Below are 72,089 nucleotides of genomic sequence, written 5' to 3'. Positions count from 1 at the left end.
TCCTTGAGTCAAACATGGTATAGGGGTGTTACAAAAATATACATGGAGTTGATTTGATCCGCGTGACTGAAGAAAAGGTGAAAGTGATCCGAGATAGATTGAAAGCAGCTTCTGATCGTCAGAAGTCTTATGCGGATCTTAAACGTAAAGAAATAGAATTTCAAGTTGGCGACAAAGTATTTTTGAAAGTTTCACCTTGGAAGAAAGCTTTTCGGTTTGGCCGTAAAGAAAAACTGAGCCCGCGATTTATGAAGCTGTATGAAATTATTGAAAGAATCAGACCTGTTGCGTACCGATTAGCTTTACCGCTAGAGCTTGACAGAATTTACAATGTTTTTCATGTGTCCATATTATGACGGTATCGGTCAGATCCTTCACATGTGAGACGAATATCGAGATTTAGCCTGACATGACTTACGGTGAAGAACCGATTAGAATTCTGGCATGTGAGACGAAAGAATTGAGAAATAAAAAGGTAGCTTTAGTAAAAGTCCTATCGCAACGACACGGAATAGAAGAAACTACCTGGGAACCTAAGGAAACAATGAAAAAGCAATATTCGAACCTCTTTACTGGTAAGATTTTCGAGGACGAAAATTTCTTAAGGGGAAAGAGTTGTAACAACCCATTTTCAGTGAAACCGGAACAGTGGTTTCAGGACCACAAATCCGAGTCTAGAAGAAAAATTATTTTAATATTATTTTATAGTCTATAGTATGATAGGAATATCATATGAAAATTTAGTTAAGCAATTTTACCGATTACATGTCTAATTTGATAAAAATGACTAAATTGAAAAAGGCACAAAACTTGCTAATTATAAGAATTAAGTGATTAAATGGCTTGATTAATAAATGAGGGAGGACTTAAGGAATAATTATGCCTAAATTGATGGATGAGGCGGCATAAGTAAGAAAAAAATAATAAAATAAAGCCATTAATAGCAAAATGGTAAATAATTTGAGATTAAAAACAAACAAATTGGAATTAAAAGATTTTCTAGACATTTCTTCATAAAATTCGACCAAGAACTGCCATAGGAGAAAGGGTTTAAGTTGGTACTTCATACTTTGGCTTCATGTGAGTTCAATTATTACCCGTTTCTTGTAATTTTTATGTTTTTAAGATTCTTACAATTAGGTCCAACTACATCTTACCTTAGTTTTTGATTTTATTGAAAATTTTGGAAGTTTCCATTGATGAGTTTATATGATTTTAGTTATTAAATGATGAATTTGAGATGTTGATGGATATTTAAAAGTATTTTGTAAAATCAATTTTGATGAAATTATAGTTTAGGGACTAAATTATAAAAATGGAAAATTTATGGAAATATTTTGAATTTTATGAAATACATGGGTTGCTATTGATATACATAAAAATTAACTAGGCTTGGAATAAGGATTAAATTGTGTGAATTTCATTTTCCGAGCCTAAGGACAAAATCATAATTAATTAAAAGTATAGGGGCAAAATAATAATTTTTCCAAAGATGTGTATTGGAATGAATTGAATATGAATTGTGTTAAATTGAGTTAAATTCATTCGTATATATCCAGATAGACACAATACGGAGTTAGATCGAGGAAAAGAGAAAGTATCGGTTTAGTAGCTTTTGTGTACACGAACACTTATCGAGGTAAGTTCGTGTAACTAAATTGTGTATTTAAATATTTTAAATTTAATATTTTTGTGTGTGAAGTGTACAAAATTGCCATGAATAATTATGATCATATATCTTGTAACAACCCGAATTTGGGGCGAGTCGGAATAGTGGTTTCGGGAGCACAAATTTGACGAGAAAAAAATTATTTTTAATATATTTTTATGGTCTACGATTTCACAAAATAATTTCGTGAAAATTTCGTTCTAAAATTTGACGTTTGGGCATCAATTCAATCAAAAGGACTAAATTGTAAAAAGTGCAAAAGTTGAGTTCTATATGTTAGAGGTGTCCAATTGTTATGAAATTTTAAATTGGAGGTCTTTATATGGTAATTAGACCATTGGTTAAGTTGGTGGACAAAAATGGGTATGGTTAGGCATGTTTCTTAGTTTTTCATTAAGGGCATTTTGGTCATTTAGTTATTAAAATGAATTAAAAAAAATTAAAAGCCAATTTTTGTCCATCTTCAACCCTAGGCCGAAAATTGCATGGAGAAACCATGGCTAGGGTTTTTTAAGCTTCCAAGCTCGATTGTAAGTCCGTTCTATCCCTATTTTAATGATTTTTATGTTTTTGAAATCCTCGTAACATGATTTACCTATTTTTACCATTCTTTTGAACTAGGGTTTGTGTTTAAAAATTTACCCATGAATGATATGCATGTATTTTGATGTTTTATGGAAGAATATGAATGTTTGGAGTGTGATAAACGATTTGTACTAAGTAATTTTCGATGAAAATGCTTAAAATGATTAATTTGTAAAAGTTATAAAATATGTCACAAGTGTGTAAATAAGTGATTATTGTGGATTGCTATAGTTATGAAAATGGTTCAGCTAGGCCTAAAATGCAAGGAAATTGAATAAAATTTTTTCACGAGCCTAGGGGAAAAATCGTAATTTTGTGAAACTTTAGGGGCAAAAACATAATTTTTCCAAAGTATGATTTTTGGATTGGAATGAATAGTGTGAAGGTTATATAAGTTAAATGTATGGTTATAAATCAAGCAATACGAGAAATTGAAATTAATCGATAAAAAGAAAAGTGAAAAAAAGTGAAAAATTCCCGAATGAACCTTTGGAATAAAAAGGGATACGAATGAAGTGATAGAAATGATCACATGTGTGGCACGGATTGTGTGTAGGCCACTATGTAAAAGTGAAAGTGATGGTCACGTGTGTAGTACTATGTGCAGGCTACTACGTTTATCGGAATGATAAGTCGCATGTGTAGTACTATGTGCAGGCTACTATACGTACCGAATAGTTTCGATCACGTGTGTAGTACTATGTGTAGGCTACTACGTATATCGGATGGTAATGGTCACATGTGTAGTACTATGTGAACCGAACATCATTGATTAGTAAGGTGGTTGCTATGTGCTGATTCCACCGGACATCATTGATTAATAAGGTGGTTGCTATGTGCTGAATCCACCGAGTACCTGTTATTATTCCGAAGTGTTCATCGGGAAATTGACTAAGTGTAATTGAATAATGAATATAGGTGTGGAATTGAATTGAATATCGACTTAGAAATGGAAAAGTGAAATTATAAAAGAGTACATTTAGCAATAAAACAGTTTAGACAGCAATAGTTGTGTGACTTTGAAAAATCACCAAAAATGGTGTAGATTGAATTAGAGGCTTAATAATATATTAAATTGAATTTGAATGAGTCTATTTTCACATAAAAGAAACAGAGCAAGAAAAAGAGTTATATATTTTGAGATATATGAAGTTTAGTTATACAGAGGCAAAATGAGTTTAGAATCCCCTGTTCTGACTTTGGAAAATTTTCAAAAATTGTAAAAAAATAATTATGGGATAAAATTTGTATTTTTATAATCCTCAGTGAATCTATTTTCAAGAGAAACAAACAGAAACAATATCTGAATTCTGTACAATGAGATAATTAATTTTTAGTGAAGAGAGGTCAAAACTGTCAAGCAGTGAAACAGGGGAACTTTAAAGAATAAACTATACTATTTGGCTAAACCAAAAATTCTTAAAATTTTATGGTAAAAATATATGTGAATCTAGTTTTGGATAAAATTTATGGATCTTAATTTGGAGTTCTGTAGCTCTAGGTAAAAATAATTTAGTGACTCTGACTCGAATAAACAGCTTTGAATATACATGTGAGTGAATAGTGAAATTGTAGTTAATGTTGTTTAAGTGTGTTATACACATTAAGGATGTGGAATGGAGAGGAGGAGGAGGAAAATTGGAAGAACATATGAATGATTTGTGTATAATTGGTCATATGCTCGATTGTAATCGATAAACAATTGAAAAGAAATGATATTTATAATTGTGAATTATTAGTTATAGTTAAAGATCATAGTATGTGTATGTGGTATACTTGGTATATGATTTGGTATGTAGCAGTGTCAGAAATGGTTTATGAATTAATTCATGTTGATAAGTTTGATACATAAATAAATGTGGTGCTTATCCATGCTTATAATGCTTATACTATATGTTTATTTGGCTAGCATGTTTGGTGTGTATGCTTAGGCTTTGGCCAAGTTGTGGCTAGATTACGCCACATTAAATTTATAAAATTATGCATTAAGATGGTAAATGTCTAGATGGAAATATGCTTGTGGTCATAAAAGGGTGGTAACGTTTAAAGTTTGTAATCTTTATTAAAATGGTTTATCATGTGGTTAGTCTTCAAAAAGACTAGCTTGCGACTATGGTTGAGTGTAATGTTTATATCTTGTGTGATATGCATAGGAAACGGGAGTGGAAAGGAAATGAAATACTAGGTTCATGCTTGAAGTGTAAAATGATGCAAAAAGGGGACGTTAAGTTAAACGATAAATATGTATTAGTATTGAACTTAATGAAATTGAATTGTACGTGAATTAAATGGAAATTGCAAATGATATGATTTGAATTAAATGAATTATTGTGGTATTGAAATGTATATTGTTTTGAGAAATTGAATTGAATCGTGAACATGAGAATCATGAATTAATTGAAATGTATATTGTGGTATTGAATTGCATGAGTATGCATTGGGTCTCAGAAGCCCTATTTGTTACAAATATAGTATTTTGAAGTTATAACGTGAAGATTTATAAAAGCATGTTAAAAATTTGAAGTGTTTAAATTTGAATGAAATTTTATAACTCGGTTTAACATGTTTATAAGTGTATGTGTTCTGGTAATGCCTCGTACCCTATTCCGGCGTCGAATACGGGTAAGGGATATTACAATGTGACATCGCCAGATTCGGTCATAACGTTTAGACTGGATTTGGGGTGTTACATATCCGAAGATATTTGACAAGTACTAACTCCCGTTTGAACCTTGGAAATTCCATGGATACAAATGACATTGTCATTTGTTGCAGACATACCACAGCTCATAAGAGTGCCTCGTTATTTAGCTCTTATGAGCATCCCGTTATATGACTCTCACGAGCTTCCTGATTAATGGCTATTTTGAGCTTCCCGTTTATGGTTCATATGAGCTTCCCAATAATTGGCTCTCCAGAGCTTCCCGATAAAAGGCTCTCTCATGAGTTTCCTGATATTGGCTCGTATGAGCTTTCCGATTAAGGCTCTTATGAGCTTCCCGTGAGATGATTCACTTAAGCTTCCCGTTAAATGGCTCGAAAGAGCTTTCCGATTACATGCTCGCATGGGTATACCTGTATATGAATTGACGGATTACAGATTTGTACACTTCGTGTGTACTACCCGTGTATCCATCGATATTTGAATGATTCAACGAGCAAAGTTCTGACATGAGATAATATGATTTTGAGATGAACTAATATGGGTATATACTTGAAATACGTGGATATGATTTGTACATGTTATATAGATACATGATGTGGAAGGTATATGTATATGGAAATGTGATTATTGATGAGCTCATACATGTTTCTTGATATTCATATGTAATACATGACTAACATGATTGGTGAAGATATGTGTTTAGGCTTTTGGCCAAATTGTTCTGGATAATTTCTTGTATGCTTACCTTACATGTGAAATAATGGTAAGTTAAATTCCATGTTGTACGAACTTACTAAGCCTAAATGCTTACTCTATTTTATTTCCCATGTTTTATAGTAACTTGGAAGCTCATTAAGGTTGGAAGTTGGTCAGAGCTACATCACACTATCTATCAGCCCATTTCGCTATATATAATAAATGAATTTTGGTTATAATGGCATGTATATGCAAACCTTGGCCAATGATGGCATGTAAATGTTTGGTTGAAACTAGCCATTGGTATGGCTTGTGATTAGTATATTTCGATATGTATATATATATATGGCCTTAACATGTTAAATGTGTGTTTGAAATGGTTGATAGATGGAAAACATATAGGCATATTGGTGATTGGTTTGAGATAGTATATTTGGTAAAATATGCATATATGTGTATTAAGTTAATTTGGTAATAATGGATACTTGAATATATGTGGTAATATGTCATGTTTAAGACATGAATTTGGCTTGTTTTGGTTGCTTTGTTATGGCCTGTAAATGTGCAAATTGATGTGTTTAGGTTGGTACCAAGTTGGGTGAGAAATGTGGCTTGAAAATGGCCTATTTTCGTCCACACGGGCAAAGACACAGGTGTGTGTCTCAGTCGTGTGTGACACACGGCCATGCGACACGGTCGTCTGTCTCCTGTATATAATTAAAATGCAAAATAGAATGCTCACACGGCCAAGCCACACGAGCGTGTGGCTTGGCCGTGTGACCTTTGCACCTTATTAATGTAGGTCAGTATGCTCAGACAGCCTAGCACAAAGGCGTGTGGCTTGGCCGTGTGACCCAAGTCAGAGAGCTCATAAGTTTGGACACGGGCTGGGACACGATCGTGTGCCCCTATTTTGAATTCTCACACGGCCTGAGACACGGGCGTGCCACTTGACCATGTGAGCCATACAGCCTGACCACACGGGCGTGTGTCCCCTGCACCTTTGAAAAATTTTGATATTTTTTGAAAAAAAATTTGAGTATCTGGTTTAGACCCGATCTTTTCTAATGTGTATTTTAGGGCTTGAGGGCTCACATATGGGACAATATGATTGATTTTGATTGGTTTCTGATATGAATGCTAAATGATATGAAATGTCTTTTATATGATCTGTAAACTCTAGTAATGCTCCGTAACCGTGTTTCGACGATGGATACAGGTTAAGAGTGTTACATTCCAAACACCAAATCTTTTCTTAAGTAAAAAAGGAATATCAAGAACACCATTAAAGCCATTGTCATTCAACTTGTGAGTTTTCTTGGATTTACACCAATCGTTTGTTTTTCCCTCAATCAAGGTTACATTTTGATTTCATAATACTTTTTAATGTAATCTAGCCATTTAAATCGAGCTTTAAGTTATTGAATCAAAGGTTTTGTGTAAAATTCAAGATTTGGGTCGTTAATAGTGAAATCTAGGATTTTGAATGAAACTACTGTATCAAAGTGTTTTTCAAAATGTTTTGATGTGATTAGAAGGTTTTCAAATCTCCTTAAAGTTTTGTTAAAGAATTTGAAGGTTTTGTTGAGTTTTCATTAAAAATTGGCCATGTATGTCAAATTTTCGGAACCATGAACCTGAGCAGTTTTGTGTGGTTTGAAGGTTGAGAATTATTCTTTGATGAGTAATTAGGTGATTGGAATTGATTTTAGGCAATGAGAATGAGTGGAGAGTAAGGTATTTGGGTTTCGAGTATGTTAGTTGAAAATTTCAATTTTAAGAGGAACTAGGTAGACCAGCATTTTTGCTTGTTGAGATGTGTTTATAACTGTAAACTAAATGTGGTTGCTGTGTGATCTATTTTGGGTGAAGATTCAGAACTGTTGGAGCCTTTGATGAGCAAGGTGAAATGAAAGAAAAAGCTAATTAAGCTTTTGACGACTAGGCGAAAGCGCGAACAGTGAGTGTTTGGAATCTTTGCTTATAGACATAATTTATATTGTTAAATTGGAGCTTAGGAGTAGCCTAAACCTCTATCCTAAGTTCTGAGTGTAAGTTTTGTTGCTCTTCTCATTTTATATTGCCAAATTTGTGACTATGTGATGTGAATTGAGTATTGTAATGTATTCTAGTGATATGCGACATATGTTATGTTATTTCTTGTGAAATATATCAGTTGTGAGCATGTAAACATGCCGAGTAAATGTGATGATGATGTGTTGTAATGTAAATGTGCAATGAAAGTGTGTAGAAAATGGTAAGTAAAAATGTGTATAATTGTTGATATTTTGGCCTTGCGATCTTTTGAAACCGTTAGATATAGTTGGCATGCCATAGGATTTTGTGAGTACTCACCTTTGTGTTGTGATTTTGGGGCATTAAGGCTCGTGACAAATTGGAGAGATAAGGGAATGTGAGCTAAGCTTCATTCATGAGGATATATTGGTGTGTTGGAGAGTGTTAGTTTAATGCTACACTTTTGGGATATGTTCGATTGCCTGAGTCATTGGTGTGTTGGAGATCTGTGTATCTAATGTGTGGTGATAGAACCCACTTTTATGTTTCATAGTCTCAAGTTGCCAATTTATCGAATAGTGAATTGTGTATGAAATTTGTTGCATGTATAACCATGTAAATACAATGTTAGATTTATTAGTAAGTGATGCATAAATAGGTTAATTTAGCACTCTAGTTAAGCACTATTGAGAATATGTCTCTTGCGGTTTTCGTTTAACATATGATTTTGTGTGTATTTACGGTAATCCTGTGCATTCACTAAGCTTGTTAAGCTCACACACTCCATTCTAAACCATTTTAGATAATTAGTGTTGCTGTGTGATTCCAAGGAAGTGATCCAAGTTAGGCTTAGTGAATTGAGTAGGTGATATTATTATTCCTTGAACTATTGAAATAGAGGCAATATGGATAGAGATATTGGTTGGTTATTATTATGTTATTGTTGGATTAGTATGATTATAAATTTCTAGAATTTTTTCTTGAAAATTATTATTATCTTTTAATTGTTATTACTATGCTTTGGAATGATAAGGTAAAGATATTGCGTTGGACTGTCTATTGGGTGAATTTGGTGCTTGAAGCTGTGATGATTAATGCATGTTAGAATAGAAATATGTTGAGCATGTTTTATACTCTGTTTTATTGCATTTTTTTGTGAATCTAAGCAGAGGTATCTATACTTAGGACATAAATATCGATACCTCGGAGTTGAATTGTATTTTTGTGAAGTCAGTAGCTTAATTTGGTATCGATACACAAACACAAGTATCGATACTCGGGGTGAAAATATCGATACCTTTGCCCATGTATTGATAAAATGCTTTCGTTTAAAATTTGATAGAATGCTTGTTTGGTGTCGATTTTCTTGCTAGTATCGATACTTATCTCCAAATTATTGATGCACACGATTGAGTATCGATACCTACATGATTTTCTTTGGAAATTTGCTAAATGGTTCTTAAGCATGTTTCAAATTGCTTCTAGGGTTGATTAAGGTATGTTAAGTCGTTTTTAATGTTGCCTAGGGTGTTTTAGACGTAAAACTTCTGTAAATGTTTGGATGTAACAATTGTTGTACATAATTGAGACTGTGTGAATATGTATGAGCTGTAATGTTTGATGTGGCGTCCTGTTACTCAGGCTCCGCGACTAGGCCGAGTATAGGGTGTTACACTAAAGGTAAGCAAAATAGGGTATAAAGCAAACTACACAACATGTGGTAAATGTAATGGGCCATGTTTCCCCGGGCCCAAACCAGATAAAAAAAACCAACTACAAAAATAAATAAAATTTCCAAAATAATTAAACAGTTCAATCCAAAAATTACAGACCAAAAAATTACAAACCCAAATACAAAAGAGGCCCATTGACCCCAAAACCTAAACTAATTCAGAAAAAACCTAAACCCTAATGCTCCCCTATGCACCGCACCCCTCCCTCGATCGTGTCACCCGCGCCTCGTCCCAAGACCTGGCACCCTCTGCCGCCATTACACCGAAATGGCAAAGGCCAGGGTCTCCTCCTTTGTTGACCTCGAGAACCTGCAAAAGAGAACAAATAAGACAGAAGCAAGGACAACAAGAAAAGCATAAAACAGTAGCACAATGTATAATGAACAGTGGATTATCGGCTATAAAAGCCATTACTAGATCAATGTAATTTTTTACAGACGGAAAAATTGAATACGAAATACACAGAGAAAAATCAATCAAAGAAGGACAGAAAAATTCTTAAAGGTGGTCCTTTTATTTTATTTCTTCACTTTTCTTTCTTTATTTATTTTTAAAAAAAAATAAACATAAAATAGAATAAAGAGTCGAAATCTTACTGATGAAAGATGACACTTTTTTAGGCTTGGGGAGTTGAAAAGCTGAAAAATGGCCATTTTAAAACTTTTCGGTAGCCGTGGGCGGCGGCGCCGTCGTCGGTGATCGGCGGCCGCCACGGTGGCCCGACGACCTAAAATCGGAGGAGACTAGAGAGCATGAGAGAGCTCTCAAAATTTTTTTAAAAAAAAGAAACAATGCAGAATGATTTTTTTTAAAAAAAATTTAGCTTTTATAGACTCATTAAATGACGTCGTTTGGTTCAATAGTCCCAAAACGGTGTCGTTTTGGCCTTTGACCCGAGTTCCGACCCAAGCCCCCCAGGATCTGCGTGTTTTTAGACTAAGGGTCAATTTACCCTTTCAGTCCTTCCGCTTTTGGACTCTCTTTCAATCTGGTCCTTGTTTTAGCTTTTTTTCTTTTTTAAATTTACCCATTTGATTTTGTTATTTTTTATTTTCGTCCTCCGACTATTTAGTCTCCAGGGAATGCTGCGTTTAAGGGACAAGGGGATTATTGCCTAATTGATCCCTGCCTTTCCTTCACGCATTTGATTTTAATCCCTTACCTTATTTTACTGTTTAATTTGTTTATTTTATTATGATTTTTACTTTAAATTTTGTTTAGATCCTGATTTAGTCCCTTGCTTTCGATCTTTTATATTTTTTCCCTTTTTATTTATTTATTTATATATTTATACATTTATCTATTTATTTCCTTTTTATTTTTGTTTTTTTCTCACTATTATTATTTTATCTATTATTATCTATTTTATTACAAATTTCACCCTTAATTTCATTTACATTTTAATTTTGTCCTTTATTTTCAATATTTTATAAACTATTTTCCTCTATATTTATTTATTTATGTATTTATTTATTTACTTGTCCTTATTATATTAAAATTGGCATTGTCTTTTTTTATGTGCATATTTTGTCACTATTATTATTATCGTTGTTATTATTTTTTTTTCTTTTGATTGTTCATATTAGTATTAAAGTAGTATATATTATGTGATTATCGCCATTATATGTACTATGAATTGTTTTATTAGTATATTCATATTATTGTCATGTATTAACGTGACATTTTATTCGTATATCATCGTTCCATTTTCTACATTACCATTTTATCTTATTTCATTAAAATCACGTCATGAATCACGTTTAAACATATTTACCCATAGTTTCTTTTATACTATTCCCCCAAATAAGATAAATACCCATCGTTTTAAATTTTACATATGTTATTATAGAAAAAGGGGAAAATTTTAAAAATAGGCAATATTTCGTATTTGGAGATTTGAGGAGTCGTGCCCTAACTTACGGGGTTTTCGATTTTCTCGTTGAATCTAAATGACCAAATATCCTTTTAAAACTAAAATAAGTGAGATTTAATATAAAAAAATAAAAGGAAAGCTTATTTTTGAGAATTCGAGACGTCGTGTCTTAACTTACGGGATGCAACCTTTTGTTACATCGAGATAAGAAAGCCTTTTACATACATTTTGATCTATTTAAGGGACTTTACTTAAAAAGGTAAGAAGGTCTACATCAGCATCCTAGCAACCCCAGCCTCTAACCCATCAACCCTAGCATCTAAACCATCATGGCTAGTTTCAACCTTCTAGCCAACAAAGCTCAAACCCTACTCAACATCCAAGGCTTAAATTACCATTCAGGAGGATGACACCTATTGGTCCACCTTTTACAATTAGATGGATGCCAAGCTAAGTGATAAGCTATAAAAGTAACATATTTTAATCTAATTTTTAATGCATTTTTGAAAGATTAATTATGCAAATTAGTGAATTTGATGCTCCTGATCCTTTAAATTCATGTTGCTATACTTAGGAGAGCATTTGGGAGCGAAATGAATGAAAATCAAGTTAAAATCAAACAAATAGAGCTATTTTCAGGAGCCACACGGCCTGGGCATTTGCACATGGGCTGGACACACGCCCGTGTGGCTCACATGGGCTGGAGACACGCCTCTGTGTCACCCTGTGTCAATATCGCACCCTGCTTCCCAAATACGCGGAAAAACCTAATTTTTAGGCTTTCTAAGCATTTTGAAGGCTATAAATACCAACTAGAAGAAGACATAAGGAGCGATCAAAGAAGATCGAAGAAAACACTTAAAGAACACCACCGGAATCAACTCGGAAGTGGATCCCCATCAAGATCGAAGATCTCCTTTTAATTTCTTTCGAAGTTTTATTGAGTTTCTTTATGTCTTGTGGTTATTCTGATTTTGAGGTGTTTCTATTCAGGATTATGAACTAATTCTTTAGATACCTAAGGAGGATGAAACCTATGATGAATCCTTTATTTAATGTTTGTTTTTACGAGATAAATACTTGATTCTTATTCTTAATTATGTATGCTTATTTCTTGTTTTAGTATTTCCGGGATATTAATTCATGTTTAATATGCTTAATTCAGTAGAGCAAAAGTCTCTATTTAAGAGTAGATCTAGCATAATTGAGTGGTGTTGCATGCAATCCTAGAAATAGGACGACATAAATCTACCAAATTAGAGTCAAATCTAATAGGGGAATCCATAGATCGAGTTAATCTGACAATAGGGGTTTTAATTAGAAAGAGATTTCAATTAACCAACCTAGTGTCAGTTGTTCTTACTCTCGAAAGAGATATTAACATAATTTAGGGATTTCTACGGGTCAAGACACAAGTGAATAAATCGTTTAATTCAGATTGATAATAAAAAGTGAAGTCTAGGTGGATTCTTTCCTAGGTATTGTCTATCTCATTGGTTAATATTTGATTATTTCTTTGATTCATTCTCTATTGCGTTCTTAGTTAAATTAGTTTAGTAAATTTAGATTAAAACACATCACTCCAAATTATCGGCTAAATAATAGAGAAATGGTAATTACTAATACTTTTAGTCCTCGTGGATACAATATTCTCTACTCACCATAGCTATACTATTGTTCGATAGGTGCGCTTGCTTTTGTCGTATTCATAGTTAGTTTAGTGACCATCACTAAGACTTCAATACCTCCCACTCCTTCAATACAACACATACAATATCCAAAAAGGCCAAGGATAAACTGGTCTTCTGTTTCATTACTTTATTTTATTTAACTAATGAGAATGGTATTTTGTGTATTGCTTTTTTGTTGTTGTTGTAGATGATTTTGTAAATGCAAATACTCTATGTATTGCATTTTTAGGAAGGGTATATTGTGGTATAACTTATATAGTATATTTAGGTTCTAAATTTATAATCTCTTTTGGGATAGTGTTTAGGCCATTAAGCGGCAAATAGTTAATTATACTGTAGGAGTTAATACAATTTATTTTGTACTATTGAACGATTACGAATTTTGCCATATTGGATATGAAATTAACATTTCAATGTCTTGATATTAATTTTGTTTATTTCCTTTTTTTTATTCCATCCCATTAACATTACTAAATAACAAAATCTTATATAATTTGGGTTTTCAACACAAGCAAAACCATTAACACAAATCCAATGAACCATTTATACAACATTTTTCATAATCACTTTTTTTAACCCTTAATGCCACAATTACTTAAGTTTCCTAAATCATTAAGGATACTAACAATTTACCCAAACTCAAACTAACTTAAGCAACCCTTAAACCCTACAACATTCTCTTAATTCTATTGCCTTTCACTTCAACAACATTGATGTTTTTTAATGCAAAACTCATTGCATTACAACACATAACACTATTACAGAAACCCAAATCATTCTCTCCTTCCTCTTCTCCCTCTCCATATTTTAACTTTCCTTAACATTCTAACCAGTACTACCCTTGCACGATATGTTACAGGAGGATCAAACTAGGTAAAATAAAATGGCAATAAGCCCTTTTCCCATTCCTATAATTTGAACACCTAAAAAATCTCCTGCCTGAGTTTTCATTGAATCAAGACATCCTTGGGGAACCACAATAGCTTACATGTATAGTGTTTGGTGCCTCCATCTCTTATATTCTTTCTTATCTTCTTCTCTTGCATGCCATCTAGTTAAAAAGAGAGAGAGAGAGAGAGAGTTAATACTTTTTATTTAAGGGTTAGGTTTATAAATTATAAAAAATATAATATACAATAAAATTATAATTCGTAAACTAAAAAAACATGATTTAAATATGTGGCAATGACATATATAGCATCTACATAGATATTTAACAGCTAACATTAAGGGTGAGAGTTCGATCGAATTGAGTCGAATCGAGTGAAAAAATTTCGAGTTAATCAAGTTCACGAGTCATATTTTATCTTCCGAACTCAATTTGAATTTTTTTCAAACTGAGTTGAGTGAAATTAAATTCGAGTCGAGTGAAATTGTTCGAGTTAAATTAAAAAAAATTAAACATGCCAAATAAAAATATTATTACAGTATAACTAAATCCATGTTAGAGCACATAAATTTGAAACCATATATATTTTAAATTTTTTCAAAGAAAAATATTAAAAAAATAAGATACTTGAGTATGATAAATTTGAGTCATTAACTAGGTTTCGAAATTATTATTTTAGAAAATTTTTAAAATTTTAACTTTTTTTATATATATTTTTAGAATTTTTATAATTTTTGAAAAATATAAATTTTGAAATTTTTATAAATATTTTATTTTTAAAATTTTTGTTATGAGAGACCAATTTGCTTATTTTCAAAGTTGACACTGACCAAAAAGGTATTTACACTAATATGTTATTCGAATTGTGAAATTCAACTCGAATTGAGTTATTCGAGTTAACTCGAATAATACGAATGACTCGAATAACTTGATTCGATTAACTCGAAATTCGAAAAAAATTTAATTTTTTCTAATCGAATCAAGTTTTGTTCACCCCTACCAACACCTTTCCACATACTATATCTGTCACACTCCTAATGTCGTTTAACGACACAATAATCAAAATGTTACAAATCGATAATGTCAGTGATCATTTTGTAACAAATTAAAGTTCAGTAACCAAAATGTAAACTTAGCAAAACAGAAGTGACTATATTTGTAGTTTACCATTTTATTTAATGAAATTAAGGCATTAAGTATAAATTCATTGTCGATCGAATCTTAACTCAGTTGACACCGTTGCTATTCTAATAGTCAGGAAGACATGGGTGGGTTTGAGCAAGCTTCAACACATTTTTTCTTCGTTTTCAAGATTGGGAGGAGTTATGGTTAGAAGTAAGCATGGTATAAAAAATATAAATATATTTTAAATATATATTTTAATTAGATTTAAATATACCAAAGATCCCTGTACTCTTTTAAAATTTTAAATTTTAGTCCTTATACCTTAATTTTGAGGCATTAAGTCCTTATACATTTTTTTTAAATCTTGGTACCTCCATCAGTTTTGACATGATTATATAAATGTTATAAAAAAGGTAAAATAACTCTTTTACCCCTCATGATTTATAGTTTTTTTGTCCATTTGGTCCAGACTATTTAAAATTAAAAAATATATATAAAAAAATGTGAACAATTTAAACTATTTAAAATTTTAAAAAATAAAAATAATTTAAAATAATTTAAAAATATACAGAAAAATATAAAAATTTCAAAAATTTCAAAATTTGTGTTATTTACTTTATGAATGGTAATAAGGTTTCTCCAAGTTTGAGCTATTCATTTGGTCCATATTAAATCAAATTTGATAATTTTTATTATTTTAAATCATATTAATTATATATCAAAATAAATTTAATTATAAAGTATATTAAATATTAGTATTAAATGATTTTTAAATAATTATACAAATTTTGAATCGATTCAAATTAAATTTAATATAAACTTTTTTGTTCAAAATGCACTATAGTAAAAGAATTTCATATAAAAATGGACTCATTTTAGCAAAATACAAAGGTAATAAATTAAAGTATTGAAATTTTCATATGGTGTAATTAGAACAAAAATTTAAATTTAACTTCAATCTATTTAAAGTTTGTGTCATTATTTAATTCAAATCATATATGTATCATAAGTATTTTTGTATAAATCAAGACATTTTTTTAATTCAATATAATGTATTTTGAATGAAATATTTTATCATTATTTTAATTTAATTTGAATTGATTTAGAGTTTGTATCATTATTTAAAAAATATTTTACACTAATATTTTATTTCATTAATAATTAAATTTACATAAAAATATTTTTTGATATAAAATTAATCTGATCTAAAATAATAAAAAATTTATCAAATTTGATTTAATATGGACTGAACTAATAGCTCAAAGTTTAGAGAAACCTTATTACAATTCATGGAGTAAATAACACAATTTTTTAAAACATTTTCTTGAAATTTTTATATTTTACATATATTTTCAAATTATTTAAAATGACTAAACTGGCAATCATAATTCTTTTCAAGTAATATTTTTGAATGGGTGGAGGAAATTTTAAGACATCACAAGTGGCTACAATGGGTTAAAGCTTCTTGGCCCACCTTTTTTGGGCTAGTAGCATAGCGTATATGGAATAATAGGAACCTATTTGTCTTTTAAGGTTTAACATGAAGTTTAACAGAGACCACCAAGATTTCTGTTTGTTGGGCAAGACAGTATACCAATTCTCATGCGTGGGATCCATCTCAAGATTTAAATGAAGAATTCGAGCAAAACTTAGGAACAGCTGTCGAGTAAAGACGTAGATTTAGGCTTTGTTTTTCTTTTAATTTAGCTTGTTTTTCCACCAAAAAAATTATTTAAATGGAATTTTTATTTTTATTTTTAAATTTTAAAGAGTTCTAATTTTTCATAATTTTTTTTATTTTTTTATATTTTTATTGAGAATACGAAAAAAACATTTAATTTTTAAAACACTTTTCTAATTATTTATTTAATTTTAAAGAGTTTGTATCAAATTGACAAAAAAAATTATAAATCATGAGAGCCAAAAGAGTTATTTTACCTTTTTTTATAACAATAACGTCATCAATTCTAACGAATTCTAACGGCAAAATTAATGGAGGAACCAAGATTTTTAAATAAAAATATAAACTCAATATCTTAAAATTATAATGACTAAATTTAAATTTTAAAATAATACAGATACCTTTGGCATATTTAAACCTTTTAATTACCTTCTAACATCGCCTATAGTCACATGTTAAAGCTGCTCCAAGAGAACATGTTCTGGTCTATTGGGGATGGATCTATGGCCCGGTTTTGGGATGATTGTTAACGAGTAATTTTTGGTAGGGGTGAACAAAACTTGATTTGATTTAAAAAATCGAAAAAAAATTTGAATTTCGAGTAAATCGAATCGAATTATTTGAGTTTTGAGTTCGAGTCTAGTTGAATTTTACAATTCGAATAACTTGAATAATTCGAATAACAAATTGGTGTAAATATCCTTTTGGTCCCTATCACTTTTGAAAATGAGCAAATTGGTCACTCTGTCAACAATAATTACAAAAAAAAATCAAAATAATTTTCAAAAATTCAAAATATTTATAAAAATTTCAAAATTTATATTTTCTTAAAATTTTAAAAGATATATAAAAATTCAAAATATTTCTGCATATCTCCAATAAAACGCTTCCAGCTAGAAACGCTGGAAGCATTTTCTTGCATTTCACCTGAAAATGCTTTCCAACTGGAGGCGTTTTCCCCCGTGTTATATTAGGGTTTAGGGGTTTTAGTGTGTTAGGGTTTAGGGTTAGAGTTTTAAAATATGGTTTAGGGTTTTAAATTGATAAAAATTTTAACATAATAATAGTAATTATTGAATTCAATATTTAAAATATTTGTATTTATACCAATCGTATATTTAAATTTTATTTTGCAAATCGATTAAAAATCGAAACTCGGAGTACTCGGTTCGAATGCAGAATTGGTTTTAAAAATCATTTCCCTTTTTTAATCTTAGTTTGATTTGATATTTTAGTAAAATACTTATCCAGTGCATTATTTTTGACGAGATGGGTCCTGAAAATATATATCGGGATATCTGAAATGATTCTAAAAAAATTTCCTGGATAGTAGGGGGTTGAAATTTGTAGAGAAAAAAACGCTACAATCAGGACGCACTGTTAACAAAAGTACTGAAAGCACGTCCAACTGGAAGCACTTTTGGCTAAGGTGGCACTGAAAATGCTTCTAGTTGGATGCGCTTTCAGTACTTTTGCTGACAATGCGTCCTCATTGAAGCGTTTTTTTCTCTACAAATTTCAAACCCCCACTATCCGCATAATTTTTTCAAAATCAAATAGGAGGTCATCCCCTAGGCTATAAATGTAACATATTTCAACCTTCGGTGGCATAAGTCGAGGAAATAAAATCTGAAGTTTAGAAGAATAAAAGTTCGCAATAAAGGCATAAGTTGGAGCAATGATACTATTTGTATAAAAAGTAAGCATAAGCATTGATTTTTCGTGTTAATATTTATTTGAAGCATTATATTTTTTGCATAATGTTTTTGTTTTGAACTTTCATCGACAGATAATTTGGTTCAAAATGAGTGGACAGATTAATATTATTATTTATTACGATGGTGAGGTCCGTGACACTGAGAATGACATAGTTTTTTTATCGGAGAACACATAACGACTGTCATTTAACCAGAACATAGAGTTGCCAGAACTTTGAAAAAGAATTAGGTGAAAATTTGACGGATCCAACCAGATGAGAATATCGTCTTTTAAGTATCAATTTTGTGTTTCGATCGATCCTGTGAGATATGACGCTTTCGATATCAATTGTGATAAAGGCTTGAAGGCTATGGTGCAGACGTATATCAACAGTGGATCACAATTTCTCGAGTTATATGTGAAATTTTCAAGGCCAGATAAAGGCATTTAGACGTCAACATCTGTTCCTGTTCGAGGGGTCAAAACGGTTGAAAATGTCGATAGTCCAACGAAGCAGTTGTGTGGTGGGTTCACCACTTTGTTAGAAAGTTCCTATTATGATATCTTGGAATCATTGATGGGAAGTCACTCATGCATCTTGGCCTTAGATTTCAACTGTAGGAGGTAGAACACAGAACAATCGGGTTTTGGTGGTAGAACAGAATACACAACCTTTGCACAACACTTAGTTAATGGGTTAGACATGAACTTCAGTGGGTCAATATTCAACGCTAGGAATACTTACTGGAAAATGGCAACAACTTTCAGCGATTGCCAATCGACAAGTGATTCTGGACGTTTCGAAAACTACACGAGAATGGATGATGTTGGTGGGTCCGAGAATGAATATGGCAATGAATCTAATGTCGACCCAGTCTAAGAGCCCGATGCCGATGGTTCAGAAATTGTATTATTTTCTAAATCTAAGCCTATTCCAATTAAACTAGAAGACGATGAAGGAGGTGAAGATGATGAAGAAGAAGAAGATCCACGATTCACGACGTACTCGCCTCCAGCCCACATGCATAATGTCGATCTATTAGTAGAAGATGGGTTAGAGTTTGCAAAATTAACACACATGAGGCCGGGCCACGCGAGTTCTTCGTTAGATTCAGGTGATTTGGAAGTGGGCAAGGAGTTTTCCGCTTAATATTGGTTTTGTCGCTGCAATGAAAACATTAAGAATGAGGTTAACTTCCACGTGGTTAAATCCTAGTCTGAGAAGTTCGAGGCCAAGTATGCAATCCGAGACAGTAGATGTGCATGAAAAATCATGGCTTCTGTCAAGAAGAAGACGAAGTTATAGACAATAAAGTAGTTTACCTCTCCGCATAGGTGTGTTGTCACTGGTACTATATCAATACCGGTATATATTATGACATAGTTGAATTACTAAATTTAACATACTCATGGCATTGCAGGTATTTCACGGGATCATCCGAAGTTGGATTTAGAAATAATTGCGGGCATAATACTACCGATGGTGAAAGTAGTCTGAGGATTGCTATTTCGATTTTAATTGTAAATATCTGTAGCCAATTCAATTATACGCCTTCGTATCGCAAGGCGTGGATAGCAAAGCAAAAGGCATTGGAGAAGATGCACAGTAGGTGGCATGGACTTGTGACATGCAATTGCAGCGTGTAGCAATCAACGTTTGGATCCCATAAGCTTTGTACAACGTGTACAACCACGTATTCCCACCAGTCCCAGATGAACGTATGTAGTCGCTTGTATCAGGTGCTCTGTTTAAGTTGTTACCTAATAGGTCATTACATCGCAAACCAAAAATTTGATTACGATTTTTACATTCTCCGTTGTCATTGTGCATCCTTCGGTCTAGGAATAGATGGTTAGGAAGATGACCCAACTTGGTAAAACAAAGATCCTGAGGTGTTTGCGTCATAAACAACAAATAAGCATAACTATGTTAAATCTCATACACCAATGGGATAATAAGTGGACTCTCCCTCGATGCCTGAAACATAAATGGCTTATACGTCCTCGTCAACATCGTCGTCAAAAAAAAGTAGATGGCATGGCCGTGTAATACATCAAGGACGGATGTCCAAAAGTCTAACTTGACATAAGACTAAAAGTAGAAAAATGTGGCGCAATATATGGTGTTTGTGTGAAGATGATAGGGTTAGAATACGCACCAAAATAAGATGATACATATTGACCGGTGGGTGGTGTGGGCATCGGTGCTGGTTCTTGCATTAGTGCTGATGATGAACCCTTCTCGCCAGCCCTTAGATTTTAGGGGGACCGTCATAGCCTACTCGTATGGGAATGTTGATGCCTCACCTCTTCCTCGTACAAATATGATTTTCCATGGATCCTAAACTATGGCATGTACTCTGAATTGCATGCTAACTCCAGAACGATAATAGGTTCGCAAGTAGGTAAGAAATCATACCGATTATTCCACATGTTGATATGTTAGGAGTGGAATACCAGCCAATTCTCATCCGGTCACCGCAAGTCGATAGAATGCAGATCATCAAGGTCTTAAGGTGTCATGGAAATCGATTGTTGGAATCCAAACTGCCGTAACTGTAATACCCCGAAAATTTCTACAGTAAGGAAAGTAAGATAATATCTCTGATATAGTAAAATAAGGAAATAAAGTGCTAAAAAGGGGTAATTTTGAGTTATGGCAATATTGGGAAGTATATTATAACATATTAATTCAAGAAAGGATTAAATTGCAAAAGTGAGAAAAGTTTTGTTACCCAAGAGTAAATACTCAAAAGTTAAGGGGTTAAAGTGTAAATACAAAAAAGTTGAAGGACTAATGGTGTAAATATTTTAAGGGTGGAATAATCTAGAAACTAAGAAAAATGGATGGATTGGGACCAAATTGAAAAAGGTGAAGAAGTTTGAGGGACTAAATCACAATTTTACCAAATTAAGTGATGACTCAAGGATGGAATTTTAAAAGATCATAAAGGGCAAAATGGTCAATTACAAGAGAGAGAAATCTAGAAGATAATGATGATGTTGGAGATATTTTAGATTAATAAATAAATAAATAATAGTTTATTAATATTTTAATTTGATTTTTTTAAATGATATTATTTTATTATTATTAATTTATTTAGTATATATATGTGGAAAGAAGGATGAAAAGCATCCATCCCCACCATTTTTGCATGCATTAACGTGAGAAGAAGAGGAGAAGAAAGAAAGCTTTATTTTCTTTACAATTTGGTCCTTTCACCAAAAATCCACCACTTTCACTTAGAAATCAAAGAAATCTCCATAGCCACCAAGAGAGAAAATTGACAAGGAGACTATGGGGAGCTAGAATATCAAGTTAGAATCAAGAAATGGAGGCTATAGGAGAGAGAAAATAAAGTTAAAGATTGAAGTCAATTGAGCAAGGTAAGAACATCATGATTTCAATATATTTTCGAGTTTGATATTATTGAAAAAGTATGAGATTGATGTTAATGTAGGGTTTTATTATATAAGGTTATATGTTCTTGATATGCTAGTGAAGAGAAAATAAGAGAAAGTGTTGAGAAATAGTGTAGAGAAGGAAAATAAGAGTGTTATAGACTTAGTAATCAACATTTTACACTAAAATAGTTTTGAAATAGCAGCAGTAGTCTGACTTTGAAAATCTACCAGAAATCATATAAATTGAATTATAGGATGAAAAAAAATGAAATTAAAGCTTATTGAGTCTAGTTTCTCATAGAAGAAAAGGTGTAAGCAATGGAATTGTAAATTATGAGATATAATAGGTGTTGTGAGATAAGGTCAGAATGATTTCGGGTTCCCCTGTACTGACTTTGGAAAATCATAAAAAATTGGAGAAAAATAATTAGAGGCTTAAATTTATATGTTTAAATCCTTATTGAGTCTATTTTTAATAGAAATAAACGGTAACATCATTCGAATTCTTTACAAGGAGATAGTTAATTTTTAGTGAAGAAGGTTTGGAACTGTTAGACAGCAGAACAGGGATGAATTTAAAGAATAAACTGTACTTATTGGCTAAACCAAAAATTCTGAAAATTTTATGGTAAAAAGATATGGGAGTCTAGTTTCAGATAAAATTAATGGATCTTAATTTTGAGTTCTGTAGCTCAATATATAAGTGACTACGACTCAAGTGGACAGCTTTGAATGAATATATAAGTAAATGGTGAAATTATAGATAATGTTACCTATAAGCATGTTATATACATTAAGGATGTGGAATGGAGAGAAGGAGGAGGAAAATATATGATTACTCAACTAGCATGAGTTTTCATTAAAAATGACCAATTTACATGTTTTAGGTTCAGGGACTAAATTGAACAAATGTGAAACTTAATGGGTAAATTTGTAAAAATGTCAAAAAGTGACCAAATTGCATGAAATGAATTGTTTTATTATTTAAATTAGTAAATTGAATGAAATATTAATTTAGATCAAGATTGGGTGGAAATTCGAGAAAAAAAATAGAAATTTTCCAAAATATCCCTGAATTTTGTTATTTCTGCAATTTAGCCTGGTAAGTTCGTATGAACTATATTTTGTATAATTTTAATAGAAGTGAATGCTATTTGGTAATGAATATTATATATGTGTGTGTTTTATTATTGGAATTGAATTATTATTGGTAATAGGTATAATTATTAGATGTTTTGAAATGATTATCGGAAGCTCGATTAGGTTGGAAGTTTGTTGGAGACATATCACATTATCCATTGGTTCTGTTGGAAATTTTGAATGATTTGATTCTGGTTATAATGACTTGTATAACTTAAATTGGTTAATGTTAGCTCATAAATGTTTTGATTTTGATTGGTTATAAATATGAATGCTTGATGAAATGAAATGTCTGAAAATTAATTTGTAAACTCCGATAATGCTCTATAACCATATTCTGGGGAAGGATACGGATTAGAGGTGTTACAGTAACACTCTATCGGTCTCGTGCATCTGGACGGTAGCATACACTACCAATGGAACCTTCACGTGCCAAGTGTTGGGATTCACAAAGAATTCCTCGGGGATTACTTTTTGAATTGCCGGATCCTCGTATGGTGTCCACTCAAACTATATTAACATGATAAAAATATTAGTTATATATACTATTAAATACGAAATTGACTATGTTCATATTATATAGTTCAAATTTATATAAATAAGATACCTTCGCTTCTAATCATTGGTCTAATAGAAGTCGTATATCTTGAAGCTCAGTAGGTAATTCCATGTGACTCAACCAATGGTTCCACCTATTTAAATAACTTGTTAGCATAATAATTTTAATTTAAATCAATTTTATTATTGTAATATCTATTAAATTTTATCTTGTTACGAGTGGAAATGTATACGGGTAGTTCGCTCGGTGATGTAAAAATAGAAATTGGTACCATGCCCATGATTGCAGTAGTAAAATGCAACCATCATTTTTTATTTTTCCTGGTTGCGTCGCCCGACACATCTTCCGGTACAATGTCGCCAACACAATGGACCCCCAACTGAGTTTGTCCGCTTCTCTAAAATCAACGAGTTTCAGCAACCACCGTAGATGAACGACATTTTGTGACTTATCCGATATCAAGATACCCCCGATAATCTAAAGGATATACGCCCGAGCATGTCGTTCTCTTTTGACTTTAGTTGAATCCTCATCCAGCCTTGCAAAATTTCTTCTTAACCAAGCCATTTCGATCTGACCTCTGTAAATAATCTCCGGAATCGAACCCAAAAGTTCACCACATACGCCTCCCCAACCAATAGACTGAACAGACCCGGTGACTACCAACTCATCCACAAGTAACCCTAATTGTAAATGTACGTCCTCCAGAGTGATAGTACACTCACTGCATGGAAGATAGAATGCGTGCGTCTCGTTCTCCACCTCTCCACCAACATGCTTACGAGTTTCGAGTCCAACTTACATCCCCGGCCTACAAGGGTCACGTGTCAAAAATCGGCTTCCCTCAAGTATGGTTCAATCAACGGTGATGGAGGACCAGGTAGATTACAGATATGACATTGTAAAATTCGATCTTCTGCCTATTTACATAAAAAAATATACAAAATATTAAGTTAATATATAACAATGAAATAAAAAACAATTAAACAAAATTGAAATTTATTAAAAATTATTCTTACCATTTGCAACTGAATGACGGAAATGTGCTTGTCATCATGACAAATTAGAGAACCGGTTGTTGCTGATTATATAGAAATCAAATTAATTTTTAATAAAAAATATTAATAAAAATAGAATTTAGATAGAAATAGAATTTAAGAAATAAATTTGAGAGAGTTTTTTGAGAGAATATTGTGAGAAATGAGTAAGAGTGGGGGGATTTTATATATATATATATTTACCATGGGGTGGGAAATGCGTCCAGCTGGAAGCGTTTTACTGGTGACACACAAAAAGCACTTCCAACTGGAATCGATTTTTTGGATTTCTCCTGAAAATGCAACATTTTCCCTAAATCAGCCTATTCCAGTAAATATTCCAAAAATCGGCCTATTCCAGTAATTAAAAAAAAGGCAATTTAGGGTAGTTTAATAAAAAAAGTTAAATTTTAAAAAAGTTTAAAATAATAATTTTGGGACCTAAATAAATTAATTAATGATTTAAGTTTATAAAGTATCTCTTTTTTTTTTCATTTGAAAAAGTTTTCAAATATGTATGGTTTCAAATTTATGTACTCTAACATGAAATTGGTTATACTGTAATAAGATTTTAATTTGACATGTTTATTTTTCTAATTTAACTCGAATAATTTTACTCGATTCAACTCAACTCGAATTTATTTCACTCAACTTGAATTTATTTCACTCAACTCGATTTGAAAAAATTTTAAATCAAACTAGGATAATAAAATAGAACTTGTCAACTCGATTAACTCAAATTTTTTCACTCAATTCGACCGAATGCTCACCTCTACTTCTTGAATCGAGTGATCCAAGTGACTCGCTTATGGTTCAGGACATAGTGGATGGAACTGGGAATTGGCTCTGCAACGCTCTGGTGGCATGCTTTAGTGGGTAGGTGTTATTCTATATTCTGAACATCCACCCCCCCCCCCAGTCGCCTGACAATGATTTGGATCAATGCTTGTGGAAATTGGATGCAAAAGGTAGGTTCTCAGTTGCCGAGGTGTATTTTGCTCTAGTGCAGGACCGATGGAAGGACACTGATGAGCGATGGAAACTTGTGTGGGCTCTGCCTGGGTTGGTCATGTAGGGGAAGCTCCTCACCAATGCAGAACGATGTTGATGGGGTGGATGACCCTTTGTGTGCAGTTTGTGGTAATGACTTAGAAAGTATTATGCACATTTCGAGGGACTGTCCGGCTATTGCAAAACTATGGTGCCACTTTGTTCCAACTACCAAGCAGCGTTTGTTTTCTGATGCTGCTCGGGTGGACTGGCTGCTTGTCAATCTAGAGTGTGACCATGTATGCTCTGGTCTAAATTTGCCTTGGAATCTCTTGTTTGCACATGTATGTTAGCACATTTGGAAACGAAGGAATGGGGGTGATCTTCATGATGAGATTTTTGTGTATTTATCCGCTGGTTCGGAAAAGTGCTAGTGCGAGTTGTCAATAGAGAGATGTAGAGGTCTAACAAGGAGGATCAATGGCTATTTTGGCATTGCTTTTGAGAACGGTTATGAAAAATTAATTTTAAAAATTACTTTTGAAAAGTTTGATTTAAGGGTTTAAAGATTTAATGTTTAAGGTCAAAAAATACTTTTAAGAAATAAAATATCTATTTTAGACATGAGATTATAAAATAATAAATATGCATTTAAATAATGTTCAAATTAGTTACCATTATGAAATCTTAGTAAAAATATAAAAAATAATTCATTATAATTTGTTGTTAATATTTTAATATATAAAATATAAATTTTGAATATTTTAAAAAAAATTAATATTAATTATTCATAAATTTTAATTCGAATATATAAAGTATATTTTAAATAATAAAATATAACCAATAAAAATTTAAAAATATAATATTATATATAAAATAAATTTTAATAGAAAAATAATTACATACAAAATATAAATATTATATAAAATATATTATAATGGTTAAAACAGTCATTTGATCTAAAAGCACTTTTGTCAATAGAAAAGTTAAAAAAACTGCTTTTGTTTTTAGGTTCAAAAATATTTTTGACTCCAAAAATTGTATGTTTAGTATTGTTTTTTACTTGAAAAGTACTTTCGACCCAAAAAGTAAATTTGAAAAACAATGCTAAACAAAGCCTAAGTTAATCAAATGGAAGCGACCGCAACAAGCCTAGTAACTCCATGGGGCACCCCATCACCGGGCTGGTGAGAGGGACAGACAGACAGACACACACACACACATACAGAGATGGGGTGATTGATACCAGATATTTTAGCAACAATTCAAGTGAAATAATGAAGTATCACATCTAACAAACCGGCTTTCTTTCTTTCTTTTTTTTTTTTTTTTGGAAAACAAACAAATAAAACCACTCGAAAGTCAAGATCCAGAGATTGAAATATCACTGGTAGATATTATTATTAAAAAAATGCCAAAAACATATATATAATCATCAAAATTAATTCTATGTTATCCTTTCATAAATCCGATACTTAAGTACAGATGTCGGTTGAAGATATACAAACAGAAACACGATGGGGAAATCAAGAGTATACGAACAAAATGCCTCCTAAAACATGGTAGCATGGCATGTGAACTGTGATCAATGATCACATCACATGCAATATAATAGTATAGTATAAACTCAACCCCCGCCAAGGCCAAGCTGGCCTGTCGTCCCATCATTCTTCTACCCAAATTCAATCTTCTCCGTATTGCCAACATTTCAATAATTTCATGTCTTTCTAAACTAAATAAAGAATTGTTTTGCAGACTGTACTAAGTTGGTAAGGTTTGAAAATCACAACTTTGATATAAAGGATTCAGTAGTTCATAGTATGCCTATATAAAAAGTTTCCATTCTTTCATAACCAGCATCTAACTGCTAAACATTTGAACCTATCAGCACCAATACCTTGCAGGACCAAATAACGGAAAAAGAAATTGCATGGTTACCTGAGAGATTATAATTTTAAGAAACAAACTTTTTAACTACAATCCCATCAGAAAAATGAAACCAAAGTGTTCCAAATGACAGCAAAGGAGGAATCTACATCTAACATGCAAAAGACAGTGTCCATGATAGAATTTGCGCACTTTAGGGACAAAATTCAACTTACTAGACATATTTAACGGTAGTCTGTTAGCCTATTAAAAGTCATCTGATGCAGCTGATATAGACACACTGCAAATTTTACATAGAGAAAATCAAGGAAAGTAGACCGAATTTTTACACTGGTTTATAGCAGTTTCGCCCAATTTAAACATTCCAATCTTCACAGCTTAAAAGACTAGGTACATCCAATTTCTTCTTCAACATTCCAGTACCAAGTTGTTCAAGGGAAAGTTATGATCACTAGCAAGATCAGTTACACATCAAATATCTAATATGACAATCTATATGCTGATGCAAAATGCTACAATAAAGTATACAGTGAACACAGTGATTCTCAAATTCTGAATTTAGCCAATACAAAATCAAATAACTTAGATGCTAAAGCAAGATCTTTTAGAAAGCCTCTCACTACTTCATTGCAAGCCCAGAAAATAAGCATATGGCTTTACCACACATCAGGTAGATATCCAAAAGTTGACTAATTGTGCAAGTCTTTATCAACCCTCCCAAAGCCAGAAAAAATAGAAGGGGAGAAAAGGTAAAATCAACCTTCTTTTCTTCGGAACAAGACTGCCAGTTCAAAATCGTAGGGAGAAATACACCCCCATCCAATGACCATGATCTACACAAGGTCACAAAACCCTGTTTGAATTATGACAATAAGAATAGATGCCGTCAAGGTTTAGACCTGAACATATAGATTAAAGAACTCATACTACACCAATATTTGATATGGAACAGGGGAAACTCAAGATTAAAGAATAATCAACAAAACAACTGAAACGCAACATTCAAGCATATAAAGCCACTCAATTGTTTACCAAGCAAGAAATAAGGGAAATGAAGCAAGAAATGTTTATTATTGAATTTCATATCACAATTGATTCACGAAGGAGTTCCCATCAATCTAATTGTTTTTACTACAACAAAAAAGAGACTCAATTTAATAACCATGCTTATATTCATATTACAAATGAAAATTTTAACATATGAATTAAATTCCATAGAATTTATCACCTGAAACCGCCGACCAAATGCTCCCATATCTATTTTATCTTCCATAAGGTAAACTAACCAAGGTCATCAATAAAATAGCTCTTCAATCTTCCATTTTCTCCTTAACAGCTCGCCTCGCATAGACAGAAGCCAGCTGGACTTGGCAAGTCGACGATTCTGCACTATATAAAATAAAGGAAAGAAATGCAAGCAAAGCACACAGGATGGAGACGTGAAGACCATCCACAGCAGACATTCTGACCAAAATTTACAACGTGGGGGCAGGGAGGGCGAGGCCCCAGAACACACTTCAAGGCTAACCTGATTGAGCTATTGAACAACTTCTTTCGTCTTTCTAACTTTCTAGATCTCGTTCCTCCCAAAACTTCCATGATCAAGTTCATATCGATGTTTCGCACGTGGACTCTACAATTTGTACAAGAAAAAAATCAAATTAAGCTATTAAATTAGCTTATAATTCAAAATTTATTAAAAAGTTAAGAGGAAGCACAAAAATCAAACCTTCGCGACTGCTTCAGCTAATAACTTGCCATCTCCAATCGAATCACCAGATTCAGAATCATCCTGAATCGCCATACAATCCCTCGGCGTTTCGAACCAAGACAATGAAAACTGCTTAGAAACGACACCGACGTCAAAATAAATGAGGCCCGAGCTAGGAACATCAACCCAAATCCCTTTGACCTGGAACCAAAGAAACAACTCTTGAGAAGAAATCCCAGACAAGGCCCCGATCTGCCCGTACTTCAAAGTCCCAGAAACATTCCTATCATAACGAAACTGGCATTCAAACATAGCATTACAAGCTTGATCCAACTGAACCTCGAAGCGGCCGGTTTCGTCGAACTCAAATCGGGTTATCCCCTTCGGAAGCAGCCCCGTGGGTAGCCCATGGGCCTTTAGGATATCGTAAATAGTCTCCTGCTCGCCGTTGACAAGCGCGAAGAAGATGAAAATGACGTGAAGAAATATGGCAGGAACAAAAGGAATCATTTTTCTTTATTTTTCGTGAGGAATTCTATGTTACTACATGAAGGCGGAAATTAGGGTTAGGGTTTAAACGAAAGAAAATTAGGAGAATAAGATGAGAAAAGCGAACGAGAGAAGTAGGAGACAAGTGTTTGCCAGCTTGAATACAGATAGGATTAGGAGAATGATCAATTATGAGTAGGCCCCTCCTCTCCGTTATCCTCTACGGTTGGGATTTTCTCCTACCATAAGACAAACCAGTAGTTTACTGCCACGTAGATTATTCATGGCCTGACTGTAAATTCTCGGGGTTGTTTCGTGTTTATTCATGCCAGTGTCTATCTCTTACACGCGCTTCTATGGTGCGTGTAAATTAAACCCGTTGCTATCCGGCTATGGTGATCCGTAGCTGGATCATGGGCTTATAATACACGACGAATTCGTGATTTAAACAAGCCAGTTGGACCCAACGTTCGGCCACATTTCAATAAACATTTTTTCTCATATTATATTAGATAAATGATTCTATGAAACTATTATTTCACATTATTTCTATTCCTTTCAAATACAAGAATGATAAATTAGATTTTTCTCTAAATTTTTCACTTTTTACTCTTGAACAATTCAAGTTCAAACTAAAGCTACTAAAAATTATAATTTCATACCATCTATCTTATTATGATTATACAAAATAGTATCATATGAAATATCTGTATTCATACACTTTGGAGAAAAGTTAAATGGATACGCTATTAGGAATCCCTTTGGCCGTGATGCCTGCTGGGGTTTCGACCTTAGTTGCATCAGGGTAAAGAAGTTTGTATGGAACTTTTGCAGGCCCTCGTCTATTCATAAGCTCTGGATCTCCATTTCTCTCCATGATTTGCTTCTCCATCTCCCTCAGAGACTTATTGAACTTCTCAAATCTTTGCTTCACCTGCTCATTGTCTATCCACTCAGATGTTGCTCTCTGCCCTAAGTAAACTTCTTCAGACGTGTGCCGTGACAGTACCTCCATTAATGCTATCCCAAGGCTTGCCTCAAACCTATCTGGTAACATGTTGAGAAAATACTTATCTGGGTCTTTCAAGAATTCTGCAAACTCCATCGTACCTTCTTCGGGCACGAACTTCCGGCACCGACTGGGACGGTTTGGAGGATAACCTGCGTACGAATATTGCCCGAAATTCACCGATGCATGAAGGGCCGATGCGATCCATACGAGTGTTGTTAAAGTGCGTTTAAGGTCTGCCTTTGTGGTCATTTGACACCACCATTTCTCCTTGCGTTTATCGCCGTGGCCGACGTTTCGAATTTCCGACCACCATGCTTGTATTTCGGTGTCGGATTTGACTGAAGCATCGTCTTCATAGAAGATGTCGCAAAAATCTCCCACCCATGTTTGGATGGCTAACCATATATCAAGACCGTCTAGACCGTAAGGATAATCTTGGAAGAGCATATGAGCTCCTCTGGGGTTTTCTGACTCTTCCAGGGCCATACACCTGTGAAATGGCATTGTTTTTAGCATTAATTATATGCCATTTTTGCAGATTGATTTAGCACATCAGTATATGTACCTTTTGATTAGATCGGAAGGGAGAGCTTGTTCATCGAATCTCCATTGTTTGTAAAGTTCAGATGACAATTCCATGGAGAATTTTCCAGTGAAGAGTGTCTTCTCAAGGATTCCTCCGGCGTTTATCAGAACGGTCCGAGCTAGTGCGTTTATGTGCATGGTGTCTTTGAAATGAGGATCCAACAACCGGTGAATTGGATGCATCACGCTCAGCTGCCTCCTGGTGGCAATGATGAACGGCTCCACAACTGCATGAGTATGCAACCTGGAAAAAGAGGTGTTTAAACTATTCTGAATCAGTCCTAAATATGCATACACACGAGGATTTTGACTTTTGAGATAAAAGTTATGGCTCGTAACCAATGGCTGATGAGCTGATGGTATGCCGAGTCATTAGCTGCAACATGAGCTTTGGCCAACTGCCACAGTGCTTGAGGGATGTCTTCTTTTTCAGGAAGGAACACCATGGTTTTCATCCCGTTGACGTTGTTGGAGGAACCGGGATAGGTCAGCTCTATGGCCAATGGCTTCAAGGTGGCATCATTTCGTAAAAATAGCAATGTTCGGGATGCACAAGGGCAGACACCTTCCGAGTACATTTTTCTTAAAAATGGCAACAGATAATCATGGTGGTCCAGGACATAAATCCTCCATTGTTTCATTGCCTGTAATATAATGTGCTGAAAGTCAATTCACGAATACTAGAAGCCACAATTAAGGTAGTTAAGCTACCTGTTCGAAACTCAAACCATCAAGGTTGTGCTCAATGTCTGACTGCTCTATGTAGCTTTCCGTTAGTGTTCCTCGAGGTGGGAATTCCTGAATTATTACAAATCCGACGCGTAAACCAAGTAAAATGAATTGTATGCTGATAATATGAAGTATAATTGAAACGTTTTTAAGCTAATAGTATTTAAAACCAAGTCAAATAAGTGGAGCGACCCTCAAGCAATGAATTCTGGTAGGATTCGTCCCAGCAAGCATTTGCCGTCCGAATTCCTCATCTAGCTTCCATGCGAATTGATTAGCTGAAGGATAAAAAGCATTAAAAGAAAATTAAGCACATAGCAATGCATATTCTATGCGTGGAAATGGCAGCTTGTTGTTGTTATGACTTATGATATCACCTCTTATGATTTGAGGCAGTGGGAATTTTATGTCAACTTCTTCAATCACGTGAGTGACATCTTTAAAAAGCTGAGCTGGTACAAACTTTTTCACTTTCTCCGTCACCGATGTTCCCCTCATCGCTTGGCGTCTGTTGTTGGAATATAGGTCCCGTATGTCACCAAATGACTCAAAACTACTGGAATCACGAGGCAAGGATTTCGCCTCAGGTAGAAGGAAATGAGCCGTGGCTTGGATTGCATTTGCAATGAACTCAGATAGTTTCTTGGGACTGCATCGCTCATCCGGTGGAACATAAGTGTCCAAGCTAATCGTGCCTTGCCAATGATCAGAAACAAAAGTGAGAACAAAGACACACACATTCACATATATATTAATATAGATGCTTTCATATTACCATTTTTGGTAGCAGGGCGGCCGGTTCTTCCCCTGCGAGGATACGGACGTGAACGAGAACCACCCAAGACAGGTCTAACATGATCTGGACCTTTTTCAGGATTTCCAAGATCATCATACACATCATAATCATAGATTCGATCCCATTCTTTCCTTTCCCCAGTTCCATCACCTCTCAAGCTTTCAAGCTCTTCCTTTCTCAATTCCACCAGACAAGCTGGGGTTTTGCTCGGAAGATAACACTGCAATGACAGAAATTATAGAAATGCAACTACAAAAAAGGGGACCAAATTTGTATAAAACTAACTTACTGTGTTGGAAAAGAAAAGCCGACTGGTGTTAGTGTCTTTGATTGGATACACCCAAGATCGGCAATCAAAGTGGATGACCTTGTTTTCTGGAGTTACAAGAGTTGCAGATTGAAGGAAGAACCTATGCTTGTGATTGTTTTCTATAAGGAAAGCTCCTGGATTTCCAAATCCAGGCTCTACGTGTAACTTGATCTTATAAACGGTGGTTTTTGTGCTGTCTTTCTTACTGCTCTTTCCCTTCTTGAGGCATGCTTTCCCGCTCAACTTCCCTTTCCTGGTATCTTTTGAAGGCATTGAAGAAGGAGACATTAAAGGTCGAACATCATATCAAACGACGAACTAATTAAATAATGGCCAGCTAAACAAGAACTTACTTGGGTCGATTACAGTTGAACTATAAACCTGAACAGTTGCTGATTTTCCAGGACCTGATAATCCAGGGCTATGTTCAATCACGACTTTTCCATTGATAAGGTATCGGCTTCCATGGCGATCCTGCAGCGAATTACAATCAGAAATCTTGTTTCGGATAGCATTAAAACATTCTTGCCTCTTGTAACATAGGTGATGATGAGAATCCATGTTTATTTTTTTTCTTTTTTAATAAATTTAGTTCATGATCAGGAGGATTTTTTTTTCTTTTTTGGAATTAAAAGAAAAAGAACGAATCCCGTGTGAAAACGCTATACATAAGGAAAGTGAAAGAAATCTTCTTTGCTTGGGTTTTCAGCTATGCATCTGATTCATTTCTTGCTAAGAAGCTTTAATTTCTTCAATGGCACTTTGAATTTAAATGCCAAGTTTTATCTGAGTTTCATATTCTAATTTATTTTTCTGTTTTACTCTTGCTTTTAAAAGTAAATGCTTTAACCAAGTACGAAATATTTACCTCTATATTTGATCCATGTTCTGTTTAGTCTTTGCTCATAATCACCCCTGAAAATCTGTTTTGGTGTAGTTTAGGTCCTTGACTCAACTCTAATCATGCTCAAGTCAGTCCCCATTCCTATTTCACATAAAATGCTTAAGATTTAAGAATAATAATAGGTGTTTATGAACTACGGTGATTAATTTATTCAAGATTTGTACTCCATTTTAATTATGTAAGTTAGAATCAATTTTCAGTAATTTGTAGGGTGTAAATGAGATATTGATGTTCGCAAGTTACTTGAGTTCAACTCGAAAATAATTTAAATCCGGTTCGGTAATTATCAAACCGGGCTCGAGTTATTGCTTGAGCCGAATTCGGGCTTAATAATACTTGACTCAAACTGTTTACGAATTTTATCGAGTTTTTTTTTATATTATTAGATTATTTTATTGCTATTAATATATTATTAACCCTAAGGTTAATTATTGCGTTAAGCTTGGGCTTGAGTACAAAAATTAGTAAACGATATTAATCGTGTAGCTCGATTATATCTTGAGCCAAGCTCGAATTTAAAAACAAATATTCAATTAAACTTGAACTTAAATTTAATAGTACTCGAATTCGACTCAATTCGATTACAACCCTTTTATTATTTTTATATTTTAAATAACAAACGAAAATCAACAACTTATATCATAAAATCAATAATTACTCAATTTGCACAAATTATATTAATAAAATAATTTAATAAAAAATCGATTTTATCAAGAACCCATTCTTTTCTTGTTGTGTTGCTAATTCCCCTAATTCCCATGCCCTCTTGCTATCTGGTGTTCATGTTCGGCTGGAGCATCATCCTCATTCAGAGAGTACATTGCCTTCCCTATCGTCTCTAAAAAATAGTCGGAGGTAACTGATGTTGTTGCGTCAGGATAGAAAGCTTGAGATGTTCCTCCTAAATGTGATTCCGATGACACATTTTTATTCTTCATGTAAAGATTCACGAGCTTTTACTTTGGTGCTTTCCATGTTATATTTATAATAGAATGTGATTAACACGAATATTATTTTATAACTTTTGGTATATTCGAAAAGTGTTAATTAAAAACGTTTGGTTCATTAAATACATTTCTAAGAATATAACGATAATTTATAAATTTATCCTTATTAAATAAAAGATAATATTCATCTATTTAATTTTTATAATAAACTTTATTCTCAACGAATATCTGGATTAAATATTTAATAATAAATTCTAATTGACAGTTTTAAAATTATTTTTTAATTTATAATTTTAATTGAAAGTAAAGTTGTTTCAAATTTGTCTTACGTATATATTTCTGAATATAATAATATATAAACTTGCTTTGGAATAAATTAAAAGATACTTTAAATCACGTTTTATTTTAGCTAAAAACTAACTCATAAGGATATAACAAAAAGTTGATTCTAGGTATTATTCTGAGCAATATAAATAAGTTAAAGGTAAATCATGCAAAAAAGTTATGATTAAATAAGCGAGTTAAACCTAAACCTTACCTTTTTCCCCTTTTACTTGTAAATATTCATAAAAACTATAATAAAATTGAATTTCAATTAATATACCAAAATCAAAGAGAGAAAAACGATAAAAAATAAAAATAATATGTGAAGGGTATACTATATAAATGATTAAATATGCATATAAAAAATAAAATTAGGGAAAAAAACACTTAATTGTGAAAAAAATCTTTTCAAGTAATAAAGAAAATCAAGTAGGAGGGAGGAGACAATAAATTCTTCTCTTTTTTTCTGTTAAGTTTGTCTTAATATTTTTAAATTTTTCAACCTACATAGAAAAATAACTTTCTCAACTTTTATCATGGGAATCACATTGTCGTATTTATACAAAAGAATAAGTATTCAGACAAACTATAGAATTTGACTTAAAATTTCATTTACAATGATGATGTAATATGTCATGTCAGCTTGCTGTTATACTATTCTAAGTAATTAATGTCTTGATGATAAAATTGTAATAAATCAATAATATTAATGATTATATCGTAATTTTTTAAAGTCTAATGACTAAAAAATAATTTAGACTATAGATAAGTGACTAACTTTGTAATTTACCCTTGCAAAGAACAAGCTCCGATTAACCAAACTGATTTGTTGGAAAGGAAAAACAACTCTAAAAAGCCCACTTAACTGAACCTTTTCTGCCCCCAAAATGGCGATTTCAACAATCCAAAAGCTCACTTCCCAAATCCACCGTCTCCCACCTGTATCCTGCCACATCCTCACCCGATCCTCCGCCACCTTGTCCTCCTCCAAGAAGGTTGTCGACAGGATCGTCAAGCTCTTCGCCATCGACCCAGAAGGCCAAAAGCGGGAGGTTGTGGGCCTAGCCGGCCACAGCTTACTTCGGGCCTTGACTAACAGCGGGCTGATTGATCCGGCGTCTCACCGGCTCGAGGAGATTGATGCTTGCTCCGCCGAATGCGAGGTCAACATCGCCCAGGAATGGCTCGAGAAGCTTCCACCCCGTACCTACGATGAGGAATATGTGTTGGTAAGGAATTCGAGGGGTCGTATCTTGAACAAGCATTCCAGGCTTGGGTGTCAGGTCGTGCTTACGCCTCAGCTCCAAGGTATGGTTGTCGCTGTCCCCGAGCCTAAGCCGTGGGATATTCCATAAAAATATATATAGAACTAGACGGAAGTGAGGGTGCTTTCTAATGTATTTCTGTTGTTTTTATGGGAGTAATAATAATTTTGGTACTCTGAAAGAAACGGATTTTTTTCCATGTAATTTGGGTCGCTTCGAAGTTAAATGCAAGTTATTCTATGGATTTTGGTGTTTTTTTTGGGTTTTCTTCAATGCTTATGTTTATCAGGTTGCTGGAAAGTCTAGGGTTATAGAAGTTTCAAATATTATTTGGAAATTGCATTTAGTTTTAGTGGATTTTTCTCGTGGTTAAAGCTTGATGCTACTAGGTGTAACGGGAACGAAGAATCCTGGGTTTTGTTCACCACATTATGTCAGCGACGGTCTTAGAGGAAGCTATTACGAAACTTTGAGCATTGTGCTTCCCTTTTTATCCTTTGCCTGACTGGAGAACAAACGTTGCAGCCTTCTACTTATCTTGACCTTGTTTCCTGGGTGAAGCTGTACTTTGTTCCTAGGTAGTTGGATTGGTTTGAACCATCTCAGAATTTAATCTGAGATACTAGTTAAACTGAATGAAGGAGTAGAGGTGGTGCCACTATAGGCACCCCTTACTGAGGGAAACTCCTGGAAACTGTGATTGAAATGAATATGAGATTATTCTTCAAGTATTAAAGATTCGGTAGACGAATAGATTTTCTAGAGCTCTAGTAAATAAAGAGCAGCATGATGGTTCCTTTCGAGGGTGTTTGGTTTTGTTAATTTGAGGTAACAAAGATGTTTGATGGAAACTTTGGGTTCATTCCTTCTAAAGGTTTGATCACCTTACTTCCTCAGAGCCTAGTTAAATTGTAAATGATTATAGGTTATACATATGGTTTAACATGGTCTAATTTTTAAGAGAAAAGAAGTGTTTTTGTTTGGTGACTCCATGCATGGAATAAATTGGATAAGTACAGCATCAGACTGCTTACGCTTCTCTGGCTAGTCCATGACCATGTCAGAAATTGCATTTTCGTTTCACATGATGGGGTCTTGGATATCTTAGTAACACGAGAAAATCTACTGCCTCAAACAGTTCACCTGATAGTTTATCTCCAATAATCCCCTTCAAGATTGAATTACTTATGTCTCAAGAGTACAGAGCAGAGCTGAAATATCTGATGGGTTTGAAATATTATAGGTTACAAACAAAAGAAGTTCAGCTAAAATATCCATAAGTTGAATTACTTGTGCATTCCAAGCTAAAGGCCAGCTTTTAGATGCATTTTGTTTCCACTAAAGGGTTTGAGAGTTTGGGAACTTTTAGTTTTTCTGTACCAGTCAGTGCTTTTTCTTCAGTTATTATTTGAAGTTGAAAGATTTGGCTTATGATAAATGAAAGAATAAGATGAGAAGAATATGATTCAGGATTTGTACTGCTAATACTTATATGAATTACTATTTCCCAGTAAAAATGGAATCCTTTTTACTCTTAACTGGTTAGGGGTGCATTTGATTGGAACTCCTTTGAGTCCCATTAGGTTCTATGTACGCAGTTTACTTGATGGTTTTCAATGTACATATCTCAAGATACTCCAGATTTTTTCCCAAAGTAGATCTCAACATGTTTTATATTATAGATATGGTCATAATGATTAATGTTGTTTCAATTCTAGCATGTGAAATCCAAGACCAAGATATGGTTTAATGTTCTACTAGATGAGAATGGTGGAAGAAAACTTGGATGTCCCTCACTCAACAATGTAGGTGTCTGAGAGTGTAGTGGAGGAGGACTTGTGTCTTTGCACTAGTTTGGTTTGCGAAACGCATTTCACCTGCTTGTTTAGCTTGGTTGTAAGATTTTGGATGGTGCCTCTAGCATTTTTGAGAAATTAAAAAGAAAAGAAAATGTTTAATTGATTTGCGAAATGGCATTAAACCTGCTTGTTTTGCTTGTTTAGCTGCAAAAGTATGTACTGCTGATGCTCACTTTGCTTCTACAAAGCTCTTTTACGTAGTCATATTGTTCAAAACCACTTATGCTACATGAGAACCTTGCTTTGTCATCTCAATAGTAATTTTCTTTGTCATATAGATCATTTGTTGCATGACATATTCACCTCATGAATTTCCTGTAGTGCAAATGGCTAATGTTCTCATGGTATATTAATCATTTATATTACTAGTATGGACCAATGGTAGACCATTGATAGCTAAAAAACATAACTTCAAAACTATAACTTATACATCTGTAAATATAATTTTTAGGCCCAACAAAATTTTCATACCTTATAATTTATATTATGTTAAATTTAGCTCTTAATGTTTAGATTTTAGTTTTTATTCTTTTTTTTTTAGCTACATTTGGTCCTCAATCCTTTTGAAAAAGAGTCAAAATCAAATTTAAAAATAAAAATAAAAATACTAATTAAAATATTAAATTTTTAAATACGACCGTTTGCATAACAGAAGACATTTCTCAACGCAGAACAACTTGATCCCTATGTTTTTAAATTACCAGAAGCTCTTAGCTACTTAGCTATATTATAATAAAGGCTAAGGGGTATTTATTGACTGAAAGAGTGTGTAATCTATGCTAATTTTTTGAAAATTTATATTTTAAATTTTTTTTTTTGAACAATCTCATTTTAAGTTCTGATTATATCTGTTCTTTTTGACATAATGTCTAGAATTACTCATAACTTCTCCCCAACCATAAATAGGAGGATAATGCACTTCAGCGCACTCAAACCCAATCTTATTGTATTGGCAAAAATGTTCATGCCAATCTAGCCAAAACTCGACCGGCTTTTTAAAATTTAATTTTGATGTATTTTTTATAAATTTTGAATTATTTATTGGCGTGACATCTAAAACAAATAATGTTATGTTAGCATGATGCACATATGGACTGTCATAGGAATTATCACGTCAACAACGTTAGAATTTAATAATCAATATTTTCATTAAAAAAAACAATTTGACTCTTTTTAAAAAAGTTAAGGATTAAATTTAACTAAATAATAATAACCAAAATTAATGAAAAATATGAATATTGAGGGCTGAATTTAATATCATGCCTAATTATATTATAATAAGAATAACAGGTAACATTATGACAAAAACAAGTTTCCAAAGGATTAAAAAGATTGTTCTGTGTGTTTTAATTATGTTAATTTACTGATTTTTTAAAAAATATATTGTATCAGGGAATGATAGTATTTTGAATTTTTTTTTCATGGATTTTAAAATCATCAATATAATTTTTTTAAAAATAAGTATTTTATTGAAACAAATTTTGGTAAATGAATGCAAAAGGCAATTTTACTTGGGCCAGCCTTTTCAATCTAAACTAAATTAGGAAATTTGGGCCTCTGGTTATTTCAAAAAAACTCCGACCACGAACTAAAATTTGAACCCTAACCCTAATTTTCAATTCCTTATATATAGCATCCTACCTCCTTATCTCTCATCCTGTTCTCGGTAGCCTCCCTCTCTCTGCCTTTTTGTTGTGTGTGTGTGTGTTTTCATATTGAAGGAAGGATAAAGCAAGTCAGCTTCTTGATTGGGTGTAGATGGAAGCGACCCACTCAATCAAATAATTGAAATTTCTTGCGATATCTAAATTCTCAGCCAGCATCACTCGCCTGAATTTGATAAAATTTCCCTGATTATTCAGGCCCTTTTACTACTGGTATATTCACCTTTATATTTTTTTTCAAAAATGGAGAAAAAAATCAATGCAAACGCACTCTGTCCCAAAACCGTCGTTAAGACGAATTTGTTTTGAGGCAATTTCTTCGTTTGCTATATCACCAAATTCCATTTGATTTCCGACTTACTCGCCCAATTTGATCCCTCTTTCACTGATCTTATCGGGCACATGGTTGGAATACATTTCTCCCTCTTTTTCCCTTGCGTTATTTAAACATGAACAGCTGTTTTCATTTCTAAAAGCCTAGTGGTGAGATCTGGAAAGCGTGATTGTTCAGAACATGCAACATAATAGCGTGTAAATTATGAGAATCAAGTACCCTTGATGAGCACGATTTAGTTCCTATACACCATAAAAACTTGTTTTTCTGATAGATTCTAGATTTGAATCTTTATTTTAGATTAGCAGTATCATTGTTTTTTAGCTACATCTGATCGGATTATAGAAATTTTGGGTTGGAAGGATCGCGACGGGTTGTTCAAACTTCAAAGTACCTTAATTTGGGCCTCGTTCCTTGTAACAATATGGATTGTAAACATTACTCCGGAAATATCCAGACAATGTAATAATCAAATTGAAATTAAAATATTGGGTAGAAGAGAAGAGGCATGGGACGAAGCAGCAGAAGAATTGCGGTATAAAGATGGATCTTTACATGATGTAGGAAAAACCCAAAGCATAAGAAGGAATGGCATTTAGGGCGGGTTTCGATGTGCTTTTAGATTACAGTGTTGTTACTTAAAGTGTCTAATCTCATTGTTTTTATACTAATTGTAGGTAAATAAACTCACCTTTAGAACCAATTAGGGTAAAATTCAATGGGTGAGAACTGGAAATCATATTGCAAACAATTTACTCTGCTTTCTGATCTCTAAATTAAATAGAACTATCAGAAAATGCTTTCTGATGGATGAGTATGATGTTTTTTTTTTTTTGGTTAATACTAATTATTCTCTTTTTATTTTTAATTAATATTTTTTAATAGATATTTTAAATATGATTGTTCTAAAATTAAACTAATTGTAAAAAAAAAAGTTAAAAAGTGAGGTAAGAGGATGTATTAGACAAAGCTTGGATAAAATTAATTTAATTTGAATCGGATTTGAATAAAATATTGAATTCACATTAGAATTTTTATCACATATATAGTTTGAAATGAATTAATGTACTATATTTAAATTAATTTGTGAGTAAAATAAAATTTAAACACATAAATATATAGATTAAGAGTATTAAATGTACCACAATTATTTATTGGGGTGTTATTATCAATTGTGAGTTAGTGTTAAGTTAATTTGTGACATCAACTTAATAAATAATATTATTAATATATACGTAATAATAAATTGTGTATATTAGAATAAAAATTCATAAAATATATCAAAATGAAATTGTGGTTAAGTGGTAAATTTAAAATTTTATTGTGTGAGTTTAAATCCAATCATAATATGTTATTATTGTTATTAAATAAAAAGATTATAATATTCTGGAAGTTACCTTGGTTGGCAATGACATCATGGCAAGTCTCCAAGTGTTTAGCATTTTTGCCTCCATTTATTAACGGTCCAATAGAACTAATCTAAAATGACCGAACATATGCCTAATTTTAGCCCAATTCTATCACTTTTTTAACTTAAAAAGCTTTTCACATCCACAAATGGAAAACCTCTCGCCTTCTTTTTTATTAACAACTGGTTTCGTTAGGCTTGTTTTAGTGTGCATCCTTTATATCCCTCTCTTCTTTCTTCACAATTGTAAACAACAATCAACACTAATTCTCCATTGATTTTCCTTGTTAATTACCTTTCCCATCTCTCTCAATAGTCCAATTTTCATCTTTCCCTTATCATTTTTGCTCTAAGGTGGTGTATTTTGGTTTGGGTTTAGTTTTGTTTGATAAAAGAAATGGATCTAGTTGAGCTTCGCAAGGTGTTCCAAATGTTTGATAAGAATGGAGATGGCAAGATCACAAAGAAAGAGCTCAGCGATTCACTCGAGGAGTTCAGTTTATTTATTTCCGATAAAGAAATAAACCAAATCATTGATAGCATTGATGTGAACGGAGATGGTTCTGTAGATATCGATGAATTTGGTGAATTGTACCAAATGATGGTGAATGAGAGGAACGAAGAAGAAGAAATGATGGAAGCATTTAATGTCTTCGATCAAAACGGAGATGGATTCATCACATTTGAGGAGTTGAGGTCGGTTCTATCATCATTAGGGTTGAAGCAGGGAAGAACTATTGAGGATTGCAAGAATATGATAACAAAAGTGGATGCAGATGGAGATGGTAGGGTTAATTTCAAGGAGTTCCAGCAGATGATGAAAGGTGGTGGCTTTGCTGCCTTAAGTTCAAGTTAATAGTCAAAATACATATATATATATGTGCATGTATGTACGCATAGAAATATTAAGAGATGTTGGTTTGACATTAATGTATCTAATTTCTAATCATACAACTAAATTGTTCAAAATTACAAAACTATTTCTATTTTCCACCTTTTTACTAGCAAAATCAATCCACAAGAGAATCATGAAGCTCCAATTTCATCTAACAAGATGCTTTTTAGTTTCATTGCACAATGTCAAATGTTAAGCATCTTGACTATAACAAAATGATCCTAAAGAATTTTGTACATGATTAAAAGCTTCCAAGAAACCAAATATACAAATCTAATCATATCATTAATTGGTCAAGTTAAAGACCAAGGCTACCTGCGCTACGGTGCGTAAATCTCTGCCTTTCAGCTTCGAGTTTCCTAATATTGTCTACTATAACTTCAATCTTTGAAGATAGTTCTTCTGTTTGCTTCTCAACGTTGTTAATGAACGCAAACAACTTTTCTCGATAAGCTGAACATAATTGCTCTTGATGCGCTAACTCCATCGTGAGTTCTTCAATTTTCTTGTCCTTATCACCCTAAAAACTCAAAAAAAAGCCAATCACTGCCAGCAGCAAAAGTGAATGATAACGGAAGAATGTTATACTGTTTTGCAAGTAAATAGATATTTAACAATCACTAGCAAATAATTACATTCGGCTAACAAGAGAAGAAAAGAAAAGGTCCCTACTTTTACAATCAAAGAATCATCCTTCACCATATCAGATAAGAGCACCTAAGTTCCCAAAGAAAGCTTATAATGTGACTGTGCAGAAAGCGTGTTAATGATACACTCAGCGCACTTATACTCTTCCTGAAGCTAGTTCAACAAGAAGCAGGGTATTGCATGACATCAAATATCCTAGTCCAATACATAGGAGAATTTATTTTCATTTAAACACATCTATAAATTAGAAAGCTTCCAGGGGCATTTTCAGTGATGACCAATTCAAAGGAACAAAAGCAGAAGTTGTAACACCAAAATTATCATCTATCCCCAGCTTTAACCAATGGGCACGCAGCATTGATACTTCATATATTATAAAACAAACTTCATGCAGGAATTATGTTCAATTCTAGAAAATAATTGGTCACCGAAAAAATTCAATCACAGCCATTAATCTAAATGAGGGAAAATTTCACCCACCCCACAGCATATTCTACAATTTTAAATTATCTAAAAATATCTGCCCTCTATATAATATTTACTAAGAAAAGCTGAAATTGTCCATGTCAAACAATTAGCACCAAGCCAAAAAACATGAAAACCAGAAATAGGAACATTCTACTTAATGCGCAAAGAAAGTAAAAACAACAAAAATAAAGGAAGACTCAATGATCTCAAGTATAAGATTCAAAAGCAAAGTTCAAGACATTTAAACTCTATTTGATATATATATATACTCCTTTTACCTTAGTCCAAATGAAGTTGTCATAATTGACTTTTTTGGGTCAAACTTTTTTTAACATTGACTTATTATTTTTAATATTTTAATTAACTATATATTTTTATCAAAGTTTAAAAATTGATGACTAAAAGTCAAAACGCAACAAGTTTATTGGGAATGAGAGACTAATATAATATATAATATAAAACAATTTGAAGTATTTTTCTTATATAAAACTTGATAGAACCTCACCGTGGTATTGAATCCATTGGCTGTGATCATAAGGGGATGATTATGCTCCTTTTCAAATCTTGTAACAACCCATTTTCCAGTCTTTTCCATCTTAACCAAAATAGTTGCCTTGCAACCTTCTCGTGCACTAGGACGTGGCTTTTTCTCTTGTCCTAGTGTGCCCTTATGATTAGGAGAGAAACCCTGTTTGTTGCATCCTAGACGACGAGCAAGTGTTCTTCCATCAATCCCCGAACGACGACGCTGCATAATTCGCACCATAAATCCTATCCGTCTGGCATACTCTATGTAGTATTTCTTAGCATCATCTTCAGATTCAAATTCCATACCCACATACGGTTCTAAGATTTCGCTTCCTTCTCGTTCAGCTGTTTTTTCTTCAACTGAGCTGTCTGCTTTCCCACCTTCTTTGTCCAAATCCCACTATTACCAAAAAAGGAAAAGAAAAGAATCAGACCTTCTAACCTCGTTTTTTACATCAAGCAAAATGACAAGTTTATATAATTAAAAAGGAAAATAATAGTATGGTGCCTTTTCATGCTATGCAAATCATAATTTTTATAATAATTTGCTAGCAACAAATCATATGACACGTCAGAAACAGTTCTCAAAACTTTTCAAGTAGTCAGATGAACCACAAGATATGCACGTTAAATTCAGTGACCACTAGTAGGAATGGGTTCAAATCCAAAGATGTAAAGGACTCAACAAGAAAATTCTAGAATCAAGTGAAAGTGATAATTTACACAAACATACAAAAGATATAACTTGCCGATGGACATTAAAGAAAGAAACAAGGAAATGCTCAAGATCCTACTGTTTTGGTTTCAGCTATGACTAAGAAAAGGAAATAAACTAATTAAGCTAAGGAGGATGCTTAAAACCCAATTCCTTAGATGAAAGTGTCAAATTAAAAGTATAGGATGACGACAACAATACCGTTATTTGGAATGCCATTATTTAGACAGTTCTTCAACCAAGACTTGGCAACAGGAACAACAAAGAGACATATGATTAACTGAGGAAACTGTAGAATTCAATCTAGTCCTTTGTCTAGAGGATTGAGTGAGGACCTGAATAACAGAATATGAAACGCAGCTCGTATAGGGACATGAAACAATACCTTTACCAAAATGGTATATTCATAAAAACCAGAACCGAGCACAACAAATGCAGCATCAATAGGTAACTAAATTCCATAAAATTAGTTAGCCAATCTTCGTTGCAAAATCAATATCACCATAATCATATACAAAACCCTTTCCTTCATTTTTCTACAGGGCTTTTCTTCCTTCCTTCCACCATCCAACTACAACAAAACAGATTGGGTAGGGTATTTAGGCAGAACAATCCAACTTAACTATATTCATTGGACAGATACTCCTAAATCACACCAACAATTACAATTTTGTTTTCCTTAAAAGAAAAAAAACCGTCATTAAATTTTGCATACCCCGAATACTCCAAAAGTAAGCATTTGTTTCCCAATAGTTTCTGTCAAGAAAAACCCTAAAATTCTTAACCTCAAAGAAAGATCACCCATAAAAATTAACTATCAAGTACGCGTATTTCCTCACTCCGAGAAGAGATGGGTGTGTTAGAGTAAGATTAGAGTGAATTATTGGAGGCAATCTAGGTGGGTTATTTTAAGTGAAGATTATAAATAAATAAGAATCGCAGCGTTGAAATTTTAGAGGGAAAAACTTACTGAATGAAGAGTTTCTTCTGATCCGAGAGACATTCAAAGATAATTTGAAAGTCGCGATTGATTCTCTGATCCGATGCAGCCGAAAGGCGAAAAAGAATACTAAGGCCCGGCTCGATTTGAAGATGATGGATTGTCAACCGTTCGATTACTATGCGTTAGTAATTTATTTTTCATAGAATGAAGATATAATACATAGCAGAAGACAAAATAATGCGTTTGATTATAGTGATGCTCATATGATAAAATAATTGGAGGCTGGTGATTAATATTGGGTTTGGATGGACAGTGAGGTAGGGTGTGATGCGGTGCGGTGTATTTGATTTATTTTTTGTTTCACGTTATAATATTATTATAGTATTTAATCCTACCGTTATTACTGTTTTATATTAACCGCAGATAAACGTATTGTCCATCCAAACCTACGTTAAGTTTGTTTCGTAATGATATATATAGAGATAGTTCAGTCATGATATTTTTAGCAGATTGACTCAATAATTAAATAATATTGTAATTAATAATTGAAGGGTTGGAACTTAAGGATAAATAAGGTTTATATGTCAATTTTTTTAATTAGACATTTAGATTTTTTAATTTTATTTAGGAAAATAATAAATAAGGTTTATATGTCAATTTTTTTAATTAGACATTTAGATTTTTTAATTTTATTTAGGAAAATAAGTTGTTTTTTGGAGAGAGTGTGTGAAAGTGTATCAATTACGTGCGCTTTCTGCACAGTTAGCCGGAAAACACACCTAGCTGGGCACATTTTCCCTTTAAGTTGCAATTTTTTTACTTTTTTTAAATATAATTAACTTTTTTGGTCAAATAATTAACTTTTTTGAAAAGCGTAAGTCATTTTCCGGAAAAGAGCTCCTTAATAGATAATTTTATTTTTATATAAAAATTAACTTAAATCAAGTTTAATATTATTATATTGATAATAATTTTTTTTTATTTTTAAAAATATTTAAAATTATTAAAATATTAATATAAAATATTATATTTTTTTAATATTATTAAACATAGGTATTTAATTATTTATATTTAGTCATGTAATAAATTATTAATATAATTAATATAATTTATTATTTTTAATAAATTATTTAATATTTAAATTTTATTTTAATAGTAAATTTTAAAAATAATAATTTTAAATAATATTATTCACATATTATTGAAAATATCAATATTAATATTTTAATACTAAATATTTATTACAATTATAAATATATTAATAATAAAGGTTTTGTAGTATAAATGTTAAAATATGTCATAAGTCTATATACTCTTCACAAATTTGCAATTTAGTTTCTGTACTTTTATTTTCAAGAATTTAGTCCCTCTACTTTCCAGATTTGAAAATCAAGTCCAACTGCTGACATTGTTGTTTTTTTGTCAATTTTGTTAATGTCACATTTTTAAATAAAAAAATACTCAGTTAGTAGTCATGTAACTTAAAAATATCGTTGCAATGAACCTAAGTTTAACAAAATATTTTTAATATATGTAAAAACAATGTAAAATATAAAATTATAGATATAAAATAAACTCAATTAAACAATGAAAAAATAAAAAAAATTCAAATGTATGTTTATTTAATTGAAAACGACTTTTATGAAATATTTTTAAAGAACCTGCCAAACAAAAGAAAATATTTTACACAGATTCATCCAAACACCAAAAAATATTAGCTTTTCCAAAAAAGTAAGTCATTTTCCAGAAATCATTTTCCGGAAGCCATTTTCAGTGAAACAAACGGAGCCTAAGTCATTTTACAAAGAAAAGGCTTATTTTCTATTGACCCGTAAGTCATTTTCCGTTGACCAAGCTGTTTTCTGTGAAACAAACACAGGAAAATGCATAAATATTTTCCGTAAAACCTTTTACATGTAAACAAACGGACCTTAATTTTTAAAAATAAAATGACTAATTCGAAAAAATTAATAATTAAGTTACCAAAATAAAAATAAAAATAATTGAATGATTATTTTTATAATTTTTTAAATAAAATGATTTGCATGATTTTATTTGGTACGAAGGAGAAATCAAATTGAGAGAAGATGAAAAATGATTGCAAAATTTATATTGAAATGAGTATATAATTAAGCATTCTAACTTTTTAAAAAATTATTTATTCCTTTATTTTTTTTAATTTTTTAGTTTTTAAATTTATGTTGTTTGTCAAATCATCCTAAAATGGTTGAAAAAGTTAATGCTTGTTAATTTTGTGACGTGATATTCAGGTGGTTTCAACAATTAATTATTATTTTTAAATTAAAATTTAAAAAATTATTTTAAAAATAGAATTATTTTAAAAGTATAAATATATAAAAAAATTAATTTTAAAAAAATTAATTGCTAATGTGACATGCACGTGGTAACCTACGTGTATGCCACATCAACAAAATTAACTTACCATCTATTTTGGGATGATTTGACAAACAATACAAATTTAAGACTAAAAGAGACAGAAAAATTAAATGGATGGCTAAATTAACCACTTATTTTTGTAAAGCTAGAGGACTAAAAATGTCATTATGTCAATATATGACCAATCTTCCTCAATACCCACTTTATTCAAAGTGTGTGAAAATTTAAAGATTAAACATATACATTGTGAATAGGTTAATGTGTTGACAAATATTCTATAATGATATAATATAATTTTACAAGTAGTAAAAAAAAAAGTCAATATACTAAATACAAACTCATAAATTAAATAAAAAATTATTTATTGATATTATAGATTAAATTTGCTCATTATGTTCCCCTAAATTTATAATGATAAAAATATTAAAAAAAACACTTAAATTATATAAAAAATGGACTCTTTAGACCCTCTCTATTTGAACCCTTTTCCTAAGCGAGTTCCACACGTTTATTTAAGAAACAAAGAATCAATATTGCATATTTGAACATGATGATGATGATTCATTGTTAATGGTTTATTGCTTGCCCACTTTTCTTTGAACTTTCTTGACGGAAGTGAATATTGCAGTCATCATAAAGGGGACGTAAATAGAAAGCGCAAGGAGCACAATGGCAATCAGTGCTCCGGCAGCCCTCCATGCATGGACACTCCTACAAGAAAGCTTTCCCACCTTGATTTGGATCACATCCACCATGGATACCGTTTGTTGGATTCAAGCTCCTTGAACATGCTTTCCTCTGAGGCCATATGATGAGTGCATCCACTATCGATCAGCCAAATTTTGCTGACTTTGCTCGAGCTTGCAAAGCAGGAGGCTGTGAAGACATGTTCTTCCTGTGCCTCGATGTCTTCAGCTACTTGAGCCAGATTATGATTCAGTGACTGAGCTTTTGGTTTGTTCTTACACACTTTCTCAATGTGACCAAGCTGTTTGCAGCCTCTACACTGAATGTCAGGCCTGTACCAGCAATATTTCTCAAGGTGAGCTGTTCTTTTGCAATGAGCACAGGGTGGAAACTTCTTCTTGGCAGCTTCCTTCTTTCCTCTTTCTTTCTTTTCTGACATAGGCTTCTTGCCTTTGTGATTCGAGCTGAAGCTTGAGCTCTCTCTACTCCTAGCTTGAAAAGCTCCCTCAGAATACTCCTCCATTCTGTTTTCTCTTCTTTACTCTTGAGCATAGAGAGCATTTATCAGTTCTGTCAAGGGAATGGCAGATAAGTCCCTCGAATCCTCTAGGGAAGAAATCTTGGATTCACACTTCTCTGGCAAGGTTGTTATGATTTTCTCCACTACCCTCTGATCACTAAAGTCATCTCCAAGCAGTCTTATGTTGTTGACAGTAGACATAATTCTGTCAGCATACTGTTTGATGGTTTCTGAGTCTTTCATTCTCAGATTCTCAAAGTCCCTTCTCAAGTTGATGAGTTGTTGCTGCCTGGTTTTGTCTGAGCCTTGAAACTCTTCCTTGAGTTTGTCCCAGGCCTCCTTTGGTGTGTCGCAGGCCATTATCCTTGTGAAGATAGCATCTGAAACTCCACTTTGAAGGCATGACATGGCCTTGTACTTCTTTGCACAGTCTTCATTATACTGCCTTATCTGAGCTATCGTGGGGTTAGCTCTTAAGGGTGGTGGTTCTGTGTCATTTTGGACAACATTCCACAGGTCATGTGCCTGTAGATATGTTTTCATTTTGACAGCCCATATATTGTAGCTTTCACCAGCAAACACGGGTGGAGGTGGTGGTGAGAAGCTCATCTTCATGCAGCTTCCAAAACTCTGAGCAACAAAGATAGTTCCTGCTTCTTTTCTTTCAAACACACAGCACACAACAAGAGGCCCTCAAAGACAACAGGCTCTCGATACCATTTGTTGGATTCTAACTTAGCAAACAAAGTTTAAAAACAACTTAGATGAATGTTTTAGATGTTTGAAAGCTTAAAACAGGAGCAAGAACAAGCAAAAGGTTGAATGAGCAAAGTGTTTTTCTCATTACCCGAATAAGTGCATGGTTACATACATAAATAGAACAAAGCTACATAGAAAGAAAACACAGCTTGCTTGTGCAAGTAACTAAAGGTTTACATCAACAAAATGACAACCTAATTTGACTACTAAATCAGCTAAGCACACATTTTAACCTTAGCTGATCAAAGCATATAATGATTACACCATAGACTAACAAAAGTCAACTAAATAAACAAGGCTTGTCGAATTGCACAATGGATTTTAACATGCTTCAGCCGAGTTTCTGGTTTCATGCATGCAACGTAAGTTTGCATGGATTCTTAAACTTTGCTGCTGTCGTTGCCACCTTTTAAACACACTTAGCCTTTCTTGCGAAATCCATGCAGCCAAAAAGCAGTTTTCCGAAACTCTAGTCTGCCGGTAATGACTACTTTATTCCTTCATCTATGATTCGAAGAATACATGAGATTGACTACACTATACTTGACCGACTCCCAGCGTGACTCAGTCCAACATGAACTGTTGACTTTAAGCTAAGAGATATTATTTTTCTTTTAGTTGACCGATAAATTTGAACCACGTATTTATAGATTAAACTTCAAAACACAATATATTGTATTAAATACAACAGGGAATCCTGGAAGCAATGGTTTCAATGTCGTGGTTCATCTGATAAATTTCCCAGGAAAAAGCTCAAAGACCAAAATAACAGCTAACAAATTTCCTTTGGGTTTTTAAACAATAATTCGTCTTTAGCTATTTATTTACTGCTATCAATTTGTGTTTCCCTGTCGCGGAATTACTGCTATCAGTGGCTGAGTAGTTCCATGTTAATAATAATCACAAGCTCAACGATTAACCGCCAGTGTATTTAGTTATTTATTTACTTTCTTAAACATAGTCATCCCTGCTCTACTTAGAACTAATAGTTCGCATATTTGTCTTGTTTGTGTATTTAGTAATGCCATAAATCATGTTTAATACATTTCAGTTTTGACGTGTTTAATCACGTTTTATATTCATTTACATGGATTTTGAGAGATTCATACATTCATGTCATCTTTTTTGTGCATCATATCTAATATTGTCCCGTCCTTAGTTAACCTCTGCTTGAAGCTAATAGATGACGAGGAATATATATATGTATTATGCATATAATGTATGCTTTTCATTTTCCAGTATGTATATGATGTATTGGTAGAATTGAGTTCTCAAACTAGCTGGAAGATGTAGCAATCCTTTTATATTTAAAAGATGAAGAAAAATAGAACAAACACTTGTAATATGGGATTCAATGGTGGTAGAACCTACGGTAAAATTTGACTATCAGCCCTAGTTTGAGATTTTAAAAGAGAATCTAAGACCAAACACTTGGCCAACAACTGAAAACCATGATAGAAGATATAGTTCCAGCACCACTTCAAATTTAGGGTTAGCAGTGTCGCTGAGAAAAAGCAACTTCATCCACTCAGCAGTCCCACATGGATGTAATTTGTACCATGGTCTTTTCAAGTATGGATGTTCCTATAATTGAAAATAGTCGCATATCATCTTCATATAACATGCTTCTAAACGATTTACCAAAAAAGAAAGAAGAAAGGAAAGTTATGGTCATGTCATTGTGTTTGGCATGAAGGATCAATAACAGCGAGAGAAAAAAAAAAGGTCAACATTGTGTTTGGTAGGAGAGAAAGAAGGAAAGAGGGAGGAAGGAAAAATTATTTCTTTCCATCATTTCCTTTATTTAGTTATGAATCTGCAAGGAATTTAGAACACTTCTTAAAAACAAGGAAGCTGCAAGGCAAAGAGCTAATAAAGCAAGGTAGGAGAAACATACCTCTTGAGTTATGAATGTCCATTTTTTTTTGACAACTCCTTTGAAGCGCATGCAGGGAGCTCCTTTTCTATTTCGTCCAATGGCAAAGGTCTTCCATCTATAAATGGTATAATATATATCTCACTTATACTCTTCAAATAAATATTGAATCGAATAATTTAAAGCCAGATTTCATCTATATATACCTACATAAACTCATGCATTCAAAGGAAGCAAGAATATGACAACCTGTTTCCTTGGTCCGCCATCAACATAAACCAGATACTAATATATATATATATATAAGACAAAGTCACCAACCGGAGAAGCATTACAAATGACCTGACATAATCCCTTAATTAAACAATTACTTGCTACTAACAGCTTTTGTTATTCAATAAGGTGCAATTATGCTATATGAAGGGATTCCTCAGCACAGGGTCTGTCCTGCTGCAATAAAATTTCATACTGTTAAGCTTACATGAACATGACTTTATTTGTTTGGTGCCCTGTTTGATGACAACTGACAGATAATTCTAATAACTAAGCTTATCAGCACCTACTCTAAGTTGGTTCTAATAGCCTCAAGTTGCTCACATCTTAGCAAAGCAAAACTTGTCTGAGGTTAATTTCGTTAGCATGTAGCCATCTATAATTGAATCACCTATCATCCTTCACAAGATTATTTGTTGAAGACAATTGAAAAGTGAACAGATCATAGACAATGAAAACATGTAAAGCATAAATTCATCTATGAATCAATGCTAGGACTTGTATTTCAGATACACTAAGCAAGATTTATGAGATCCATAATTACATTACACGACCACCACAAATTTTCAGGAACTGAGAGTTCCATAAGTTTAGAATATGATATAAATTCCCAACTGCAAGACAAGCAATAGTATACTTTGAACAATTTCAATCCTTCAAATCAGATGATCCATTTTCACGATCAGTTAACAAAGCATGCAACAAAGCATAGAGTATAACTGTTATCTCTTTGGTCTTTTAGCCCCATCCAAATTTGGAGAGAGAAGGGATATGAAACTAGCTCTTTGAGAAGAGGATACACGAACCTACTATAAGCCCAAATGCTAAGCGCATAGCAACAAACTAAAAGTAATTGACGAAAATGGTAATCTAAAAATTAAACAGAAATCATTAGTTTGAAAGAGCACATATCATCAGTTTATTCCAAGTTAGGTTTATCAAATATAAGATATATCATGCATTTAAGTCATACAAACAAGCTAAACTATGTCAACGAGTATGTTCTATCACAAGTTGACATGGAAAATAATGACTATCTTGAGGTAGGAAGTGACAGCATCAAGAGAACTTACCACTGCAGTAAGCACGAAAATATAGCACTGGAACCCTAAATGTACTACTGTACACTATATGAAAGTCACAGTAATGTAATTCTTGATGATTGCTTTGAACCTAGAAACCCAATAAGAGCATGTGTTGGTGCTGTAACAGAAATAACAGACTCAGCAAGTGTCTTGTGCAACAAGCCTCGATGCTTGCTGAGCAAACAAGAGAATTTGAGCAAAAGAAAGAAGAAAAAGTTAAGGAAAAATGGAGAGTTTTGATGATCAAAATCAGATTCTATTCCATGAATGATCCATGGCATAATGCCAATACATATAACAAGCATTAAGATTGTCTAAAACAGCAAGTAATCACCTAAACATTACCTACCTCCACCTTGAAATTTTAGCTTGTAAACTTATACAAAGCTGTGTTTACAGCTCACACATAAGCTAATTACATCAGACAACAACCTAACTTAGTTAGAAATGAACTAAGACTTATTTCATAAACTAAAGATTACAAAATGAACAAAAACAGCTTGCATCGGCAGCTCTTGCACAGCTTGGTCTTCATGGCCTGCTTGTTGTCGAGTGTTTGCTGCATGCTGAACCAACTTCATCACTCCTCCTTGGTTTGCATGGTGCAAACACCTAACTTCCTTCTTAGAAATTCAAACCTTGTGATATTGAGGGCTTTAGTCAAAATTTCTGCAAGTTGGTCCTCTGAATTGCAGTGAATCAGCTTCACTTCCTGAGCTTGCTCCGTTTCTCGAACAACATGTAGCTTAATGCTGAAATGCTTTGTTCTTCCATGGAACACTGGATTTTTTGCAATTGCAACAGAAGATTGGTTGTCACAGAAGATTTCTGTTGCTTCCCTTTGATGCACATTCAAATCAGCTAAGATTTTCCTTAACCAAATGGCTTGGTTGACAGCACTTGTTGCTGTCACATACTCTGCTTCAGCAGTAGATTGAGCCACCAGGCTTTGTTTCTTAGAGCTCCAGCAAAACATGGCTGAACCAATGTTGAAAGCATGCCTTGAGGTGCTTTTCATGTCATCTATCGAGCCAGCCCAATCACTATCAGTATATCCAATCAGCTCCAGATTTCCTTCTTTGCTGTACTTCAAACCATAGCTTAAAGTGCCTTTGACATATCTGAGTACTCTCTTTGCAGCTTGAAAATGCTTCTCATTGCAACAATGCAAGAATCTTGAGAGCAATCCTACAGCATACATTATGTCTGGCCTAGTGGCAGTTAAGTATAGTAAACAACCAACTAGACTTCTGTAGGTGGTTTCACACACCTTCTCAAAATCACCTTGGCTTGATAGTTTCTCTCCAACAGCAACAGGTGTTTTAGTTGCCTTGCTATTTTCCATGGAAAACTTAGTTAGAATATTTGTGGCAAAGCTTTTCTGACTTAGAAATATCCCATTTTGTGCTTGAGTCACCTCCATTCCAAGGAAATAGGACATCTCCCCTAGATCAGACATTTCAAATACTTCCTGTATCTTGATCTTGAAATCAACCAGCACTGTTCGATCTCCTCCTGTCACCAGCAAGTCATCAACATACAGGGACACAATGAGCTATGTTTATGTCCCTTCCTTCTTAACCTATAGGGTTGGCTCACTCTTGCTTCGATCGAATCCCAAGTCAATCAAATAGCCATCGATTCTGCTATACCAAGCCCTTAGAGCCTGCTTTAAGCCATATAGGGCCTTCTTCAATTTGTAAACCATATGCTCTCTGCCAACTATCTCAAACCCTTGTGGTTGTTCAACATAAATATCTTCATCCAGGAAGCCATTCAAGAAGGCTGACTTCACATCTAGTTGATGGATCTTCCACTCGAGCTGTGCTGCTAAGGCAATCAGTAATCTGATGGTGTCGAGCCTAGCCACTGGTGCAAAGGTCTCCAGGTAGTCCAGGCCATATTTCTGACTAAACCCTTTGACAACTAACCTTGCTTTGAGTTTGTTCAAGGTTCCATCAGCATTCTGCTTAGCTTTGTACACCCATTTCACCCCAATTACCTTCCTTTTGACTGGCCTTTCAACCAATTCCCAGGTCTAGTTCTTCTCAATCATGCTGATCTCCTTAGCCATTGCCTGCTTCCACCCTTGCTGAGCTTCAGCCTCTTCAAAGTTGCTTGGTTCAGCTATGGCTACATGAGCTCTTTCATAAATCTCAGTCAATGGTCTTGTTCCTCTGACTGGTTCATCATCAATGTCCATTCCAGGAACATTTTGATCTCGCTCAGCTTAATCTGCTGCAAGTTCCTCTGAAACTTTTCATGTCTTTCCCAGTTCCAACATGACCTCTCATTGAATACCACATCCCTGCCGACTGACACTTTGTTTGTTGAAGGATCCAAGATCCTATAGCCCTTCTTGACAGTGCTGTAGCCTACCAGAACACCAGGTCGAGCCCTTTCAGACAATTTGTCCCTTTTAACAGTAGGTACATGTGCATAACAAATGCATCCAAATACCTTCAGATGAGCCAGTGATGGCTTGAATCCAAACCAGGCCTCAAATGGAGTCTTCTGATCCAAGGCCTTGGTTGGAATCCTATTTTGAATGTAGGTTGCAGTGTTAACTGCTTCTGCCCATAGTGCTTTAGGTAGATTCTTCTGAATCATCAGGCACCTGGCCATATCCATCAAACTCCTATTCTTCCTTTCACTTACACCATTTTGCTGAGGTGTATATGTGTTGGTAAGCTGATGTTTGATGCCTGCCTTATTACAAAAGGCTTGGAACTGAGCTGAGGTATACTCAGTCCCATTATCAGACCTTATGGTCTTCAACTTGCAACCTGTTTTAGTCTCAGCAGCAGTCATGAACTTCCAAAACACTGAGGCCACCTCTGATTTCTATTTTAAGAAGTAAAGCCAACAATATCTCGAGAAATCATCAATGAACAGTATGAAATACATGTTTCCACTTAATGATTCAGTCTTCATGGGACCACACATATCACTGTGCACCAGTTGGAGTTTTTCAGAGGCTCTCTAAGCTTGATTTGAGGGAATGGAAGTCTGGTCTGCTTTCCTAGTTGACATACTTCACATACATCATCATGGTCCACTGAGTTGATGAAGTTTTCAGCCAAGCCCTCTCTGACCATTCGAGACATCAATCTGAAGTTGGCATGTCCCAGCTTTTGATGCCACAGCTTGGATTCATCTGATGTAGCTGTGTAGGCAATGTCTGACTTCTTTGTCCAGTCAACCACAAAGCTCTTATCAGCCATAGGAACTGCCATCAGCTTGGATCCACTTGGATCACTGATTTGGCACTGGTTGTCTTTGAAGACAATAGAATAACCTTTCTCCAGTAATTGAGCTATGCTAAGCAGGTTTCTGTCAATTTCAGGCACCAAGAGCACATTTGAAATCACTTTGGCACCTGTGGGGGTGCATATCAGCACATCACCCTTGCCTTCATGATACGAGTCACAAAAGCCCAAATTCTTGAAGGCGAGGCCCAATAAGCAAATTCCCAGCCCAATCAAGAAATCCATCCATACTTAGTTGAAAATCAGGCCAAATTGTCAAAGTGGCCCAAGTTGTAAAGTTTTATTTTTATTTATTTATTTATTTATTTACTTAGTTTAAATTTTTATGTCAATATTCAGTCCAAGAGTCCCAGATAAAATGACCTTTGACCGAATTTCCATATTAAAAAATTAGGAGTTTTTTTTTATTTTAGTTTTCTAATTAGATTAGGACTAGTTATAAGGCCTATTTAAAGGCAAGGCTGTCCACCTTGTTAAACACTTATCATTATTATTAAAATTTCAGATTTGTTGAGAGCAGAATTTTCTTTGAGTTTTCTCCAAGATTTCTCTCTTGAGTTTTCTTTAGAAGTTGTTTTAACAATCTTGTGATTGTGGGAGCCATCTTCAACCTTCTTCTTGCCATTGATATTCTTTGGAGGGGAGATTAGAGCCGTTTGAAGGGAGTTGTGAGATCTTTCGAGATTTCAAGGCTTCTTAGGACTTATCTTTTAATTTCTTACTGTCAATTCTTTCTTTATTTCTACTTGTGCTGAATCATTATCTAATCTATTTTCTGTTCTTATTGTGTTTTCAGCCTTTTTCTATCTTAAGGAATCAGCCCAAAAATCCCCAATTTCTAGGGTTCTTGCCGATTCATCCATACTCTTTTTGGGAGAAATTAGATTGCCGAAATTTGGGGAAAACTATCTGGGTGTTCAATTGGGCAGAATCGCAATCTCTTCTAGGGTTTCAAGATTCCTTATTAACACTTATTTCTATTCTCTATTTGATTCTTTACTGTTTTGGGGATTTTATTTCAGATCTGAAAATTCAAAAATCTAATCTTTTAATTTTCTGTTTCGTTTCAGATCTAATTGTTTAGGGTTTTCGTAGGAGTTTCTCGTGACTTGGCAACTCGATCTTGGTCCGCGCGCAACCCCGTATCATTTGGTATCAGATTTTGGGCGTTTTGGGTATTCTTGGTTGATTTCTAAACTGATCTCAATATTTTAAAGCAAAAACAACAGTTTTACCCAGAAAAATCTTTCAAAAAAATTTTATTTGAGTGGGTAAACGTTGTCAAATTGATCTGAAATTTTACATACATATTTGTGGCACTGTGATTGAATATAAAAAATTTATTCCTGCAAAAAAATCAGTCAAAAAAGTCAAAAAATCGAAAAAAATACGAAATCTAATAAAAATTTAAAAAAAATTCAACGGGTTGAGTTTGGTGCCCAAACTTTCCAGATCAAAAATTAAATATTTAAGGACATTCGAGATTTAATTTTGAGTTTTTGAGATCGGGAACACCTCGAACGAAGTTGTCAAGTTACTCCACAGTTTTTCGGGTTTTCTGTTTTCAGCAATTTTTATTGATTCTTAGCTGTAGGTTTTCATTTGTTTGCTTTTTATTATCCTTTTAAAATATCTAACACCTTCTTGTTTCTTGTGTTAGTAGGATTTAAACGTGTGCACAATCCTTCCTCGGTGCAACACGAATCACTTGGTGTCTCGTCAGTTTTTGGCATCCTAGTGCAAATTAGGATTCTTTGGTAGTTTGGTTCACACTCTCTAATTGGTTGATATAAACTCTGATAAAGAACTCACAAGATTGAATTCGACCTCATTGAGAATTTGATTTTTCTTTTTGAGTGATTAATGGTGAGGTTTGCTAACTTTTATTTTTGAGTGTTGAGTGTTTATTTTTTACAGGTTTTGAAGATGTCTAAAGGTGATAATAATGATGCACTTATGAAAGTCCAACAACAGTTAGACAGACATACTGCTGCAATCACACAAATAAATGCTACACTTCAAGCATTGAATACTACTTTGAATGAGGTACGAGTGAATCAAAAACATCAATATCGAGATCCAATTAAGGAAGATAGGGATAACCAGCCCCATAGGTGCAACCCTCAACGTGTCCCTAGAATGGATGATGATTGTCATGATCATGGACAATCATCTTTGGCAAAACCAAAGAGCGAGCAGCAACGAGAACATCTCTTTCATACTCGCTGCCACGTACAAGGTAAGCTTTGTAGAGTTATTATTGATGGTGAAAGTTGCTCGAACATAGCCAGCACGACGATGGTGGAAAAGCTTTGCTTAACCACAACCAAGCATCCACAACCTTATCAACTACAAGAGATTAGCAACGAAGGCCAATTTAGGGTCACTCAACAAGTGCGCATCGCCTTTTCTATCGGTAAGTATCAAGACGAAGTTGTGTGCGACGTAATGCCTATTCAAGCCTGCCATTTGTTGCTAGGAGAACCGTGGCAACTGGATCGAAAAGTCACTCACGATGGTCGTACCAATAGGTATTCTTTCAAGCATCAAGGAAAGAAACTCACCTTAGTGCCGCTCACTCTGGAACAAGTCCATGAAGACCAAATCAAACTGAAAAATTCTGTTAAAACAAGTGAGGAAAAAGAAAAAGAGAATGAAAAAGAGCAAAAAGAGATTATTGAGAGTGAAAAAAAATTGAAGAAAGAAGAGAAAATGAATTAGAAAAAGAAACAAAAGAAAAAGACGTGGAAAGGGTAGTGAGGAATGTTTCCACTAACCAAGATATGAATTTTTCTTGTGTTGCTACTTTTCAGGTTCCCAAAAGATCGAAAGATAACTTTCAACTTCAATACCTCTCAAATGAAAGACGCTTTCATACGATCAACTTAAGCAAAGATGAAATCACACTACATGATCCCGAAGGTAAGCGAGGTAAGAAAATTTTAGAAACCGAGTCCAGTGCAGATTTGAAAATTATTGATAAAACTTTTGGTGACTTAGTTCTTAAAAGATCCCCTCATTTTGATCCGATTAATTGTTACTCTTCGATTGTGGTTGATAAAGTCATTACGAAAAGAAGCGTGATTTGTTATTCTCTTGATTTACCTTGTGTAAAATCCTTGAATTTGTCCAAATCTGTTTTGGAGAATAAGGTAACGAAATTTTCCAAATTTGTTTTCAATTTATATTCGTGCCTTAAACAGTTTATGTGGTTGTACATGAAGTTTGAGTTCCATTTGACAAAGGTTAACTCAACAACGGAGATTCGACTACACTATGCCCCCGATGAGCGAAGGTTTGTTTTAAATGAAAAAGGTAAAATCGACCCTTATTCTTCTGCTTATCGAGGTAAGATGCTTGAAACCTTTGAAACACTTTTGTACTCCTCGGATAGTGATAAAGATCGTGTTGATGAACACTTAGATCGAAACGTGCTTGACTGTCCTATTTTATTTATTGATGATCTATCTGTTTTGATGGTTAATAAAAAGATTCTTGTTTTTGATAATGCATGTGTGAGTGAATCTATAGACTGTCGATTAATGCATGGTATGATTATGCAACTCTGTGAACCATGTGAATCTTTTCAAATACCTACTTGTGACGATTTGATTTATTACTCGCAATTTATTCATGGTTTGTGGGAACAATGTGAGACGACTGAATGCCTTAAAACATGTCCATCTTTGTTTCAGATATTTGACGAGGCAGTGGTGAGTAAATTAGATTGTTTGCATGGTAATCTGAATCTATCCATTCACATGCGTTATACCTGTTCTGTTATGCTTATGATTGGACTACAAGCTTGTTTCCGTTGCTATTTACTATCTCATGGCTATTCTTTTCAGTGGACTCAATTGCCATTAGTCCCGTTCGATAGAGGAAAGTCGAGTTCATTTGATTTTTCAGATTCGAGGACGAATCTTTTTGAGGAAGGGGGGAATGATACGAGTCACAAAAGCCCAAATTCTTAAAGGCGAGGCCCAATAAGCAAATTCCCAGCCCAATCAAGAAATCCATCCATACTTAGTTGAAAATCAGGCCAAATTGTCAAAGTGGCCCAAGTTGTAAAGTTTTATTTTTATTTTTATTTATTTATTTACTTAGTTTAAATTTTTATGTCAATATTCAGTCCAAGAGTACCAGATAAAATGACCTTTGACCGAATTTCCATATTAAAATAATTAGGAGTTTTTTTATTTTAGTTTTCTAATTAGATTAGGACTAGTTATAAGGCCTATTTAAAGGCATGGCTGTCCACCTTGTTAAACACTTATCATTATTATTAAAATTTCAGATTTGTTGAGAGCAGAATTTTCTTTGAGTTTTCTCCAAGATTTCTCTCTTGAGTTTTCTTTAGAAGTTGTTTTAACAATCTTGTGATTGTGGGAGCCATCTTCAACCTTCTTCTTGCCATTGTTATTCTTTGGAGGGGAGATTAGAGCCGTTTGAAGGGAGTTGTGAGATCTTTCGAGATTTCAAGGCTTCTTAGGACTTATCTTTTAATTTCTTACTGTCAATTCTTTCTTTATTTCTACTTGTGCTGAATCATTATCTAATCTATTTTCTGTTCTTATTGTGTTTTCAGCCTTTTTCTATCTTAAGGAATCAGCCCAAAAATCCCCAATTTCTAGGGTTCTTGCCGATTCATCCATACTCTTTTTGGGAGAAATTAGATTGCCAAAATTTGGGGAAAACTATCTGGGTGTTCAATTGGGCAGAATCGCAATCTCTTCTAGGGTTTCAAGATTCCTTATTAACACTTATTTCTATTCTCTGTTTGATTCTTTACTGTTTTGGGGATTTTATTTCAGATCTGAAAATTCAAAAATCTAATCTTTTAATTTTCTGTTTCGTTTCAGATCTAATTGTTTAGGGTTTTCGTAGGAGTTTCTCGTGACTTGGCAACTCGATCTTGGTCCGCGCGCAACCCCGTATCACTTCAGCTTGGATAAGGTGACCATTACCTATCTTGACTTTGGTTCTGCAGCTTCTATCTAGGGACTTGAAGATAGCAGCATCAGGTGTCATGTGGTTGGTGCATCTACTGTCTAGAAGCCAACCAGATGAAAGCCTTTCTTGAGCAGCTGAGCATGACACAGCAAAGACTTACTCCTCTTGGTCACTGTCCTCCTTAGCTACTCGAGCCTCAGCTTTCATTTGATGAAACTGATTCTGCCTTGATTTGGCCTTGCTCTTGAAGACTCTCTCAACATGACCCTTCTTTTTACAATGCTGACATACAGCATCTGGATTGAACCAGCACTTTTCTTCTGGATGACCAACCCTTCTACAGTGCTTGCAAGTCTGACCCTCTTTTCTTGCAGCATCTGAGCTTGGCTTGTCTCTCCAGGCCTTCTTGCCTTTGTAGGCAGTATTTGTTCTTACCTGAAAGGCACCTTCTTGATGCTCCTCTAGTCTGCTTGCTCTCCTCTGCTCTTGAGCATATAGAGCATTGATCAACTCTGTCAGGGAGATGCTGGACAGGTCCCTTGAGTCCTCAAGAGATGAGATTTTTGCCTCATACCTCTTAGGCAGAGTTGCAATAACCTTCTCCACTATCCTAGCTTCATTGAACTACTCTCCAAGGAGCCTAATGCTGTTAACCACAGCCATAATCTTGTCAGAGTATTGCTTGACAGTTTCTTCTTCCTTCATCTTCAAATTCTCGAAATCTCTCCTCAAGTTCAACAATTGTTGCTGCCTTATCCTCTCTGTCCCTTGAAACTCCTCTTTCAACTTGTCCCAGGCCTGTTTAGGTGATTCACAGGCCATAATCCTTGTGAAAATCACATCAGACACTGAGTTATGGATGCAATACATGGCTTTGTGCCTCTTGGTCTTCTCATCAGCATGCTGTCTGATCTGAGCCACTATTAGATTGGCTCTAAGTGGCTCTGGTTCAACATTTGAGTTGACCACCTCCCACAGATCGAAGGCCTGCAGGTAGGTCTTCATTTTGACCACCCATATGTGGTAGCCTTCTCCATTGAAGACTTGAGGTGCAGCTGGTGAAAAGCTTGATGAAGCCATAGATATGTATAACAGATCCCTTTAGAAATAGGCTCTAGATACCAATTGTTGGTGCTGTAACAGAAATAACAGACTCTGCAAGTGTCTTGTGCAACAAGCCTCGATGCTTGCTGAGCAAACAAGAGAATTTGAGCAAAAGAAAGAAGAAAAAGTTAAGGAAAAATAGAGAGTTTTGATGATCAAAATCAGATTCTATTCCATGAATGATCCATGGCATAATGCCAATACATATAACAAGCATTAAGATTGTCTAAAACAACAAGTAATCACCTAAACATTACCTACCTCCACTAATTACATGGAAACTTGAAATTTTAGCTTGTAAACTTATACAAAGCTGTGTTTACAGCTCATACATAAGCTAATTACATCAGACAACAACCTAACTTAGTTAGAAATGAACTAAGACTCATTTCGTAAACTAAAGATTACAAAATGAACAAAAACAGCTTGCATCAACAGCTCTTGCACAGCTTGGTCTTCATGGCCTGCTTGCTGTCGAGTGTTTGCTGCATGCTGAACCAATTTCATCAGCATGATCAAAGTCAGCCAACAATAAACCAGGCAACAAAACTAGTAAATCCCATGTTTTACTCCCAAGTTACACATGAAATTTTACATTTAATTCAATCAAATTAACTGGAAAAACCAATCAAAATATATGTACCAATGTGGCGTCATCAAGAACATCTTCATTTCTTGAGCAACAGGTCTCTTCTTCCCCGGTGTCAATTTGACTAATTTGATCAATATCTTCTTCCTGCACCCAAAAGAAAGAAGAAAAATAAGGGAAAAAGTTACCTTTTTGTTAAATAATCAAATATGATCCATTAAATGACTCGAGACTGGACCTCATTTGGCCTGGAAATGCATATCTTTTCAAGTGACAAGTAACCCTCCTCCTGCAAAAGTTAAAAACAAGTCGATTCCTTTAAAAGCAGTAAATGATTTTGCAACAAGAATTGGTTAAAAAAAAGTGAGAAGAGTGGTAACCTCAGGTGGAGTAAAAACTTGAATGAAAACCTAAATTTAGAAGAAATGAAGATAAATGTGTATGGCATATAGAGCTATGATATGGTTTGGGCTGTGGCAGCAGCAGCAAAAAGGGTAATGACTCGACATCCTCATATCCTACACCAAGTAACCAGAATGAATATGAACTTCACCACTATCCGGTCCTCAAAAAGTGGTTTGGTATTTATGGATGAGATATTACATTGTAGATTCAAGGGAATAACTGGTGGCTTTCAACTTACTAATAGCAGGCTGATCCCAAAGGAATTACAAATTGTAAACGTATTCAAGGGAGGAAGGATAATTGGTTACTGGAATTCAGGAAATGGAATCACCTCCTTGATGAAGCAAGAAAACCATAATGAGACGAATTCGACATCATCTAGTAAGCTTGAAAGTGTTATTTGGCCTGGATTAACTATGAACATTCTGAAAGGTTGGTCTCTACATAGCAAGAGGCTGAGGATTGGGGTTCCAGCAAATAATGGATTCAGAGAAATAATTAGCGTGACTCGTGATCCCCGAACAAATGAAACAATTGTAACTGGATATTGTGTTGATGTGTTTAAGGAAGCCGTTCAAAGTTTAGGTTATGAAGTATGTCGACACTGATTTTAATAATTTAAAAAATAGGTATCGATTTTGAAAATGGAAATGGGGAGTCGCCACCGATCTTTTATTGTGGTGTGATCGGATCACCTTGAAAATAATTTTAGATCTGCGAATTTTTGAGAAAACAGGTTCGGGAGTTGGTTACCCACGAGGAAGGGTTAGCACCCTCGTCACGCCCAAAATTGGTCCCGATTTGATTGTTTAATGTCTTAATGTCAAAATTTTGAAAAGATTTTAAAATATGATCTTTTTATTTTGAATAAAATAAATTAGACGATGAGATTCACTTATTTCAAAGAAATAAATCGTCACACTCAGTAAGTTAGAGTGCAACATTTTAAATCTCAAAATTAAGTTTATCTCTCGTCTTTTAAAACCTATGCATCTTGAGGAGGATGTTCGATTATCTGGGTCAAATGAGAAAATCAAAACCCAGTAAGTTAGGGTTCGATTTCACAAAATTCCTGAATATCGAACATTGCCTTTTATTTTTTTTTAAAATCCTCGTCTTGAGAAAATAACATGTCGTATTCAATGCGTTAGGACACAACGCATCAAATTCCCGAGAATGGGTTTTTATTCGAAATTTGTATGTTTAAAAAAATCTCGATTATTTAGATTCTACGAGGAAAATTGGAACCCAATACGTTAGGGCTCAATTCTCTCGAGGATTCCAAATACCGAGTATAACTATCTTGAAAATCTTTAAACGAAATGTTTAAATACTTTGATGAAATCAAATATAATATAAAAAAATAAAATATTGATGTACATCCTGAAACAACAATTGGTAAGCTAAAATGTAAATTAATAATCATCGACAACCTATGAATATGAATAAACAACATAACACATTCACAAATTATAATCTCATGTCATATTCCATGCAAAAATAATTATCAACATTCTAAACAATTGTAAGCCTTAACAACTAAACTTAGAATACCAAAAAAAACAAGAGAAGAAAAACAAACAAATAAAATTAAAGTATATTCCAAAGTTGTCTTGCAAAATAGAAATATCAAAGGATATATGTAAGACTTAAAATATAAAAAGTGTGATGAATTTAAATGATATATATTGAATCTCGAAATAATGATACATGATAAATTTAAAAATATGGGCCTATTACAGCTGCCCCTCTTTGCTCATTGTCGTGTAACGAGAATAGAGCAAAGACTAAGGAGGACCAATTTTTCCCGGTCGTGTTTTGGACCTTGGTGCTCTTCTTCTTCAAGTTGACTCTTCGGAGGTAAGAGTTGGTACCACAACGTCGGTGAGGTAGTATTTGTGGCTTGAATCTGTTTCCCTACTCTTGGGGAAGATGAGATTCGCCATCTTCGATCCACTCCACTATTGCTTAGGGAGATAGGATTAATGGCTTAAATCTGTTTCCCTACTCCTGGGGAGGATGATATTCGCCGTCTTCGATCCGCTCCACTATTTCTTAGAGAGATAGGATTAATGGCTTAAATCCGTTTCCCTACTCCTGGGGAAGATGGGATTCACCGTCTTCGATCCGCTCCACTATTGCTTAGGGAGATAGGATTAATGGCTTAAATTTGTTTCCCTACTCTTGGGGAAGATGAGATTTTCCGTCTTCGATCCGCTTCACTATTGCTTAGGGAGATAGGATTAATGGCTTAAATCTGTTTCCCTACTCCTGGGGAAGATGAGATTCGCCGTCTTCGATCCGCTCCACTATTGCTTAGGGAGATAAGATCTGGTTTCTTTCATCTGCTCCACTATTGCTTGAGGAGATAAGACTTGATGTGATCTGCTCCACTACTGCTTAGGGAGATAAGATCTGGTTGTTTTCTTCTGCTTTACTGTTAATGCTGGAAAGCAAAATCTGCTTTGTTTTCGATCTGCTTCGCTGTTAACGCAGGAAGACAAGATCTGCTATCTTTAACCAGCTCCACTACAACCGATGGAGGCAAGGCTTCGTTTTCGATCTGCTTCGCTGTTAACGCAGGAAGGCAATATCTGCTATCTTTAACCAGCTCCACTACAACCGATGGAGGCAAGGCTTCGTTTTCGATCTACTTCGCTGTTAATGCAGGAAGACAAGATCTGTTTCTTTAACCAGCTCCACTGCAACCGATGGAGGCAAGGCTTTGTTTTCGATCTGCTTCACTGTTAACGCAGGAAGGCAAGATCCGCTATATTTAACCAGCTCCACTACAACCGATGGAGGTAAGGCTTTGTTTTCTGATCTTCACTGATCTGTTCTCTGGGAACATGACCTGTATAATGAACCTAATTATGCCTAATGATTAGGATGGCATGATAAAAATGAATCAAATGCTCCTAACTAGACATGTGTGAATGGTGGTTGCATGAATGCAGAATTTTATTTTTTTCGAGAACGATCCCGCTTGGGTTGTCATTACTCGAAGTTTATTGAGGCTTTGTGACTAACGTGCTACAACGCCTTCTTGTTTGACCGGCTTTTCAAAGAATCACTTAATCGGATTGCCCCCACTGTAAACCTGAAAGTTTAACCCCTTAGGGCACAAGAATTTGTACCATCATTCTCCCACTGTAATCCAAGGGTAGAAATATGGCTTTTCCTGAATCCTCTCTTATCACAAATCAAGGATACAAGATCTAAATCGTTCTGGTTTCTTACACCATTCTCAGGGTGTCGTACCAAAAACTCAAGCGCAAATGAAGGCTCTCTTCTCCGAGGTAACCCCTTCCTCTTGCCTGATGATCATTGTTTGCTTGTTTACTTAAGCTTTATCACCAACATGGTGTCTTGTCAATCAACGCATTTGACAACAAAAATCCAAAGAGAAAGTCTAAATTTAGACTATTCCTTCTCAAATTTCCAACCTTTAGATTTGATGTGTTCTAAACAAAAGTCCTGTTTCAAGCTCCTATATTATTTAGAAACTTTTCAGAGTAATACGCAAAACTTCCTTTGTGAAAGTTTTATTAGTCCATTAATCATTATTCCAATGCAACATGTTTGCAAAAAGGTCATAATAATGGAAGAATAAAGTTGGTTCTGAGCATAGCTCGAAAGAATAAATTATCGAAGATAGTGAAGAATGATGACAAAGAAATTAATTGGGAATGTATATCTTGGAAAAGAAAAAGGTATTCCAAGAACAACAAATAATATGAGAATTGGGTGCCCCAGATATCGCAGCTTGAACTTCTCTGTACAAACTTTCTAAAGACCATTCTGAGTTTGACATGTGTTTAGGAGATCTACAGTACTCTGTCGATGCTCCAAGATGTCGCCTATCCTCTCCTACTGATAGGCATAACAAGCTCACTACATGCCCCAATATGATCAAAACTTGAACAGCTTAAATCACCTTATGCCCATTCTAATCAGTATTTGAGTCGCCCTTTTCGGGTTTTCAACTCAAATCCCCTTTTGCCTAAGGTGCCCTTTGCGGGTTTTCCCCTTAGCCTCTCCATTTTCATTTTCCATTCTCATTTTTTCATTTTTCATTTTTTCATGCATTCAAAATTTTTTTTGACTCAGAGTGCCCTTTACGGGTTTTCACCTTGGTCCTTTCTCCTTCTTTAAACGAAGTATTTCCTGACGGGATCCGAGTTTATAAGACTAGCAATCTCACTCAGGATTAGTGCTCTTCTAAAGAATGACTTCTTTACAACGTAGGGACATTCCCGGTTTGGCATTCATTTCCCTTTGGAATCCTTTTGGAGATGAATGATCTTTTCTACATCCTACCCTCTCGTGGAATTCTCTGAGATGAAACTGTTCATTATGGGCTCATATCATTTGTTTTTGGTACATCCGACCTTCAAGAATAGCTTTTAACCTCTTTCCTAGGTTCAACTGATCACATCGCGATTGGATCCATTCTGCTTCATCCAACTCTGGCTCAACTAACACCCGGAGAGAAAGGATTTCAATAGGTAAAATTACCTAAACCCTGCAAACCAAAGAGAAAGGTATTGCCCCGGTACAGATGTTCGACAAGCAAGGAAGGAAAATAGTAATTTCTCATGCCAATCCTTTAAGTCTCAGTCGTTTTCCTTCAATTTTCGATGTTCATCTCTAGGTAATTCAGTGACGAATCGTGGTGTCCACTTCTGAGTTAATTTGAGTCCTCAACTATCGTGCTATTGTTTAAGCTCAATGCATTCTCTAATACCCTCTTCTCTGAAATTCTGTATCAGTATACGATGACTTTGGCTCATGAAGTAGCCTCTCAAAATGAAGCAATGCCCATTAGAAGTCTTCGATAATGGTGATGTCCATGCCCCATTGTGCTCGAAATTTGAGTCGCCCTTTTCGGGTTTTCAACTTAAAACCACCTTTGGTCACAAAGCGCCCTTTGCGGGTTTTCGCCTTGGCCTCTCCTTTTCTTTCTTTTTCTCTTTTTCATTCTGATTTTTTCATCTAGATTTCCCTTTTTCATTCTTCTTTCTTTTTCTCATTTTCATTTTGATCTTGAATTTGATTTTCTTCTTTCTTCTTTTTGTTTTTTTATTTTGATTTTTTGATTTGATTTTTTTTACTTTGATTTTGATTTTTCTTTTTTTCTTTTTGATCTGAGCCTTTTGGGGCGCAACTACGACAGAAAACTTTGGATCTTCCTCTTTAATCAGGATAGACCCAACAACAACTTGAAGAGATGGAAATTCGACTTCAAATAGGCAAAGCTGTGCTGACTCCACGAGAAAGGCATTGCCTCGACAAAGACTTACATCGTTCATACTGCAAATATTGACATCGTGCTGTTGTGCAGATTTCATTATCGGCGCTTAACCTGAGCATATCTTGGTATGATCATACGAAGACATCTTTGAACCCTAAAGGTCACTCAACAAGGTGTTGCTTCGTCTTTGCGGTCAGGTTAATTCTAATCTTCACCAAGTCCACAATTCCTTGTGAGGTAGGATCTGTCTATCCTCTCATGCTACCATCCTCGACAAGTTCGGAGATAAGCTACGATCTATGTCATTTCCAAAGCCATGAGATCCATCCAAACACATGCCTCGCTCAAGAGAAAAATCTGGGTCTGTAGCAGAGTCATTCAAGTAATTGATATCCGAGGACCCATAATGAGTACCGAAGAATGTACAAAAGAATGTATAAAATAATTATTTGTATCATATGAATAAATGAATGATGGTTTGGAAGAAAATCCACAAGAATGAAAGAATATAGAATTATTCGTAAAGAAAGAAAATATTGGCTCAGAAATAATTGCAAAGATGTATTTCATTAAAATAACAACGTTTAGACATAAGCCTATTTCACAAAGGAATTTCTATCATTTCTAGGCTAAAAACAACAAAAATGTTCTGAACATTACTCTAGAAAAGCTCTAAAAACTATAGGGATTTCTTCCGCAATCTAATTGTTTAGAACACTCCAGATTCATAAGGCCAGATATTTAACAAGGTCCCTTCTTCAATTGTGTCTTCATACATGTCATTGATGTGAGCGTTTCTCAACATCTCTTCATGCAGTGCATTCACCTTATTGTCAATCATGATTGGGTAGCGAAATTTCTACATTAGATGAGTCACCCAACTTGACAATACCCATGTTGATAACATTTTCAACTAGAATTTTGAAGGTAATGCAATTCTCTATCGAGTGCCCCGCAATTCCCGCGTGGTAGTCACATTGTGCGTTCGCATCTTACCACTTAGGATACGGAGGTTGCAGGGGTTTTGAGTAATGAGGAGCGACAACATGCGCATCGAATAAGCTTTGATACAGCTCCTTATATGACACCGGAATTGGTGTGAACTGGAGCTTCTCAATACTTGGTTTCACACAAGGTTCTTGTCTTGATGAACCTTGTTGACTGGCGACCCCTTTACTTGACCTTGAGTAAGCTGTGTTGTTCACCTCACTTTCTCTTCTCCTTGAGGTTGACCTCTTATCACTCTCTTCCACCTCAATTTTTCCGGCTCTTATAGCACTTTCAATCATTTCACCGCTCATGACTATGTCAGAAAAGCTTTTTGTAGCACTCCCTAACATATGCGTAATGAATGGGGCCTTCAACGTATTGATGAAGAGCATTGTCGTCTCTTTCTCCGAGAGGGGTGGCTGAACCTGGACTGCAACTTCTCTCCACCTCTGTGCATACTGCCTAAAACTTTCGCTCGATTTCTTTTCCATGTTTTGCAAGGTGATTCTATCGGGAACCACATCCATTACATGACCGTATTGTTTCATGAATGCCTGTGCTAGGTCCCTCCATGAACCAATCTCAGTACGGCTTAACTGATTGTACCATTTCGACACTGCTCCAATGAGGCTATCCTGAAAACAATGTATTAATAGCTGATCATTGTTAATGTGCCCAGTCATTCTCCTACAAAACATGGTGATATGAGCTTCTGGGCAACTGGTCCCACTATATTTCTCAAATTCAGGCATCTTAAACTTGTGAGGGAGTACTAAGTCTAGAACCAAGCTCAGATCTTTCGCATCGATTCCATGGTGACTATCGGCGCTTTCCAGGGCTTTGAATTTTTCCTCCAACCATTTACACCTATCCTCCCATTGTTTTGACAGTTCGACGTTTGCCTTCTCTTTTTCAGCCATTTCATCGAAATCAGGAATAACAAGATTCGTTGGGTTATCTCTAAGATTAGAACCTGATCCAACCTCGGTCTGAATCTGCGCATGCGGAAGCGTAAAATCTAGAGGATAGATAGGTCTATCCTTGTTTTATCCTTCATCTTTAATCATAGGACCCTTCCCCTTATTTATACCTTTAGTCAGTAGGTGGGTCAATTCAGCCATCGCATCTTTTTTAGCCTTGATCAATCTTTCCGTTATGTCCTCTTGAATTTTATCTAACCGCTCTTGCATTTGCACTTGTAACCGTTCTGGCATATCCTTTTGCATTTGCTCCAATTTCTCTAATCTTTGATCCATTTCTTTAGTCTTTCGACGAGTACCGTATTGATGCTTAATAGGTGAGCTTTTGTCGGTTTCCAGATTAGCTGAAATAAATTTTCTTAATTAGACCCTTTCAATGGACTTTAATACATGTAATGCGAATGCATGAAATGCGTGCCTAAATAGACATTGATTTTGATTCAATTACATTTAGAAAACTTTTCTAGAAAGCAAATTCCTTTACATAAAAAGGATACATGTACGACCTCACCCTCATATTCCAAGAAACAACATCTATCTTCTTCTTCATGCGCATGTTTGAGATAATCTCACCAATTTCCAATAGGTGCCACTGCTAGCTCACTTTCCTGGTCTTGGTCGCGATCCATCACCTGCCCATCTTCATTAAGCTTGTCAGCTTCTTCGGAACGTCGAAGGCTCTTAGACAATCGCCTTGAATCCTCAGGCCACGAAACAGGGTCACGAACTTTTCCATCGCCATTCTCGTGTTTCTCAGAATATATTCGGGAAGTCGTATTGTTTTCCACTTTATTAAGGAATTCGTATTCCATGACAAGCTTTCTAATTTAGTAATCGGACTTGAATCAATATCTCTTTCCTAAGATGCAAATGCAATGCAATCATAATCAAAACACAACAAGAGGGGTTAGTACCAAACAGAAGTAAACAAGGAAGACAAAAGTACCTAATCAGGTGACCACTAGGGGTTTGGAGTGGCTCTATCTAGGCTAAGTTCCTAAGTTCACTATATGAGGTTTGGTTCTAAAGATAAGGTATTCGAACCAGCAGATTCCTCGATCTTCACCCATTATAG

The 72,089-nt window shown here is 34.3% G+C and overlaps 6 protein-coding genes and 1 pseudogene across 9 annotated transcripts; 2 read left to right on the top strand and 5 right to left on the bottom strand.

Annotated features, from left to right (window-relative positions):
• Window positions 1–27,730: 27,730 nt before the first annotated feature.
• Window positions 27,731–29,717, bottom strand: LOC107954977 (uncharacterized protein At5g01610). 3 transcript variants are annotated; one of them, XR_001699779.2, is made up of 3 exons: window positions 29,069–29,699; window positions 28,568–28,972; window positions 27,731–28,192 (listed from the first exon to the last, which is right to left on the bottom strand). XR_001699779.2 is itself a non-coding variant. In XM_016890672.2 (2 exons), exons 1-2 carry the CDS (start codon window positions 29,558–29,560, stop codon window positions 28,910–28,912), a joined length of 555 nt encoding a protein of 184 aa, XP_016746161.1. In that variant the 5' UTR covers window positions 29,561–29,717; the 3' UTR covers window positions 28,392–28,909. The 3 variants fall into 3 exon arrangements, 1 of the variants encoding a protein (XP_016746161.1); XR_005916391.1 differs by having other exon boundaries at window positions 27,731–28,238; window positions 29,069–29,698; XM_016890672.2 differs by lacking the exon at window positions 27,731–28,192 and having other exon boundaries at window positions 28,392–28,972; window positions 29,069–29,717.
• A 461-nt stretch (window positions 29,718–30,178) lies between these two features.
• Window positions 30,179–33,711, bottom strand: LOC121219544 (linoleate 9S-lipoxygenase). Its single transcript, XM_041097843.1, has 9 exons — window positions 33,325–33,711; window positions 32,951–33,231; window positions 32,641–32,881; window positions 32,243–32,560; window positions 32,058–32,143; window positions 31,848–31,934; window positions 31,476–31,780; window positions 31,117–31,380; window positions 30,179–31,041 (listed from the first exon to the last, which is right to left on the bottom strand). The coding sequence occupies exons 1-9, from the start codon at window positions 33,530–33,532 to the stop codon at window positions 30,273–30,275; spliced, it is 2,559 nt and encodes an 852-aa protein (XP_040953777.1). The 5' UTR covers window positions 33,533–33,711; the 3' UTR covers window positions 30,179–30,272.
• Window positions 33,712–35,955: 2,244 nt separating this feature from the next.
• Window positions 35,956–36,665, top strand: LOC107954979 (ferredoxin-2, mitochondrial). Its single transcript, XM_016890674.2, has one exon. It carries the CDS (start codon window positions 36,034–36,036, stop codon window positions 36,499–36,501), a length of 468 nt encoding a protein of 155 aa, XP_016746163.1. The 5' UTR covers window positions 35,956–36,033; the 3' UTR covers window positions 36,502–36,665.
• Window positions 36,666–41,659: 4,994 nt separating this feature from the next.
• Window positions 41,660–42,673, top strand: LOC107954981 (calmodulin-like protein 3). Its single transcript, XM_016890675.2, has one exon. The coding sequence runs from the start codon at window positions 42,074–42,076 to the stop codon at window positions 42,530–42,532; it is 459 nt and encodes a 152-aa protein (XP_016746164.1). The 5' UTR covers window positions 41,660–42,073; the 3' UTR covers window positions 42,533–42,673.
• Window positions 42,596–46,138, bottom strand: LOC121219545 (protein FAR1-RELATED SEQUENCE 5). 2 transcript variants are annotated; one of them, XM_041097844.1, is made up of 3 exons: window positions 45,901–46,138; window positions 44,193–44,615; window positions 42,596–43,091 (listed from the first exon to the last, which is right to left on the bottom strand). In XM_041097844.1, exons 1-3 carry the CDS (start codon window positions 45,931–45,933, stop codon window positions 42,870–42,872), a joined length of 678 nt encoding a protein of 225 aa, XP_040953778.1. In that variant the 5' UTR covers window positions 45,934–46,138; the 3' UTR covers window positions 42,596–42,869. The 2 variants fall into 2 exon arrangements, with proteins under 2 accessions (XP_040953778.1, XP_040953779.1); XM_041097845.1 differs by having other exon boundaries at window positions 45,132–45,919.
• A 3,357-nt stretch (window positions 46,139–49,495) lies between these two features.
• Window positions 49,496–50,086, bottom strand: LOC107956242 (uncharacterized). The gene has a single exon (XM_016891960.1). The coding sequence runs from the start codon at window positions 50,084–50,086 to the stop codon at window positions 49,496–49,498; it is 591 nt and encodes a 196-aa protein (XP_016747449.1).
• Window positions 50,087–51,513: 1,427 nt separating this feature from the next.
• Window positions 51,514–63,894, bottom strand: LOC107956241 (ubiquitin-like-conjugating enzyme ATG10; annotated as a pseudogene).
• Window positions 63,895–72,089: the final 8,195 nt, after the last annotated feature.

Source organism: Gossypium hirsutum, chromosome D07 (genome assembly GCF_007990345.1).
Source record: "Gossypium hirsutum isolate 1008001.06 chromosome D07, Gossypium_hirsutum_v2.1, whole genome shotgun sequence".
In the NCBI taxonomy this organism is placed as follows: Eukaryota; Viridiplantae; Streptophyta; class Magnoliopsida; order Malvales; family Malvaceae; genus Gossypium; species Gossypium hirsutum.
The sequence above is the reverse complement of the archived record's forward strand: the minus strand, read 5'-3'. Positions and strand labels throughout refer to the sequence as shown.

Coding starts and splice junctions, on each gene's coding strand:
- LOC107954977 (XM_016890672.2), bottom strand. CDS start 29,560: ATGATTCCTTTTGTTCCTGCCATATTTCTTCACGTCATTTTCATCTTC. Junction 28,973..29,068: donor TAGCTGAAGCAGTCGCGAAG/GTTTGATTTTTG, acceptor TACAAATTGTAG/AGTCCACGTGCGAAACATCG.
- LOC121219544 (XM_041097843.1), bottom strand. CDS start 33,532: ATGGATTCTCATCATCACCTATGTTACAAGAGGCAAGAATGTTTTAAT. Junction 32,561..32,640: donor CCGCCCTGCTACCAAAAATG/GTAATATGAAAG, acceptor ATCATTGGCAAG/GCACGATTAGCTTGGACACT. Junction 31,381..31,475: donor CATCAGCTCATCAGCCATTG/GTTACGAGCCAT, acceptor CTCTTTTTCCAG/GTTGCATACTCATGCAGTTG.
- LOC107954979 (XM_016890674.2), top strand. CDS start 36,034: ATGGCGATTTCAACAATCCAAAAGCTCACTTCCCAAATCCACCGTCTC.
- LOC107954981 (XM_016890675.2), top strand. CDS start 42,074: ATGGATCTAGTTGAGCTTCGCAAGGTGTTCCAAATGTTTGATAAGAAT.
- LOC121219545 (XM_041097844.1), bottom strand. CDS start 45,933: ATGTCTCTCGGATCAGAAGAAACTCTTCATTCA. Junction 44,616..45,900: donor CAGAAGAAACTCTTCATTCA/GTAAGTTTTTCC, acceptor TTTTGGTAATAG/TGGGATTTGGACAAAGAAGG. Junction 43,092..44,192: donor CCAATGGATTCAATACCACG/GTGAGGTTCTAT, acceptor TTGAGTTTTTAG/GGTGATAAGGACAAGAAAAT.
- LOC107956242 (XM_016891960.1), bottom strand. CDS start 50,086: ATGAGCTTCTCACCACCACCTCCACCCGTGTTTGCTGGTGAAAGCTAC.